Below are 65,152 nucleotides of genomic sequence, written 5' to 3' on the forward strand. Positions count from 1 at the left end.
AGAATGCTAACTTCTCACCATTACCAATAACGGGAGCATGTCTTGGGGGTATGATCTTTGACCCTCTGTAACTTTCTTACTCATCATTATTCATTCAGGATTATCCGTTAGAAACATACTCTATTCTTATTTACAATAAAAGTGAATCCAAAATGACACAATACATTAAATACCATTAATTTCTATTTGGCACAAAATAATCTGAAACACAACCAAATAGAACTGCAAATGCATCCAACTTTTGACCACATTACTTATAAGAATCTTTAGGGGTGTCAATAATTTTGACCCCTACCTTTTTTGAGGAAGAAATGTATTACTTGTTAAACAAAATCTCTTTCTGTGACCAATTGTATTAGTATAAAATAATATAATTTCCCAAAAATATTTAGCATACAATAAACACTATATATACAAAAGTATGTGGACACCCCTTCAAATTAGTGGATTCGGCTATTTCAGTCATACCTGTTGCTGAGAGGTGTATACAATCGAGCACACAGCCATGCAATCTCCATAGACAAACATTGGCAGTAGGATGGCCTTACTGAAGAGCTCAGTGACTTTCAACATGGCACCGTCTGTCCTTGGATACAACACTCACTATTGAGTTCCAAACTGCCTCTGGAAGCAACGTCAGCACAAGAACTGTTCGTTGGGAGCTTCATGAAATGGGTTTCCATTGCCGAGCAGCCGCACACAAGCCTAAGATAACCATGCGCAATGCCAAGCGTTCGTTGGCTGGAGTGGTGTAAAGATTGCCGCCATTGGACTCTGGAGCAGTGGAAACGTGTTCTCTGGAGTGATGAATCACGCTTCACCATCTGGCAGTCCGACGGATGAATCTGGGTTTGGCGGATGCCAGGAGAACGCTACCTGCCCTAATGCATTGTGCCAACTGTAAAGTTTGGAGGAGGAGGAATAATAGTCTGAGGCTGTTTTTCATGGTTTGTGCTTAGTTCCAGTGAAGGGAAATCTTAACGCTTCAGCATACAATGACATTCTAGACGATTCTGTGCTTCCAACATTGTGGCAAGAGTTTGGGGAAGGCCCTTTCCTGTTTCAGCATAACAAGGCCCCTGTGCAAACCATACAGAAATGGTTTGTCGAGATCGTTGTGGAAGAACTTGACTGGCCTGCACAGAGCCCCCATAGAACACCTTTGGGATGAATTGGAACGCCTACTGCGAGCCAGGCCTAATTGCCCAACATTAGTGCCCGACCTCACTAATTCTCTTGTGGCTGAATGGGAGGAAGTCCCCGCAGCAATGTTCCAATATCTAGTGGAAAGCCTTCCCAGAAGAGTGGATGCTGTTATAGCAGCAAAGGGCGGACCAACTCCATATTAATGCCCATGATTTTGGAATGAGATGTTCGACGAGCAGGTGTCCAAATACTTTTGGTCATGCAGTGTAGTTCAGTACTTGAATTATTTATTTTCTACAGTCATTATTGCTCATCTTTATCAAGGGTGGCATAATTTTGGACCCCACTGTGTACCGTACTGTATCAGGTTTCAAAGAGAACTTAGAACTTAAAAGTTAGAAAAATTACAACTGACATTGGAACATTTTCAGAAACCATTTTAATTCTTGATAACAAAAATCTTAGTTATCAATTTCTGATTTCAATATCCATAACAATATTTACAGTGATACAAATTGTTTAGCAGACTGCATACAGTGTGATACAGAGCTAATATACAATAACAAGTAAATAAAGAAAAGCTATATTACTTAACCCTCCATAACTATTGCTAGGCATAGAATGATCAAATACAAATTGATCAATTCAATGTTAAAGTGCACTAAAATAAAATTTGATTCACTGTCAAAATGAATAAATGATATATTATGAGTATTAATATCATAGCTGTTTTAATCCTATATGTTTCAGGCATCCTGAGCTGGCCGCCAGCGGTCTCATACTGTGGGTATCCTCTCATCGGCAAAGACCTCCTGGAAGACCACATGCTATACATACTTGGACAACATAGGCCGAGTCACCGTCTCAGAGCAGAGTACCTAGCAGCTTTAATGAACAACAGAGAGCTATGGCTTATTCGGCCACCATAAACAATCAAGCTATCCAATGTGTATTTATCACATTTACATTCAATTTGTTCATACATATGTAGGATCTTAATTTGATCACCCTGTCATCTCAGAACAGAGTACCTAGGCAGCTTTAAACCTCTATAGTCCAATTTTCTTTTGATGAAACATTGAATTTGGCCTTAATGCTATTAACTCATAGAAACGTATTGAATAACAGATTCATACATGGAAAAACAGTCCCCCAAAAAATGTTTAAGGCAGTTTGTTTTGAAGTGTCCTGATTTTTGGATGTCTCCTGTTCTGACAAACATCACTTGCCACCTTTCACAGCAGATGTGGAAGGACGATATCGGCGGATGTGATGGATTGAGACGCAGTCCATTAATAGAAACTCAAGCTTAAACAGACAAATTTGTACAGGGATTTTTGTAATTGCTAATTAGATTTATGAAATTGACTCGAGGGTTAACAAACAACAGAGAGCTATGGCAATCCTATGTTTATTTATCACATTTACATTCAATTTGTTCATACAGATGTACAATCTTAATTTGATTACCCTGTTGCAGGAGACTTTTCTTGCAATGCAGGAAATGTCAAACTTGTAGTGTAGGTTTGAGGTTTAAAAAGGCTTCTGAAGTTTGTATTTTACCTTTTCAAATGCCAGACTTGATTTTCCCTTATGAAAAATGTATCAACCCCTACAAAAGTGTGACAGAATTATAATCCACATTATTAACATTTCCTATTGCTGCAGGATTATTTTCTCTAACAAACTGGCTCAAATTAAGATCCTGCATCTGTAGGCACTTTTTCTTGCGAATAAGAGGAGGCTACAAGTCATAAGATGTTCTGATCTGCGGTCTGTTGATCCTTACCTGAGGAGATAGAGATAGAAATTAAGATTTAGTGTGTGTCTGTGGTGATGTGCACTCATGCATGTATACTTCTGTTACCGTTTGTCTTATGACATGGGCTAGCCTATAACTAAGGCCCAGAGTTTTTCCTGACCACAAGACCTGACCGGGAAACACTCCTGGCCCTACATATACGTTATAACACATTGTTTTCTAGCTTTCAAATAGGCACATTCTTCTCCTCTCCCCTGCAACTCTTCCCCGGGTCCTTAGTGTACTATGGTTTTTGTCAATATACCTGGTAAACAGTGGAGGCTGGTGGGAAGAGCTATAGGAGGATGGGCTCATTGTAATGGCTGTAATGGAATAAATGTAATGGAGTTAAACATGTGTTTTCTATATATTTGATACCGTTCCATTTACTCCATTCCAGCCATTACAATGAGCCAATCCTCCTATAGCTCCTCCCACCAGCCTCCACTGCTGATAAAAATCATGTTTAAAACAACTCTAAGGGTGGCCCTATAAAATATGCGATTTGTTTCTCCCAAATTCTGTTTTCCCAGTTGTATTTTTCCTGTTTTAGATTGTTGATTTTTTACTCTCAAAATTACGATTGTTCATAGAGAAACAACGAAATTGGAAAAACCATGCCAATGCTTAAATCACATCAGAAGACAATTTTTTTTAATGTCTGAAAGAAAACGAACACATTTAGATTTTTTTGTGCAATTCCCCTTTAATTGCGCATCTAGCGAGTAAGGAACGTGCCATCTAATGTCCTGGTCTGGCAATGATTCTGTACTGCTGCTGCACATTTCATGGCAAAGTTTGCAAATAACAAATAATAGATACAAATTATATACTTACTCATTATATACATCTGCCAGGTAAGCCTACTTTGCAGTTAACATTTAACTGAGAAGGTTTTGGGGAATGTATTTCTGTCAACCCACAAGACACTTATCACACCATCTAGCTACACATTGAGTGATAAACGCACGCACCACACAGACAGACAGACAGACGGGCAATATTGGTAGCTATTGTGTAAGGTTAGACTTTTTAAGCCAATAGTGGCGAACCAGGGGTGGGATAATGTCAATGTTGCCTTGATTAGATAGTAGATGGGAGCTTGCAGTGTCTGATACTTGTGAGATTTGTTCATGACCGTTTGCGGTGGAACACGTGAAAATGCATGTACTTTCAGAATAGTTTGGTGAGCTACTCATAGGTGGGCTGCCAGCTAATGGTAGCTGGCGATCGACCTGTTGGAGACCCTGCTTTATACAGTAGTAGTATAGTAGAAGTCGTTATCAATAAAACGTCACAATCCGGTGCAGAGAGTTCGATTTGGATGCTGGGGTGCAAGGAGACCCAGCTCCGCTAAACCATGTGCCGTTTGTTAAGGGATTGTTAAATAAATGCTAACTATTTGGTTGTAATATCATCCTCTTGAAGAGCATAGTCAGAACTAAACATTTCCGAGCTAGCGAAACAATCAACGTGTAATTTAGCTTGCTTCATCAGAGATTAGGCTTTTGTCATCACCACTATAGATGGCAAGGAAATCAAACAATATGTGTATATAGTTATCTAGTTTATCCCCCGAAAGTTAGCTTATTAACTAGCCATATTGACGTGATCCATCAATCAATGTAGCCTATCATGTCTGGCAGAAGCAATTGTGATAAACACTCTTAAAAACAATGTTGAAAAGGGGATATTAGGTAACTTCGCCAGGTAGGCCTACATTGGTTGGATGAAAAGTACATTAGGTCTACTTACCACTATATGTTTAGCCAAAGTTTCTACCCGTAGCTTGCAAAGTAAACATTGTCAGCTAACAGTACATAGGCAAATGCACCCTTTTGCTGCTTGACAGGCAGAGCCCACAAAGGATGGGAAATTAACCTAAACCACTGATACCTGCCAGGTATAGTTCACTTTTATTTTAAAAGCATGCCGTTACTTGCTGTATAACTGATGATAGAGCTAAATTTAGAATAATCAGAAATGTGTAGTTCTGACTATGCTCTTCAAGAGGTGATATTACAACCAAATAGTTAACATTTATTTAACAATCCCTTGAAAGCGGCATGCAGTTGTCAATGGTTTTAGCAGAGATGGGAGCCTCCTTGCCACCACCAGGCAAATAGAACGCTTTGCACCTTATTGTGACGTTTTATTGATAATTAGCTATACTCACAGGCTGGTTGCCTTTATACAGTAGTACTATCGTATACTCACTGGCTGGTTGCTAGAGAAGTTGTGCATTTGGTTCTGGGGCTCTGTGGGGGAGTATGGTGGAGGGTATCTTTCGTTCGACTGTGGGTTGGGGTTGTAGGATGGAAGAGGACCGCTTGAGTGTTGGTAGATATTTGACACCCCGTTGGTGTACGCTGGGTTATCATACGTCCCTAGAAAAATAAAAACAGACAAAATGTAAAGATAATATTTAGATATCCTTACATCAAATATAAAGATGTTATTTACACGCAAAATACAGTGCCTTCGTAAAGTATTCAGACCCCTTGACTTTTTCCACATTTTGTTAGGACAAAGTCTTATTCTAGAATTGATAGCTGCACAGCTATTTTCAGGTCTCTCCAGAGATGTTAGATCGAGTTCAAGTCCGGGCTCCGGCTGGGCCACTCAAGGACATTCAGAGACTTGTCCCGAAGCCACTCCTGAGTTGTCTTGGCTGTGTGCTTAGGGTCGTTGACTTGTTGGAAGGTGAACGTTCACCCCAGTCTGAGGTCCTGAGCGCTCTGGAGCAGGTTTTCATCAAGGATCTCTGTACTTTGCACCATTCATCTTTCCCTCGATCCTAACTAATCTCCCAGTCGCTGCAAAACACCCCCACAGCATGATGCTGCCACAACCATGCTTCACCGTAGGGATGGTGCCAGGTTTCCTTCAGACGTGACGCTTGGCATTCAGGCCAAAGAGTTCAATCTTGGTTTCATCAGACCAGAGAATCTTGTTTCTCGTGGTCTGAGAGTCTTTAGGTGCCTTTTGGCAAACTCCAAGTGGGCTGTCATTTGCCTTTTACTGAGGAGTGGCTTCCGTCTGGCCACTCTACCATAAAGGCCTGATTGGTGGAGTGCTGCATAGATGGTTGTCCTTCTGGAAGGTTCTCCCATCTCCACAGAGGAACTCTAGAACTCTGTCAGAGTGACCATTGAGTTTTTGGTCACCTCCCTGACCAAGGTCCTTCTCCCCCGATTGCTCAGTTTGGCCGGGCAGCCAGCTCTAGGAAGAGTCTTGGTGGTTCCAAATTTCTTCCATTTAATAATGATGGAGGCTACTGTGGTCTTGGGGACCTTCAATGCTGCAGACATTTTTTGGTACCCTTCCCCAGGTCTGAGCCTTGACACAATCCTGTCTCGGCGCTCTACAGACAATTCCTTCGACCTCATGGCTTGGTTTTTGCTCTGACATGCATTGTCAACAGTGGAACCTTATATAGACAGGTGTGTGCCTTTCCAAATCATGTCCAATCAATTGAATTTACCACAGGTGGACTCCAATCAAGTTGTAGAAACATCTTAAGGATGATCAATGGAAACAGGATGCACCTGTGCTCAATTCCGAGTCTCATAGCAAAGGGGTCTGAAGAAAATGTAGGTGCTTGCTCCAGCAAGTATTTCTATGGTATTTGGTGGAAGTAGTAGTAGTAGTAGTAGTAGTAGTAGTAGTAGTATTTATATAAACAGTACCTGTCAAAGGTTTTAGAACACCTACTCATTCAAGAGTTTTTCTTTATTTTTACTATTTTCTACATTGTGTAATAATTGTGAAGACATCAAAACTATGAAATAACACATATGGAATCATGTAGTAACCAAAAAAGTGTTAAATAAATTAAAATATATTTTATATTTGAGATTCTTCAAAAAGCCACCCTTTGCCTTGATGACAGCTTTGCACACACTTTTCATTCTTTCAACCAGCTTCACCTGAAGCTTGAAGGAGTTCCCACATATGCTGAGCACTTGTTGGCTGCTTTTCTTTCCCTCTGCGGTCCGACTCATCCCAAACCATCTCAATTGGGTTGAGGTCGGGGGATTGTGGAGGCCAGGTCATCTGATGCAGCACTCCATTACTCTCCTTCTTGGTAAAATAGCTCTTACATCGCCTGGAGGTGTGTTGGGTCATTGTCCTGTTGAAAAACAAATGATAGTCCCACTAAGCCCAAACCAGATTGGATGGCGTATCACTGCAGAAATGCTGTGGTAGCCATGCTGGTTAAGTATGCCTTGAATTCTAAATAAATCACAGACCGTGTCACCAGCAAAGCACACCCACACCATAACACCTCCTCCTCCATGCTTTACGGTGGGAACTACACATGCAGAGATCATCCGTTCACCCATACTGTGTCTCACAAAGACACTGCGGTTGTAACCAAAAATCTCAAATTTGGACTCCAGACCTGTAATGATGTCATGCCATAGTATTGTGTGGACCAGGGGAGAGTTGGTAGATAAGTGGCTTGGTGCCACAGTGTCTGCATTCCTTATGTCAAAGGAGATTACTGATGTTGATCTTAGAAATGATTGATGGACAGGATATACTGACTTGGGGGTAAAGAGTAATAACATCAGAGAAGGGAGTGCCCACTGATGGGTACCAGATGTTAGTGAAGAAACTTGTAACAGAGTGTATATATAGAGAGAGTGGATCTTTGTTCTGGAGTTGGAAGATGGCAGAGGCAAGGCTATGTCCTTATTCTGTTATAACTAACCATGGTACCATATTAAATATATTATATGAACTCCACATCAAAAGTGTCTAAGTACATCCTTACATTCATAATCACTTGATACCCTAGAAACTCATCATAACAGATTGGCGTCTAAACGAACAGGATGCAGTTCACAGCCAAACTAACAGGTGAGCAGACTTTCATTTTTTTGATTATGTCAAATTCTGCTTATCTGTGGTAAGGCTTAGCTGTAACGAACATTTAAGCAATCTTTTTAAAGGGGGACGATGAGTGGTATTGAGTTATGTAAGAGACGTAAGGAGAAATATCAAATAGGACTATGACATGGTGTTATGATTAAAAAATAGGGTATGGTAAGGAGTAAAAGCAACAGAAGGACAAACGAGTGGGTCCGGGGCACCCTTGATGTAAGATGCATCATAAAGAGAGTGGGCAAGGCACCCTTGATGTAAGATACATCATAAAATAAGTGGGCGCAGGGCACCGTTAATGTAAAGTACATTATAAAGAGAGTGGGTTTTTAGTCCCGTAGTGTGTAAGACATTATAAAATAATAGGTTATGGACCTTTTTGATGTGGTAAATCATCAGAAGGGAGAATTAATCCCTTGTTAATTACTCAAAATGGCCAGGAGATGGAGCCAATGCAATGTAACATATTGAATCATAGCACTAAAACGACAAATAGGCAAACAACATTTTTATACAGATCAGGATGGGTATTTTATTTTAAGTGTTTAATTACTAATATTGCATGAACTAATAGCAGTAATGAATGGCCAGCTTAGTAGACCGATATCTGGAAAAACAGTCACCATTAAGAGTAAAGCAGAGCTTCATTTAACTCGAAGAGAGAGACAGGAAATGACGAAATTATTACAGGTAAATCCACATTTAGAATATGTTTTGTGTAAAAGTAATGTAAAGTTAAGTAATTAAATGGGACAACATGGGCTATCTTATAAACAAAGAGCAGAAGGTAATTTGAATCTGAGGGGTGCATAATAAGTTATATAAATGTGTATGATAATTTGATATAAGTTTGGATAAAAAGTTACAATATATAACATAATTAATTCATAGAATATCAAGGAGTGGTATGGAGATTGTGAGGTTATTTTAGAGAGTAGTGGAAAGGTCTGTATTTTCTGGACAGGCAGGGCAGTGTCCTGAAATTACAGTCTATTTTTTGGTCCGCTGGGAAAATGTTTGAAGAGATTTGTATATTGAGAATTGGTTAAAAACACCACGAAGGGATTCTTTGATGTGAGTACCTAGAAGTTTCTAACGTTATATATGTATTAACTTGCTCACCCAAACGTAGACGTACGTCATGGGTGGTGGAGTAATTAATATGGGTTTTCTAAGTTTTTACCGTTGTTGGATCATGTGATAGAGATAAGGTTTAAGGAATAAACTGACCATAAGTAATGTGGTTTTAGACGTAATGTATAATATAGTACAAAGCCAATATAGGGTTTAATTGAACTAATTATCATGGTAGAGCTAACGTAGTGAAGTGAAGGCACTTCATTTTGTATCAGCGGGTAAGATGACAAACCATTGTAATTGCGCTATTTGTGGGATTTATTTGTCATTTCAATGGCATAGAGTAAAATCTGTATTTATGAGTGTAATTCAACTGCTGGTATGTGTTGCTTGACCGGATACTACAGAGTATTTGGTTTGGTGATGTTGAATGGAAGATTTGAAGTGTGCGTGGTTTAAATAGAAAGAGTCACTTATTTAACAGGTATAGAGAGACGATTGCATGGTAGTCATTTTTTTTGTTTTGCCATTGACTAAGGGTTTGTTAGATTAAACGATTGAGAATGGTGTCGTAATGTCTATAAATAAATGGGGTATTGATCCTATGGATATAAATTCAATATATAATGGTAAAATACAGCAAGTGTTTGGTCTTACCTGTAGCCTACTTAGAAAGGACAGTTACCTACATCTGATGTATTCTGATAATGGCGGATTGGTGGTTTCATATGAGCTGTGGCTATTATCTTAGTTTATTACAGGGGAAATAGAATGTAGTTTAGGACGCACAGAGAAGCGAATGTCTTATATTCATGGAAAGTGAAGCAAGGGAACTTAGAGAATAATAGGAATATTAAACAAACACTAGGGATAATGTAGCTTTGTTAGAAGTATTATGGACATACTATCGTAATAGATAAACTGAACCAAACATGACGTTACTACGGCAATTTAGGATGGTTAATGTTGTTACGTACATTTTTAAACCCTATGATAGAGGGAAATGCAGAACGCTGTTTGAGAATGTGTTATTTTGTCTAGTAGTAAAAAAATTGAAGAGTTTCCATGTTTTTTGTCTGCGGGTGTTAACCAATGGGAGCTCGCTGAAACGTGAAAGCACTGTAAGGGACATTATGTAGGACGCATTGGGATGATATGAAGAACATGTCTAGATAGTTGAATATGGAAAGTTTTTTGATAATTGGTAATTATTATTATTACATTGTATAGCTTGTTTAAACAACATTGAGTTATGCAGACAGTTCATTAATTCTAAAAACGATAATCTGTTTATGGTAGGTTGAACAATGGGAGATCGTTTTTACTAATAGGCTACATTTTCTTGTACAGTGAAGGAAAAAAGTATTTGATCCCCTGCTGATTTTGTACATTTGCCCACTGACAAAGAAATGATCAGTCTATAATTTTTATGGTAGGTTTATTTGAACAGTGAGAGACAGAATAACAACAAAAACATCCAGAAAAACGCATGTCAAAAATGTTATAAATTGATTTGCATTTTAATGAGGGAAATAAGTATTTGACCCCCTCTCAATCAGAAAGATTTCTGGCTCCCAGGTGTCTTTTATACAGGTAACGAGCTGAGATTAGGAGCACACTCTTAAAGGGAGTGCTCCTAATCTCAGCTTGTTACCTGTATAAAAGACACCTGTCCACAGAAGCAATCAATCAATCAGATTCCAAACTCTCCACCATGGCCAAGACCAAAGAGCTCTCCAAGGATGTCAAGGACAAGATTGTAGACCTACACAAGGCTGGAATGGGCTACAAGACCATCGCCAAGCAGCTTGGTGAGAAGGTGACAACAGTTGTTGCGATTATTTGCAAATGGAAGAAACACAAAATAACTGTCAATCTCCCTCGGCCTGGGGCTCCATGCAAGATCTCACCTCGTGGAGTTGCAATGATCATGAGAATGGTGAGGAAACAGCCCAGAACTACACGGGAGGATCTTATCAATGATCTCAAGGCAGCTGGGACCATAGTCACCAAGAAAACAATTGGTAACACACTACGCCATGAAGGACTGAAATCCTGCAGTGCCCGCAAGGTCCCCCTGCTCAAGAAAGCACATATACATGCCCGTCTGAAGTTTACCAATGAACATCTGAATGATTCAGAGGAGAACTGGGTGAAAGTGTTGTGGTCAAATGAGACCAAAATGGAGCTCTTTGGCATCAACTCAACTCCCCGTGTTTGGAGGAGGAGGAATGCTGCCTATGACCCCAAGAACACCATCCCCACCGTCAAACATGGAGGTGGAAACATTATGCTTTGGGGGTGTTTTTCTGCTAAGGGGACAGGACAACTTCACCGCATCAAAGGGACGATGGACGGGGCCATGTACCGTCAAATCTTGGGTGAGAACCTCCTTCCCTCAGCCAGGTTATTAAAAATGGGTTGTGATGGGTATTCCAGCATGACAATGACCCCAAACACACGGCCAAGGCAACAAAGGAGTGGCTCAAGAAGAAGCACATTAAGGTCCTGGAGTGGCTAGCCAGTCTCCAGACTTTAATCCCATAGATCTGTGGAGGGAGCTGAAGGTTCAAGATGCCAAACGTCAGGCTCGAAACCTTAATGACTTGGAGAAGATCAACAAAGAGGAGTGGGACAAAATCCCTCCTGAGATGTGTGCAAACCTGGTGGCCAACTACAAGAAACATCTGACCTCTGTGATTGCCAACAAGGGTTTTGCCACCAAGTACTAAATCATGTTTTGCAGAGGGGTCAAATACTTATTTCCCTCATTAAAATGCAAATCAATTTAGAACATTTTTGACATGCGTTTTTCTGGATTTGTTTGTTGTTATTCTGTCTCTCACTGTTCAAATAAACCTACCATTAAAATTATAGACTGATCATTTCTTTGTCAGTGGGCAAACGTACAAAATCAGCAGGGGATCAAATACTTTTTCCCCTCACTATATGTTATGAAGTTATTAAACAATAGGTTGTTATTGTAAAACATCAATGCAACAGGTTACTAGAAAGGGATTATAAGTTTATATTAGAAACATGGTATTATCTAGTGTCTTCTGAGTGGGAGTTTTTTTTTCCAGGTTTGATGGAAGTCTCCTATAGTATTATGTTAAGGGAAAAGTAGGAGACAACGTATCACACCATTTTTAATAGATGCCTGGGTTAATATATCACGTCTTACTTACACAGAGTACGTGATTGTATTGGCTAATGAATCAAATATGACATTTATAGGGGTGACATGAGCTATATAATGGGAAACAGATATTTCCTATGTTGTTGATCAAGTAAACAATAAAGGATACTTTGATATGGGATCACATGGAGCAGATTTAGTGCTTCAATAATCATTGAGAGATTTAAAGAGGATATGGTATGAAGGGTAATCAATAAAAAATACTAATTGTCAACTCGAGGAACTTTGAGTGGTTTTCGTCTTTTGAGAGATTTTATATAATCTTTTTATGGAGTAGTTATGAGGAATTAGTTTGATACAAACGATTATTGATGAGATAGGACTGTGTATATCTGTATCATGTTTTGAGTGTACTTACTATTTTGGGATTACTGATTGTAATTGAATGGTAATGAAATGTATAATTTCTCTTCCAGGAGCAAGGGGATATCCTTATCTCATTGGAATGTTGCCCAGGGCTAGGGGGAGCAGTTTAGTGAAGTTAGGCAGTATTAGGTCGTAAAAGGGAGCTACCAAATTAAGTAAGGCCTGCCTGTTTTTGTTTGTTGTTTTCCAATTGGGTTTTTCAAATAAACACACAACCCACCTAGGATGATGTTTATATAGGGTTCTTATTTTGATTGTAAAGGCTTCAACAGGTCAAAGGTGATATGTCTTAAAGGAGCACACAGTGAATTTTATGACGTTTTTTTCTTTTTTGAGTGAGTTTTGGGTACAAACGTGATTTCTTATGAGAAGAAATGTCATGAGGACTTAATGTACACTTGGGATAAGTAACATTTATGAAATGTTTTGAATGTTGGTAATGATTAGTATACTATAGAATGGAACAATTAGTTGAATGATTTCAATGACCTCTGCACTCTATCCGGACATTCTAGTGTGAATTGATCACCCACACTGGAAATCCTAAAGTCATGAGGACTTTAAGATAGTTTATTTTACCGAGTTGAGGGTAATTAATAATACTGAAAATTATGAAGAAGTTTATAATTTGGCAATAATCACATATATACAGTTGAAGTTGGAAGTTTACATACACCTTAGCCAAATACATTTAAACTCAGTTTTTCACAATTTCTGACATTTAATCCTAGTAAAAATTCCCTGTCTTAGGTCAGTTAGGATCACCACTTTATTTTAAGGATGTGAAATGTCAGAATAATAGTAGAGCGAATGATTTATTTCAGCTTTTATTTATTTCATCACATTCCCAGTGGGTCAGACGTTTACATACACTCAATTAGTATTTGGTAGCATTGCCTTTAAATTGTTTAACTTGGGTCAAACGTTTCGGGTAGCCTTCCACAAGCTTATTGTGGGTACATTTTGGCCCATTCCTCCTGACAGAGCTGGTGTAACTGAGTCAGGTATGTAGGCCTCCTTGCTCACACACGCCTTTTCAGTTCTGCCCACAAATGTTCTATAGGATTGAGGTCAGGGCTTTGTGATGGCCACTCCAATACCTTGACTTTGTTGTCCTTAAGCCATTTTGCCACAATTTTGGAAGTATGCTTGGGGTCATTGTCCATTTGGAAGACCCATTTGCAACCAAGCTTTAACTTCCTGACTGATGTCTTGAGATGTTGCTTCAATATATCCACATAATTTTCCTTCCTCATGATGCCATCTATTTTGTGAAGTGCGCCGGTCCCTCCTGCAGAAAAGCACCCCCACAGCATGATGCTGCCCCTCCTGTGCTTCACGGTTGGGATGGTGTTCTTCAGCTTGCAAGCAAACCCCCCTTTCCTCCAAACATAATGATAGTCATTATGGCCAAACAGTTCTATTTTTGTTTCATCAGACCAGAGGACATTTCTCCAAAAAGTACGATATTTGTCCCCATGTGCAGTTGCAAACTGTAGTCTGGGTTTTTTATGGCGGTTTTGGAGCAGTGGCTTCTTCCTTGCTGAGCAGCCTTTCAGGTTATGTTGATATAGGACTTGTTTTACTGTGGATATAGATACTTTTGTACCTGTTTCTCCAGCATCTTCACAAGGTCCTTTGCTGTTGTTCTGGGATTGATTTGCACTTTACGCACCAAAGTACGTTCATCTCTAGGAGACAGAACGCGTCTCCTTCCTGAGCGGTATGACAGCTGCATGGTCCCATGGTGTTTATACTTGCGTACTATTGTTTGTACAGATGAACGTGGTACCTTCAGGCATTTGGAAATTGCTCCCAAGGATGAACCAGACTTGTGCAGGTCTACAGTTTTCTTTTCTGAGGTTTTGGCCTATTTCTTTTGATTTTCCCATGATGTCAAGCAAAGAGGCACTGAGTTTGAAGGTAGGCCTTGAAATACATCCACAGGTACACCTCCAATTGACTCAAATTATGTCAATTAGCCTATCAGAAGCTTCTAAAGCCATGACATCATTTTCTGGAATTTTCCAAGCTGTTTAAAGGCACAGTCAACTTAGTGTGTGTAAACGTCTGACCAACTGGAATTGTGATACAGTGAATTATAAGTGAAATAATCTGTCTGTAAACAATTGTTGGAAAAATTACTTGTGTCATGCACAAAGTAGATGTCCTAACCGACTTGCCAAAACTATAGTTTGTTTTTTTAATTGAAAAACGAGTTTTAATGACTCCAAACTAAGTGTATGTAAACTTCTGACTTCAACTGTATATAGGATTCGGACCATGAATAGGAAAGCGTGAGAGAGCTATCCCTGAATGAGGGATACCTGTCGATAGTCAATTGTACTAATCTTGAATTACTTTAGGGGATAGAAGTAAGTTAAGGTATTATCAAATGTTGTCATTTTAATTTTGTTTATTATTTTGGTTTAATAGGCAATGTTGGTGTTTTGTTTTTGAAAGCATGAATCACGTTGTGAATCGTGTTCAAAAGGGGGTAGTACTGATGGTATGAGGATTTATTGGTTACATTTGCATATCGTAGTAAGAATATTAGCGGTAGTAATTAATGTGTTATGGGTTAGATTACATGTTTTAGGTGAAAATGTATTTGTGGTATAAGGTAGAATGTAGTGGAGGCATGTCTATGGAAAGAGTGGACTAATTTAAGCTGCAAGACTGTGCACTTCCTAATCAAGGATCATCCTGACTGATAAGAAGACAGTGTAAAGTAGTATACTGTGTCTCAACTAACAATGTTCTGCAGACTTTTTTTTCAAAAGGTGAAGGCTTCTTGGCAAGAACTAAGAGGAGAATCTGGGCATTTTCTGGGCATAGGAGACTGTGTGGCAGTAGAGGATTAAAGACGTAAGAGCTGGACAGAATCTAGGTGGAGTGGTTAGTACTAGTTGTTGCTGGCTACCTCAATGGCGGGGACAGTAGCAGAGAGAGATACCTGCATCTATTTGTCCCACTGTAGGAGGTAATCAAAATCAGAGGAGGAAGATGGAACTGCCACTGGGGAGCATTGTTTTTGTGTTTGTGTCTATGTCTGTGTGTTGTTATAGCAGTGAATCTTGAATTCCATATTGGTGCGATGCAAGAAGGACACACTACACAGAGCGACATGAACAGAAATTGGGAAGTATATTAGAAATTTGTTTTAAGAATAATTGTTAAAACATAATAATTTGTCATATGGTAAATGTTTATAATGGATTTAGAAATGAAATCAATTAAAATGTTATGTTTGTCTTCTAGTGAGGTAAATACAGATGGTGTCTTGATGCATAGCAGGGATCATTTGGCCTAGAATGGTGTGAACTTAAATAAAAGTAACAACCTATGAAACGGCTGAAGATGAATATCAGAGGCGTTGAAGATATTTTGTAAAGCACCACTTCTACATGCAACTGGTGTACAACAACCAATCGAAGCTATCAATGGATTTTGTCCTCTGTAGCTCAATTGGAAGAGCATGGCGCTTGTAACGCCAGAGTAGTGGGTTCGATCCCCGGGACCACCCATACGTAAAAATGTATGCACACATGACTGTAAGTCGCTTTGGATAAAAGCGTCTGCTAAATAGCATATTATTTTTATTTATTTTCTCATGTTTTTATCTCAAAGGAGTGGGAAAGGAGTCCACCATTAAGTGAGAATGGAGAAATATATGTTCAGATACAACATTTCTAATGAGGTTGTGGAGTTGGTGGTGACTCGAATGAGACAATGTAGTTGTGATATTGTCATGGGCAAGTCGTTTTGAAATGTGAAGATATCTGAAGAACATAATGAAGAGACGCCAGAAGATTTAAGGGCAGGGAGAAATAAAGAGGTTGCTTAGCTGTGTTGATAATAAAGTGGGGTTTATATACATTTGCTAATTTGGGTAGTAGGTATATACACTGCTATACACTGCTAAATTAATATTATTAAGAATGCATTGAGATAATGATCTGTATTTATTATCAGGATGAGGAAAGTCATGATTGAATTATGGATATTTATACTGTATGTTATTATAAGTGTACATTCTGACAGTTGTAATGGGTGATACAGTTGAGGGTTTTAATTTTCATTGATAAAGTGAATCAATAAGGATTGTCATTTTACATTTGGTTGAGTTAAGTCATTTGGTTTTGGGTTATAATTTATAAGATGACTGAATTATTTAAGTAAATCATTAGTATGTATTAGTATAAATATTTTCAAAATGAAGGATATTGATTGTACAATTTAGAACTGTCCTATATAGTTATTATGGGTTAAAACAGTGAAACATTATGTTACTGTCTTAGGATACACTTATATTATATATTTCGGTTAGACATTGTTGAATCATAATGTTTGACACATGGAAGTTAATGTGAGGATTGTGACTGAAATCATGAATATGTTGATTCATTGGGTTAATATAGTCACAGATTAGTCATTATATACATTTGAAGTATTGGGTGATATTGATATGGATGTTTAGAGTGGTAAATATCTATGTTGCTAGGCAAGTACTTAATTGGTTCCTATCGTGGGGTTATGCTATTTTCATATGATCTGATTTTGGTTGAATTATTAAAGCAGGAATAGTTTAGGGATGTAATGATTTAACAGGGAGTGAAAATAGAGTGTTATAATGTGTATCTATCTCAGGAATAATAGGAGAACAAAGTCGGAGTTGAACATTGTATCTTTTAACAATCATGGGTTTTCAAGCAATTGGGTCTGAGATGTCACTCATTAGACTATGTAAGTGATAAACACATAGCATTGAATGCTATTATAGTAAATAAAGAGGGAATGTATGTGATTATATGGGGGATACATGTTGGCCATCAAGATTAGGAAGGTCTTGGGAATTTAACTAAAGATATGGGAAATATTAGAGACATGCAGGAAGGCATTAAGAGTAATCATTCTTAATATATATCATGTTATTGCAGTTTAGAGTCCATTGATAATGTTGAATGGGGAATGTTAAGTTGGAAATGTATAACGTGGATTTTAAGGTTTACAGGATTGAAGATGTGGAAAGAAGCCTATATCAGTCGATCAGATAGTGCCCCATGTGACCAGGGAAAAGCTTGGGGTTCCTCTAACGGAACATGGATGAAGAAGACTGAAGTAATTTTATTTTGATATATTCATTTGAATATATTGTAATATCCATGTAACTTAGCAAGTGTCATGGATCTTTGTATTTGTGGGGATGATGTCATGATGGTCACAATTTAGAGTTAGTAGATAGGTGGCTTGGTGCCACAGAGTCTGCATTCCTTATGTCAAAGGAGATTACTGATGTTGATTTTAGAATGAGTAATGGACAGGATATATGACTTGGGGGTAAAGAGTAATAACATCAGAGAAGGGAGTGCCCACTGACGGGTACCAGATGTTCGTGAAGAAACTTGTAACAGAGTGTATATAAGCTGAGGGATCTCTTTGTTATGGAGTTGGAAGATGACAGAGGCAAGGATATGTCCTTATTCTGTTATAACTAACCATGGTACCATATTAAATATATTATATGAACTCCCCATCAAAAGTGTCAAAGTACATCCTTACATTCGTAATCACTTGATACCCTAGAAACTCATCATAACAAGACCCAAGGACAAATTTCCACCGGTCTAATGTCCATTGCTCGTGTTTCTTGGCCCAAGCAGGTCTCCTTTTCTTATTGGTGTCCTTTTAGTAGTGGTTATTTGGCAGCAATTCGACCATGAAGGCCTGATTCACACAGACCCCTCTGAACAGTTGATGTTGATGTGTCTGTGACTTGAACTCTGTGAAGCATTTATTTGGGCTGCAATTTCTGAGGTTTGTAACTCTAATGAACTTATCCTCTGCAGCAGAGGTAACTCTGGGTCTTCCATTCCTGTGGCGGTCCTCATGAGAGCTAGTTTCATCATAGTGCTTGATGGTTTTTGCGACTGCACTTGAAGAAACTTTAAAAGTTCTTGAAATGTTCCGCATTGACTGACCTTCATGTCTTAAAGTAATGATGGACTGTCGTTTCTCTTTGCTTATTTGAGCTGTTCTTGCCATAATATGGACTTGATCTTTTACCAAATAGGGCTATCTTCTGTATAGCCCCTCCTACCTTGTCACAGCACAACTGATTGGCTCAAACGCATTAAGAAGGAAAGAAATTCCACAAATTAACTTTTAAGAAGGTAACCCTGTTAATTGAAATGCATTCCAGGTGACTACCTCATGAAGCTGGTTGAGAGAATGCCAAGAGTGTGCAAAGGTGTCATCAAGGCAAAGGGTGGCTAGTTTGAAGAATCTCAAATGTAAAATATATATAGATTTGTTTAACACTTCTTTTGGTTACTACATGATTCCATATGTGTCATTTCATAGTTTGGATGTCTTCACTATTATTCTACAATGTAGAAAATAGTAGAAATAAAGAAAAACCCTTGAATGAGTAGGTGTGTCCAAACTTTTGACTGGTAGTGTACATAAAAACAAAGACGAGGTACCTGGGTGAGGTGTTGTGGTGGACATTGCGTTGGGTGTGGGCCATTCAAAGTCATCCTCAAGCCACTGGTTCACCATCTCCTGCTTAGTGTCTTTATTCCTGGTAGAGGAGGGTAGAGGAGAGGAGTAGAGGAGGGGAGGGGATGGGGAGGGGAGAGGAGGGGAGGGTAGAGGAGAGGAGGGGAGGGGAGGGGAGGGGGGAGGGTAGGGTAGGGGAGAGGAGGGGAGGGGAGGGGAGATGCAAAAATATTGAGTATTTTTACTTTACGACAAAATGAATTTCTTCATTGAAAATACAATAATCAATCTTTCTCTACTCTCTATCATTCTACTCCTCCTTCATCTCATCTCATCCCCATCTACCTCTTTTCCTTTTTCTTGTTCACCACCAGGAGCGCTATCAGGACTCCAACCATCACCAGGACAACCCCGGCAGTTACACTGATTCCGGTGTATAACCCAGTCTTGTGGATCGGGTAGTTACAGTCCGTCAGGTACCAGATTGAGTCTGTGTTTTTACAGCTGAAATAGACAGGACATATAGCTTTATTCTACTGTGAGGAAGTGGTGACCAAATCAAACTGTAGCAATGAATGGAATTCGCCCCAAAGGTTTACAATATATACAGTATTATATATAATTAATATTATAGGAGAGAATATATATCTCCTCTCCTTTAATATAACATTATATATAACATACATATATAATTATCTAGTATACTGAATATAAAGTTTAGAACTTACTAGCATGACGGTCCGGATCTGGTTACTACACATTTACCGCTGTTGCAGTTTTTATGGTTATTATGTCTGGAGTCACATGCCGTCACACAGAAATACTCCCCATCTTTACTGTAAGACTCAAAGTATTTAGCAATATCAGGGTTGATTGTTTGTTGACATACAGCTGTGAGAGAGAGAGAGCGAGAGAGAGAGAGAGAGAGAGAGAGAGAGAGAGAGAGAGAGAGAGAAATATTTGTTATATCTTTAATTTCCTTCTTGCTCTGGTCTAAACTCTTATTTTGTTAATGAGGGAATATTTCCCCTATCTGCTGCACCATTGTTCCCTTCCTCCCCTTTCCTCCTGCTTCCTCTAGTCTTCCGTCTGTATGTTCTCACCTTCGCCATCGACTGCTATTTCTTTTGGTTCAGCTGAGAAAACACTAAATGTAGGACAACCTGAGGGAAGAGGTCAAAAAATATGTTAACTGAACCACTGCAGAATTTACTCTTATTGTCTTAACAATGGTAGTTTGATTCGAATTGGTGTGTGTATTATGAGGGTGTGTTTTTAGATGTGACTTTATATTGTTGTTACCTGATTCGCTTGAAGTACAGTGTTTTAATGTTTCCAAAGCTGAAGAAATGTTTTTAAAGGAGTTGTTATACTTTTCCTCAGCTCCTGCTTCATTCGGAACCACCAGAATGATATTGTGTTTGACCTTCAAACTAAAGAAAGGAGGTTGAGTAAAAGTCTTTGAGGCTATTTTGCACTTAAAGAAACACTCCGTAACTTCTGTTTCTTCCCACAGTGAGGCCTAACATTTGTTTTTTTTGTAAACTGTGGGCTTGTTCTTGGCAAATCCAACTACCACTAACCTATTTGAATTCTGTGGTAACCAGGGTTGGGGTCAATTCCATTTCAGTTAAAGTTAAATCAGAAAGTTAAACCAATTCCACATTTTCATAATGGAAAAGCATTGAAGAATTTCAGTGTACATATATCTGAATTAACTGAAAATCAAATGGAATTAACCCCAACCCTGGTGGTAACCAACCATCACCAAAGTAGAAAGGTGTTTATGCATCATAGACCTATTAATGAATCACTTATTTAAATTACCGATTTGTTATTTCCTTGGGGTTGTACATGGGGTTTCCCATCTGAAAAGCAAGCATCACAGAGCAAAACAACATAAATATCAGCATGAAAAATGATTATACAGTATGAATAAGAATGTAAGAGATTCTCTTCGTCCTTTACATTGACCCTTTTCTCCTCTATACCACGTCCTGAGCGTTTGGAGATAGCTGACCCCACACTGTCAGAACAAAAATAAGGAAGATCAATGAGATCATCTCTGCAAAATCTTTGTTTACATTTTCATATAACCTCATGACAACGTGGACAGGTCTTTATATTGTCAATAGATCACCTTTATATAATATAAGGGGTAGGATAGGATACGGGGTGAAATTGTAGTTTTGCAAATATGTACCGTGGTGTTTTTGGTATGCTAGTCTAGTACCTCAAAGTTACGTTTTCCACACTGAAATTCTGTATCCTTTGATTGTAGTATGTCGTCATCTGAAATGTAAACAGTGATCACTGCATATTCACGAAGACTTAAGATAAAAGGACTCAACCCCCATGGCATCTGTGGTAATTAAATAGAAAATCACCTGCTGTCTTAAACAGCAGTTCTTCTTTTTTTATTGATCCACATTACTTTACAAATCTTTAATTTTACTTAAATGTATTTAACACTTTAATAGATTAGTGTTTTATCTTATTTAACATACATTAGTGTTTTATCTTACCTCTGTTGTGAAAGTCTTCACCTTCGCAATGTATTCCGCTGAAGTTTTGTCATTATATTCTGTTATGTATGTGTCCTCAGTTTCCATATTAACCTCCACTGCCCTATTGAGCGTACCTACAAGAAGACCAAGTGACAAAATTAGTGAATGCGTTATAACCAATTGACAACTAAAATAGATGAAGTACTATTTCTAATATATTATGCTTTCTAAGTTATCAAAGTGAAAGCAATCAAAGTCTTGTATTCATCACTTATCTATTTAATTTGCTGTAATTATTAATCAAAGGAAAAGTAGGATCTCAGGGCTGTTTTGGTTTTGCAAATTGTTTTTGTTGTACAAAATGTCTCACATACCTGGCACTATGTTAGTTTTGACATCTCTGCAGGTTTCCCCCTCGAAGTCAGTAGGACAGAGGCAAGACTGGCCATTAGGACCTGGTGTACCTCCATTCTCACACTGAATTGGTTGCTTAGTGGTGGTGGCAATAGTAGAAGGAGTAGTAGGAGAAGTTGTAATTGGCACAGTTGGTTTGGCTGTAGTTCCAGCATCAGGTGTGCCTGGTTTGGCTGTAGTTCCAGCATCAGGTGTGCCTGGTTTGGCGGTAGTTCCAGCATCTGGTGTGCCTGGTTTGGCTGTAGTTCCAGCATCAGGTGTGCCTGGTTTGGCTGTAGTTCCAGCATCAGGTGTGCCTGGTTTGGCGGTAGTTCCAGCATCTGGTGTGCCTGGTTTGGCTGTAGTTCCAGCATCAGGTGTGCCTGGTTTAGCTGTAGTTCCAGCATCAGGTGTGCCTGGTTTGGCTGTAGTTCCAGCATCAGGTGTGCCTGGTTTGGCTGTAGTTCCAGCATCAGGTGTGCCTGGTTTGGCGGTAGTTCCAGCATCAGGTGTGCCTGGTTTGGATGTAGTTCCAGCATCTGGTGTGCCTGGTTTGGCTGTAGTTCCAGCATCAGGTGTGCCTGGTTTGGATGTAGTTCCAGCATCAGGTGTGCCTGGTTTCGCTGTAGTTCCAGCATCAGGTGTGCCTGGTTTGGCTGTAGTTCCAGCATCTGGTGTGCCTGGTTTGGCTGTAGTTCCAGCATCAGGTGTGCCTGGTTTGGCTGTAGTTCCAGCATCAGGTGTGCCTGGTTTGGCTGTAGTTCCAGCATCAGGTGTGCCTGGTTTGGCGGTAGTTCCAGCATCAGGTGTGCCTGGTTTGGCGGTAGTTCCAGCATCAGGTGTGCCTGGTTTGGCGGTAGTTCCAGCATCAGGTGTGCCTGGTTTGGCGGTAGTTCCAGCATCTGGTGTGCCTGGTTTGGCGGTAGTTCCAGCATCAGGTGTGCCTGGTTTGGCGGTAGTTCCAGCATCTGGTGTGCCTGGTTTGGCGGTAGTTCCAGCATCAGGTGTGCCTGGTTTGGCTGTAGTTCCAGCATCAGGTGTGCCTGGTTTGGCTGTAGTTCCAGCATCAGGTGTGCCTGGTTTTGCGGTAGTTCCAGCATCAGGTGTGCCTGGTTTGGCGGTAGTTCCAGCATCAGGTGTGCCTGGTTTGGCAGTAGTTCCAGCATCAGGTGTCCCTGGTTTGGCGGTAGATCCAGCATCAGGTGTGCCTGGCTTGGCGGTAGTTCCAGCATCAGGTGTGCCTGGTTTGGCGGTAGTACCAGCATCAGGTGTGCCTGGTTTGGCGGTAGTTCCAGCATCAGGTGTGCCTGGTTTGGCTGTAGTTCCAGCATCTGGTGTGCCTGGTTTGGCTGTAGTTCCAGCATCAGGTGTGCCTGGTTTGGCTGTAGTTCCAGCATCAGGTGTGCCTGGTTTGGCTGTAGTTCCAGCATCTGGTGTGCCTGGTTTGGCTGTAGTTCCAGCATCAGGTGTGCCTGGTTTGGCTGTAGTTCCAGCATCAGGTGTGCCTGGTTTGGCTGTAGTTCCAGCATCAGGTGTGCCTGGTTTGGCTGTAGTTCCAGCATCAGGTGTGCCTGGTTTGGCGGTAGTTCCGGCATCAGGTGTGCCTGGTTTGGCGGTAGTTCCAGCATCAGGTGTGCCTGGTTTGGCGGTAGTTCCGGCATCAGGTGTGCCTGGTTTGGCTGTAGTTCCAGCATCAGGTGTGCCTGGTTTGGCTGTAGTTCCAGCATCAGGTGTGCCTGGTTTGGCTGTAGTTCCAGCATCAGGTGTGCCTGGTTTTGCGGTAGTTCCAGCATCAGGTGTGCCTGGTTTGGCGGTAGTACCAGCATCAGGTGTGCCTGGTTTGGCTGTAGTTCCAGCATCAGGTGTGCCTGGTTTGGCTGTAGTTCCAGCATCAGGTGTGCCTGGTTTGGCTGTAGTTCCAGCATCAGGTGTGCCTGGTTTTGCGGTAGTTCCAGCATCAGGTGTGCCTGGTTTGGCGGTAGTACCAGCATCAGGTGTGCCTGGTTTGGCTGTAGTTCCAGCATCAGGTGTGCCTGGTTTGGCGGTAGTTCCAGCATCTGGTGTGCCTGGTTTGGCGGTAGTACCAGCATCAGGTGTGCCTGGTTTGGCTGTAGTTCCAGCATCAGGTGTGCCTGGTTTTGCGGTAGTTCCAGCATCAGGTGTGCCTGGTTTGGCGGTAGTTCCAGCATCAGGTGTCCCTGGTTTGGCGGTAGTTCCAGCATCAGGTGTCCCTGGTTTGGCGGTAGTTCCAGCATCAGGTGTGCCTGGTTTGGCTGTAGTTCCAGCATCAGGTGTGCCTGGTTTGGCGGTAGTTCCGGCATCAGGTGTGCCTGGTTTGGCGGTAGTTCCAGCATCAGGTGTGCCTGGTTTGGCGGTAGTTCCGGCATCAGGTGTGCCTGGTTTGGCTGTAGTTCCAGCATCAGGTGTGCCTGGTTTGGCTGTAGTTCCAGCATCAGGTGTGCCTGGTTTGGCTGTAGTTCCAGCATCAGGTGTGCCTGGTTTTGCGGTAGTTCCAGCATCAGGTGTGCCTGGTTTGGCGGTAGTTCCGGCATCAGGTGTGCCTGGTTTGGCTGTAGTTCCAGCATCAGGTGTGCCTGGTTTGGCTGTAGTTCCAGCATCAGGTGTGCCTGGTTTGGCTGTAGTTCCAGCATCAGGTGTGCCTGGTTTTGCGGTAGTTCCAGCATCAGGTGTGCCTGGTTTGGCGGTAGTACCAGCATCAGGTGTGCCTGGTTTGGCTGTAGTTCCAGCATCAGGTGTGCCTGGTTTGGCGGTAGTTCCAGCATCTGGTGTGCCTGGTTTGGCGGTAGTACCAGCATCAGGTGTGCCTGGTTTGGCTGTAGTTCCAGCATCAGGTGTGCCTGGTTTTGCGGTAGTTCCAGCATCAGGTGTGCCTGGTTTGGCGGTAGTTCCAGCATCAGGTGTCCCTGGTTTGGCGGTAGTTCCAGCATCAGGTGTCCCTGGTTTAGCGGTAGTTCCAGCATCAGGTGTGCCTGGTTTGGCTGTAGTTCCAGCATCAGGTGTCCCTGGATTGGCGGTAGTTCCAGCATCAGGTGTGCCTGGTTTGGCTGTAGTTCCAGCATCAGGTGTGCCTGGTTTGGCTGTAGTTCCAGCATCTGGTGTGCCTGGTTTGGCTGTAGTTCCAGCATCAGGTGTGCCTGGGTTGGCTGTAGTTCCAGCATCAGGTGTGCCTGGTTTGGCTGTAGTTCCAGCATCAGGTGTGCCTGGTTTGGCGGTAGTTCCAGCATCAGGTGTGCCTGGTTTGGCTGTAGTTCCAGCATCTGGTGTGCCTGGTTTGGCTGTAGTTCCAGCATCAGGTGTGCCTGGGTTGGCTGTAGTTCCAGCATCAGGTGTGCCTGGTTTGGCTGTAGTTCCAGCATCAGGTGTGCCTGGTTTGGCGGTAGTTCCAGCATCAGGTGTGCCTGGTTTGGCTGTAGTTCCAGCATCAGGTGTGCCTGGTTTGGCTGTTGTTCCAGCATCAGGTGTGCCTGGTTTGGCTGTAGTTCCAGCATCTGGTGTGCCTGGTTTGGCGGTAGTTCCAGCATCAGGTGTGCCTGGTTTGGCTGTAGTTCCAGCATCAGGTGTGCCTGGTTTGGCTGTAGTTCCAGCATCAGGTGTGCCTGGTTTGGCTGTAGTTCCAGCATCTGGTGTGCCTGGTTTGGCTGTAGTTCCAGCATCAGGTGTGCCTGGTTTGGCTGTAGTTCCAGCATCAGGTGTGCCTGGTTTGGCTGTAGTTCCAGCATCAGGTGTGCCTGGTTTGGCGGTAGTTCCAGCATCAGGTGTGCCTGGTTTGGCTGTAGTTCCAGCATCAGGTGTGCCTGGTTTGACGGTAGTTCCAGCATCAGGTGTGCCTGGTTTGACGGTAGTTCCAGCATCAGGTGTGCCTGGTTTGGCAGTAGTTCCAGCATCAGGTGTGCCTGGTTTGGCTGTAGTTCCAGCATCAGGTGTGCCTGGTTTGGCGGTAGTTCCAGCATCAGGTGTGCCTGGTTTGGCAGTAGTTCCAGCATCAGGTGTGCCTGGTTTGGCTGTTGTTCCAGCATCAGGTGTGCCTGGTTTGGCAGTAGTTCCAGCATCAGGTGTGCCTGGTTTGGCTGTTGTTCCAGCATCAGGTGTGCCTGGTTTGGCTGTAGTTCCAGCATCTGGTGTGCCTGGTTTGGCGGTAGTTCCAGCATCAGGTGTGCCTGGTTTGGCAGTTGTTCCAGCATCAGGTGTGCCTGGTTTGGCTGTAGTTCCAGCATCTGGTGTGCCTGGTTTGGCTGTAGTTCCAGCATCAGGTGTGCCTGGTTTGGCTGTAGTTCCAGCATCAGGTGTGCCTGGTTTGGCGGTAGTTCCAGCATCAGGTGTGCCTGGTTTGGCGGTAGTTCCAGCATCAGGTGTGCCTGGTTTGGCTGTAGTTCCAGCATCAGGTGTGCCTGGTTTGGCAGTAGTTCCAGCATCAGGTGTGCCTGGTTTGGCGGTAGTTCCAGCATCAGGTGTGCCTGGTTTGGCAGTAGTTCCAGCATCAGGTGTGCCTGGTTTGGCTGTTGTTCCAGCATCAGGTGTGCCTGGTTTGGCTGTAGTTCCAGCATCAGGTGTGCCTGGTTTGGCTGTAGTTCCAGCATCTGGTGTGCCTGGTTTGGCGGTAGTTCCAGCATCAGGTGTGCCTGGTTTGGCTGTAGTTCCAGCATCTGGTGTGCCTGGTTTGGCTGTAGTTCCAGCATCTGGTGTGCCTGGTTTGGCTGTAGTTCCAGCATCTGGTGTGCCTGGTTTGGCTGTAGTTCCAGCATCTGGTGTGCCTGGTTTGGCTGTAGTTCCAGCATCAGGTGTGCCTGGTTTGGCTGTAGTTCCAGCATCTGGTGTGCCTGGTTTGGCGGTAGTTCCAGCATCAGGTGTGCCTGGTTTGGCTGTAGTTCCAGCATCTGGTGTGCCTGGTTTGACGGTAGTTCCAGCATCAGGTGTGCCTGGTTTGGCTGTTGTTCCAGCATCAGGTGTGCCTGGTTTGGCTGTAGTTCCAGCATCTGGTGTGCCTGGTTTGGCTGTAGTTCCAGCATCAGGTGTGCCTGGTTTGGCTGTAGTTCCAGCATCAGGTGTGCCTGGTTTGGTGGTAGGTCCAGCATCAGGTGTGCCTGGTTTGGCTGTAGTTCCAGCATCAGGTGTGCCTGGTTTGGCGGTAGTTCCAGCATCAGGTGTGCCTGGTTTGGCGGTAGTTCCAGCATCAGGTGTGCCTGGTTTGGCGGTAGTTCCAGCATCAGGTGTGCCTGGTTTGGCGGTAGTTCCAGCATCAGGTGTGCCTGGTTTGGCTGTTGTTCCAGCATCAGGTGTGCCTGGTTTGGCGGTAGTTCCGGCATCAGGTGTGCCTGGTTTGGCGGTAGTTCCGGCATCAGGTGTGCCTGGTTTGGCGGTAGTTCCGGCATCAGGTGTGCCAGGTTTGGCGGTAGTTCCGGCATCAGGTGTGCCTGGTTTGGCGGTAGTTCCGGCATCAGGTGTGCCTGGTTTGGCGGTAGTTCCGGCATCAGGTGTGCCTGGTTTGGCGGTAGTTCCGGCATCAGGTGTGCCTGGTTTGGCGGTAGTTCCGGCATCAGGTGTGCCTGGTTTGGCGGTAGTTCCGGCATCAGGTGTGCCTGGTTTGGCGGTAGTTCCGGCATCAGGTGTGCCTGGTTTGGCGGTAGTTCCGGCATCAGGTGTGCCTGGTTTGGCTGTAGTTCCGGCATCTGGTGTGCCTGGTTTGGCTGTAGTTCCGGCATCTGGTGTGCCTGGTTTGGCTGTAGTTCCGGCATCTGGTGTGCCTGGTTTGGCTGTAGTTCCGGCATCTGGTGTGCCTGGTTTGGCTGTAGTTCCAGCATCTGGTGTGCCTGGTTTGGCTGTAGTTCCAGCATCTGGTGTGCCTGGTTTGGCTGTAGTTCCAGCATCAGGTGTGCCTGGTTTGGCTGTATTTCCAGCATCTGGTGTGCCTGGTTTGGCTGTAGTTCCAGCATCAGGTGTGCCTGGTTTGGCTGTAGTTCCAGCATCAGGTGTGCCTGGTTTGGCTGTTGTTCCAGCATCAGGTGTGCCTGGTTTGGCTGTAGCTCTTACAGGGCTTTCTGTAGATGCCAGTGGGGTAGTGCTTGCAGAAACTGCAGTAAAAACAGAAATCCCAGTAAGCTTTATTTACAATGATTTCTATTGCTACATAGTTTTATATGACTTACAGTACCAGTCAAAAGTTTGGACACACCTAATCATTCAAGGTTTTTTTTTTGTTTTTTTTAAGTATGAAATAACACATATGGAATGATGTAGTAATCAAAAAAGGGTTAAACAAATATTTATTTTAATATATATTTTAGATTTTAGATTCTTCAAAGCAGCCACCCTTTGCCTTGATGACAGCTCTGCACACCCCCACACCATCACACCTCCTCCTCCATGCTTCATGGTGGGAACCACACATGCGGAGATCATCCGTTCACTTACTCTGCGTCTCACAATTACATTTATATTTACATTTTAGTCATTTAGCAGACGCTCTTATCCAGAGCGACTTACAGTTAGTGAATGCATACATTTTTTATTTTATTTTTCCTACCCCCTGTGGGAATCGAACCCACAACCCTGGCGTTACAAACGCCATGCTCTATCAACTGAGCTACATCCCTGCCGGACATTCCCTCCCCTACCCTGGACGACGCTGGGCCAATTGCGCGCCGCCCCATGGGTCTCCCGGTCGCGCCGGCTACGACAGAGCCTGGATTCGAAGCAGGATCTCTAGTGGCACAGCTAGCACTGCGCTGCAGTGCCTTAGACCACTGCGCCACTCGGGAGACTACACGGCGATTGTAACCAACATTTTCAAATTTGTACTCATCAGACCAAAGGACAGATTCCCACCGGTCTAACGTCCATTGCTCGTGTTTCTTGGCCCAAGCAGGTCTCTTCTTCCTATTGGTGTCCTTTAGTAGTGGTTTCTTTGCAGCAATTTGACCATGAAGGCCTGATTCACACAGTCTCCTCTGAACAGTTGATGTTGAGATGTGTCTGTTACTTGAACTCTGTGAAGCATTTATTTGGGCTGCAATTTCTGAGGCTGGTAACTCTAATGAACTTATCCTCTGCAGCAGAGGTAACTCTGGGTCTTCCTTTCCTGTGGTGGTCCTCATGAGAGCCAGTTTCATCATAGCGCTTGATGGTTGTTGCGACTGCACTTGAAGAAACTTTCAAAGTTCTTGAGATTTTCCGTATTGACTGACCTTCATGTAGTAAAGTAATGATGGTCTGTCGTTTCTCTTTGCTCATTTGAACTGATCTTGCCATAATATGGACTTGGTATTTTACCAATTAGGGCTATCTTCTGTAACCCCCCTACCTTGTCACAACACAACTGATTGGCTCAAACGCATTAAAAAGGAAATAAATTCCACAAAATAACTTTTAAGAAGGCACACCTAATTGAAATGCATTCCAGGTGACCACCTCATGAAGCTGGTTGAGAGAATACCAAGAGTGTGCAAAGTTGTCATCAAGGAAAAGGTTGGCTATTTGAAGAATCTCAAATATACAATATATTTTGATTTGTTTAACACTTTTTTTGGTTACTACATGATTCCATTAGTGTTATTTAATAGTTTTGACGTCTTCACTGTTATTCTACAATGTAGAAAATAGTAAAAATAAAGAAAAACCCTTGAATGAGTAGGTGTTCTAAAACTTTTGACCGATAGTGTATATAAATTATGACAGAAGGAGAAGTGTATCCCCTCAACAAAATAGTTTCTGGATAATATCCAACTTCCAGCTATTTCCTCCCCAGACCGGAACTACTTAGATATTCCACTAATGCTGTGAGGTAAAGTGCCTGGTTAGGTTGAATAATTCCCAATATTTCTAAATATGGTTATTTAGAAATAACTTCCATTGCGCTAATGACCTTCCGCATACCATGAACACCGCCTTAATCACTCTCCTACTCTAATAATAAAAATATTCCGATTTCTTTGATTAACACAGATGTAAAAAAAAAAAAAAAACTATATCCAGCAGATTAGATACGGTACTTCCCAAAATAATACATTCCAATCAAACAGGTTTTATGAAAGGCAGACACTCTTCAGACAACACCATCATGCATTTTGCCTCCCAAACCAATTTTCCTACCGCAGGACTAATGTTGGATGCAGAGATGGCATCCAGTATGAAGGAAATTAGAGGTAGTTTTGTGAGCCAATGCTAACTAGCATAAGTGCAATGTCTGGAAGTCTGTGGTATCTACTAGCATGGTAGAGGGCCTAAGATCTAACAAACAGTTATTCTTGATAGTTCAGAACAAAATAAGGCAGAGAAATATAGATAGTAATAATAAAAGTAACAGATACTGGTTACACACTCACATTCAAATCACCAAAAAGATAGGTGAGATCGAGCTGCATACTCTTACGTATATCCTGTCTGGAACCATAACGTAGTCCAACGTGTGTGGTCGCACAGATACCAAACAACATACTTTTCCTTGGACAAGTGAGGGTAATACGTCATCCACATTCTAAATACAAGGTGTTATTATATACACATCTCAACACTTTTAACCATGTCATTTAAAGTCTGTTTACATTGCTTCCTTGAGGAAATTAGTTTTTGAGGCACTTTGTTCAGTTCGTTGCTTTCCAATGGAGAAGCTCCTTTACTGAGCTGTAGTCATCCTCAGTCTTCATCGGGACCCTGCTGAGTCTCAGTCTTCATCGGGACCCTGCTGAGTCTCAGTCTTCATCGGGACCCTGCTGAGTCTCAGTCTTCATCGGGACCCTGCTGAGTCTCAGTCTTCATCGGGACCCTGCTGAGTCTCAGTCTTCATCGGGACCCTGCTGAGTCTCAGTCTTCATCGGGACCCTGCTGAGTCTCAGTCTTCATCGGGACCCTGCTGAGTCAGTCTTCATCGGGACCCTGCTGAGTCAGTCTTCATCGGGACCCTGCTGAGTCTCTGACCTTAATGCTGATAGGAGAAGCTTTGAAGTAAACAGGAAGAGAAGGTAAAGGGAGAAGGGTTCCTGCATGTTCCCCCTCTGTGCTCTCTAGCTGGGGGTTTATCCTTGTCTTCTGTTGGATGTGTTGGTGCGTCACTGCTCTACACTATTACCTACAGCTGAAAATAACTTTGGGTGAATTTAGTTTGGTGGTCACTCACCGGGATCCTTTGTTTGAACTTCCAGAAGCAGTTCTTATTCATCCCAAAATTCTGATGCCGGAGAAGAGGAAGAAGAAGTGGGTCAGACTCAGAACCAGCACATTTAACCAAGAGGACTGGGAACATGGACGTGCGTAAACAGACCAGCTATGACCTCCGCAAGGAAATCAAAGAGGCACAACATCAGTACAGGGACAAAGTGGAGTCACAATTCATTGGCTCAATTACAGATTATAAAGGGAAAGCCAGCCATGACATGACCACGACGCCGCGGACACAACGCCGCGGACACGACGCCGCGGACACGACGCCGCGGACACGACGCCGCGGACACGACGCCGCGGACACGACGCTGTGGACACGGACAAACTAAACGCCTTCTTCGCCCACTTTGAGTAAAACAACATTGTGCCTCCGCCGCGGGCCCCGCCGCTCACGAGGACTGTGTGCTCTCGTTCTCCGTGGCCGACGTAAGTCATTTAAGAGTGTTAACCCTCGCAAGGCTGCCGGCCCAGACGGCATCTCTAGCCGCGTCCTCAGAGCATGTGCAGACCAGCTGTCTGGAGTGTTTACGGACACATTCAATCTCTCCATATCCCATTATGTTGTCTCCACTTGCTTCAAAATGTCCACCATTGTTCCTGTACCCAAGAAAGTGAAGGTAACTGAACTAAATTACTATCACCCCGTAGCATTCACTTCTGTCATCATGAAGTGCTTTGAGAGGCTAGTTAAGGATCATGTCACCTCCACCTTACTCGACAACCTAGACTCACTACAATTTGCATACCGCTCCAACAGATCCACAGACAACGCAATCTACAGCACCTGGTGACACAGGAAGGCCAAGAAGATCAACGAGGACCTGTTACTAGCCGGCTACCACTCGGTACTCTACCCTGCACCTTAGAGACTGCTTCCCTATGTAGATGCCCTATGTGCATAAGTCTCATCTCACTCAACAAATAGCTGCAGATGACCTTATGCCTGTTAGCTCTTTCATTGGCGGCTTGGGTTAATGCACTTAAATGTGTGAAGTATGATTTATTTATTTTTTACACAATTCACATTTGGGTACAGGACTCGTGTCCTGACATTCTGGTTTCTTTCAGAAACATGGTTAAATGGTTTTGTCTCTGATAAAGACATTGAAGTAAACGATTATCATGACAGATTACAGAAAGGGGGAGGAGTGGCCATATATGTCAAATCTAATTTCATGGCATTCCAATCTTTAAGTATTTCTGTACCCAAGAAATTTGAGCTCCTGGTTGTAGATGTGTCCATAAACCAGAATACACATTGTTACTGGGATTTACCACCCCCCTGCTGCCATGGCGGATGCTATTGGTGCTCTAACTGAGTCTTTAACACCTTTTCTGTTCTCAGAGTTGGTCATTTTAGGCTATTTGAATCTGGATTGGCTATCCCCGACCTCAGATCAATTTAAGAGTATATGCATTGATTTCAATCTGACTCAATTGATCTCAAAGTATTTGCATATGATCTCAGTGATCATTGTCCCATACATAGTATGTATTAGAGATATGAAACAGCAAAATAGTAATCCTGGTTTAATTAAGAAGAGAAATTGTAAAATGTTCTACTCTGATTTAGCCACCGTCTCCTGTATTCCTAACGCTGCGTTGGCTCTAGAAAATGTATCCTCCATATTTATTCCTCTGGCAGATAAACACACCTCTTTTAAACAATTTAGAGTCAATGATATATCTAACCCTTGGTTTTCTTCTGAGTTATCTGAGCTCATTCAGATGAGAAATCAGGCCTGGGTTGAAGCAAGGAAGGAAAACTGACTCTATAGTGGACCGGCAATCTTTCAGACAATTGAGAAATAGATTATCTCGATTAAGAAAGCTAAATCAAGCGACTTCTTAAGAACCCAGGGCCAACCGCACCAGCATATGGTCTCACAAGGGGTCTAAGGATCTCATCTCGGTACCTAATGGCAGTCAGGCTACCTCTGGCAAGCACATGGAGGGCTGTGCGGCCCCCCAAAGAAATGCCACCCCACACCATGACTGACCCACCGCCAAACCGGTCATGCTGGAGGATGTTGCAGGCAGCAGAACGTTCTCCACGGCGTCTCCAGACTCTGTCACGTCTGTCACGTGCTCAGTGTGAACCTGCTTTCATCTGTGAAGAGCACAGGGCGCCAGTGGCGAATTTGCCAATCTTGGTGTTCTCTGGCAAATGCCAAACGTCCTGCACGGTGTTGGGCTGTAAGCACAACCCCCACCTGTGGACGTCGGGCCCTCATACCACCCTCATGGAGTCTGTTTCTGACCATTTGAGCAGACACATGCACATTTGTGGCCTGCTGGAGGTCATTTTGCAGGGCTCTGGCAGTGCTCCCCCTGCTCCTCCTTGCACAAAGGTGGAGGTAGCAGTCCTGCTGCTGGGTTGTTGCCCTCCTACGGCCTCCTCCACGTCTCCTGATGTACTGGCCTGTCTCCTGGTAGCGCCTCCATGCTCTGGACACTACGCTGACAGACACAGCAAACCTTCTTGCCACAGCTCGCATTGATGTGCCATCCTGGATGAGCTGCACTACCTGAGCCACTTGTGTGGGTTGTAGACTCCGTCTCATGCTACCACTAGAGTGAAAGCACCGCCAGCATTCAAAAGTGACCAAAACATCAGCCAGGAAGCATAGGAACTGAGAAGTGGTCTGTTGTCACCACCTGCAAAACAGTCCTTTATTGGGGGTGTCTTGCTAATTGCCTATAATTTCCACCTGTTGTCCATTCCATTTGCACAACAGCATGTGAAATTTATTGTCAATCAGTGTTGCTTCCTAAGTGGACAGTTTGATTTCACAGAAGTGTGATTGACTTGGAGTTACATTGTGTTGTTTAAGTGTTCCCTTTATTTTTTTGAGCAGTGTATATGAGCAAAAAATATTATATTTTATTTGGAACGGCAAGCCAGACAGAATTAAACAGGCCTATTTATATAATGAATATGAACTCAGAGGGCAGAAATTATTAAATATTAAAGCATTTATTTTATTTTTTATTTAACCTTTATTTAACCAGGTAAGCCAGTTGAGAACAAATTTGGTAGTACAGTTTTCTCTTGTTATGTAATTCACTGACAGATCTTTATAACTATTTATAACTATTTATAACCTGTCAGAAATTTCCAGCTGAACAACTATCCCATGTTAGATAGCAGCTGTAGAAATCTTGTAGTTATTACGTGCCCATTGAGTTCTTGACCCCCAGGGTTAAATGTTAAATGTTCTCTCTGCCCAATGGCAAAATGTGTAGAATTGCAGGAAATTAGCTGCAAAAAGTTATTTCTGCCAATAAGAGGGGTATTTTACTCCTCTTGTGTTAGTTACTATTTGTATTTTTATTAATAATTTTTAACTCTGCATAGTTAGGAAGGGCTCGTAAGCAAGCATTTCAAGGTAAAGTCTACACCCGTTGTATTCGGCTCATGTTTGATCAATTACATTTGATTTGAACAGTTTGGGGTCGCATCGGTCGTGAGTTGGGGGTTTGTTACTACGCCGATAATGACAATATCCATCCTGACCTTTGCTACCTAGGAAATGTGTGTGACGGGTAGTTGAGTACCCCTATTATAGACTTTCATAAACTAATATTGAACAGGTTATAAACTTTCATAAACTAATATTGAACGGGTTATAAACGTTCCTAAACTAATATTGTTCAGGTTAAAGACTTACAATATAAACTGTAATATCGAACTCATTATAGAAAAAATATAATATTGATCATGTTATAAATGTTTTATATTGAATATGCTATAAAATCCCATAAACCCCTGTGTTATTGATCAGCTGAGTGAATACACAGGCAGATAGCTGGCAAAGAGATCCAGGAGGAGTGTTATCAGTTTTCAATAATAAACATTTTGAAAATGTTTCCTGTTGTTATTATTGATCACGTTATAGACTTGTATAAACTGTAATATTGAACAGGTTATAAACTGTCTTTTTGAAACAGCATTAGACTTTCATAAATTGTATTATTAAACCGGTTACAGAGTGTAATATTTAGCACATTTTAAACTTTAATATTGAACATGTTATAAACTGTGATTAATTGTTATATCGAACAGATTATATATGTTGAACCGGTTATAAACACTTCTAAACTGCAATAATTGGTTGCCTATTGTAAAGTGTCTATCAGCAAAGTAACCGTTCTCACCAGCAGCGATACACAAGCAGATGATTAGCCCAGAGATCCAGGAGCGGATGACGCTGGCATTAGAGGCCATGATGATCGTCTAGGTCCAGGTATCTCTCTCTCTCTACGATCCTTAGTCGTGATCCACTCACTGGTGGATGTACCTCTCTGTCAGACTGGTGTACTGAATGCAACACACACCTGCACTCTACACACACCCCAAGGTGTCCAATATGAGTCTGTTTAACCCTTGGACCCATTCATTTGTGTGTGTGTGTGTGTGTGTGTGTGTGTGTGTGTGTGTGTGTGTGTGTGTGTGTGTGTGTGTGTGTTTGGACCTACCTGGGTCCACGTAGCTATTGTCGTAAGGGGTGTTAGTGTCATAATGTTGCATAATACTGGATTGGATCTAAAATAGTTGGGACAAGATACTCAGCGCAATCTTGAACGATAAATGCACAAACACTCCTACCCATGCACACGTCATCATGACCTCAATGGGAGCAGCGCGTGCTCGTGCGACTAGGTTGTGATAGTCATACAGTTTAGTAAAGGTTTTTTACATTTACTTCATTTAGCAGACGCTCTTATCCAGAGCAACTTACAGGAGCAATTAGTGTTAAGTGCCTTGCTCAAGGGAAATATTTTTCACCTAGTCGGCTCAGGGATTCAAACCAGCAACCTTTTGGTTACTGGCCGAACGCTCTAACTGCCGACCCAGATCCATGTGTTATTTTGTTGTATGAATCTATGTATCAAAATGTTACATTAACGTGATTGTCATTTATTTTACATTTTAGTCATTAACCAGATGCTCTTATCCAGAGCGACTTACAGGAGCAATTAGTGTTAAGTGCCATGCTCAAGGGAAAGATTTTTCACCTAGTCGGTTCAGGGATTCGAACCTGCGCCGTTTCGGTTACTGGCCCAACGCTCTTAACCACTAGGCTGTCCTTTATTAAAATGTATTTTATGTGATTATTGGGTTTTATGCTCTGACAATGGAGGAGGCGGTGACAGTCAGGCAATATAACTTGTTTGTGTCATGTCATTGGTGCAGGTTATCTGGGATACTGTATCTTCTAATATTCTATTTATGAATACACAAAAATGAATGATTGAATCAGGAAGGGTGGGACAGTGGTCTATTTTGGTGACATCAGCTTTGGATTCTGTGGCAACCGCCCCGCAAACAAACACACACACACATACCTATTGTGGCTCTTTTAGACTGTGGTAGGTTTGAGTTTCCAGTAATCATTAAACTAATCCAGTAATAATTTACAGTAAAACTGGTTGTAAAGTTACTGTATTAGCTAACACAGGCAACTGGAAATAAAGGTCATGTCCCTGCCAGTAAATTGTGAAATACTACTTATCATATGAGACAAAGGCGTGGCCATAAGGACCTCATTTGTAGCCTATAACAGTGATTTCATAGCATCATATGTTTCTTTGTAAATGGTGTAGTAGGACTGGGTGTAGCTTTTTGCTACAAGTTTCACTATGTCCCACTAAGTTCACTATGTCCCACTAAGTTCACTATGTCCCACTAAGTTCACTATGTCCCACTAAGTTCACATTTCCCACTAAGTTCACTATGTCCCACTAAGTTCACATGTCCCACTAAGTTCACTATGTCCCACTAAGTTCACATTTCCCACTAAGTTCACTATGTCCCACTAAGTTCACATTTCCCACTAAGTTCCAAACAGCTTCCTTTGAGTTAGGTTTCCTTTACAGTGTACCTGTGTAGAGTTATTGTGCAACTTCACACTGATAACAGGAGACAGACAGTAAGTTTCCCACGTGACCTAAAAAGGCGCCCCCCTTATCAATCTCATCAGAAACATTCAAGATTGGCAAGGGTGGCAGGCATTTACGATATGGCATCAAACCATTATAATTCAGCTGTATCAATTTAATATGGGTCTGCATCCCAAATCGCTACATGGTTCACTACTTTTGACCAGAGCCCTATGGGTACTGATCAAAAGCAGTGCAGTGGAAACAGGGTGCCATTTGGGACATAGCCTTAATGAGAATGTATGACTCAACAAAAATCTATCCGTATTACTTGTTTGAATGTTGAACTTTATAATGTTTTGAGATGCTGTTGTGTATCAAGCTAGCCGACTCTCTGAAACCAAATGAGCCAAAGTCTCACAATGGAAAAAGGTCAAAGGTAAGCAGGAAGGCTAAGGTGCCCCTAGAATAGAATAGGAATAGACTAAATATATTAGCCCTGTTTTTCCTTTCTATTGATTACCTTTTGAAAAGGAAAATACAGAATCAAAATGTAACACTTGAGCAATGTTTAGTACAATGTACATAACCTAATGTATGCCCCTCTAACAGCTATTGCATGCAGTAATCATGTGCCTATGAACCAGAGTTATACTGTTAGCACTGAGGTGGTGTGCCCTAGTAGGATGTCCATGGTGTGCAGCTCACCCTGCACTAACATACATGAGCCTGTCTACTTCTGCTAAGCTTCCCAGTAAAGCAATGAAAACAATCAAGCATCCCAGAAAAGTGCTAAAAATAGCCCACGTTAACATATGTAGCCTAAGAAACAAGGTTCATTAAGTCAATAACTTGCTAGTAACAGATGACATTCATATTCTGACTATCTCTGAAACTCACTTAGATAATAGCTTTGACAATACAGTGGTAGCAATACATGGTTATAACATCTATAGAAAATACAGAAATGCCAATGGTGGAGGTGTTGCCGTTTTATATTCAGAAACATATTCCTGTAAAGCTTAGAGAGGATCTCATGTTAAATGCTTTTGAAGTAATATGGCTACAGGTTCATCTGCCTCACCTAAAGCCCATTCTGGTGGGAAGCTGCTGTAGACCACCAAGTGCTAGCAGTCATTATCTAGATAATATGTATGAAATGCTTGATAATGTATGTGATATCAACAGAGAGGTATATTTTCTGGGTGTCCTAAATGATGACTGGCTTTCATCAAGCTGTCCACTCAAAAAAAATCTTCAAACTGTAATCAGTGCCTGCAACCTGGTTGAGGTTATCAGTCAACCTACCAGGGTAGTTACAAACCACACAGGAATGAAATCATCAACATGTATTGATCACATCTTTACTAATGCTGCAGAAATGTCCATTAAAGCAGTATCCAAATCCATCGGATGTAGTGATCACAATATAGTAGCCATATCTAGGAAAACCAAAGTTCCAAAGGCTGGGCCTAATTTAGTGTATAAGAGGTCATACAATAAGTTTTGTTGTGATTCCTATGTTGTTGATGTAAATAATGGTTTGTAATGAGGAGCAACCAGATGCTGCGCTTGATACATTTATGAAATTGCTTATTCTAGTTACTAATAAGCATGCACCCATTAAAGAAAATGACTGTAAAAATGGTTAAATCCTCTTGGATTGATGAGGAATTGAGAGGGATGAGGCGAAAGGTATGGCAAATAAGTCTGGCAGCACAACCGATTGGCAAACGTACTGCAAATTGAGAAATCATGTGACTAAACTGAATAAAAATAGGAAACTATACTATGAAACTAATATATATAATATAAAGAATGATACTAAAAAGCTTTGGAGCACCTTAATTGACATTTTTGGAAAAAAGGCAAAGTCATCATTAATTGATTCAGATGCTCATTCCTCACAAAACCCACTGATATTGCCAACTACTTTCATTATTTCTTAATTGGCAAAATTAGCAAACTTAGGCATGACATGCCAACAACAAACGGTGACACTACACATTCAACTATATCTGACCAAATTCTGAAAGACAAGCATTGTAATTTTGAATTCCGTAAATTTTGTGTGGAAGAGGTGGAAAAAAATATTGATGTCTATCAGCGATGACAAGCCACCGGGGTCTGACAACTTGGATAGAAAATTACTGAGGATAATAGCGGCCGATATTGCCACTCCTATTTGCCATATCTTCAATTTAAGCCTACTAGAAAGTGTGTGCCCTCAGGCCTGTAGGGAAGCAAAAGTCATTCCGTAAATTTAGTAAACTTTTGAAAAAATTGTGTTGGACCAGATACAATGCTATTTTACAGTAAACAAATTGACAACAGACTTTCAGCACACTTATAGGGAAGGACATTCAACAAGCACTTACACAAATGACTGATGATTGGCTGAGAGAAATTGATAATAAAAAGATTTTGGAGGCTGTATTGTTAGACATTAGTGCGGCTTTTTACATTATCGATCATAGTCTGCTGCTGGAAAAACATATGTGTTATGGCTTTACAGCGACTGCTATATTGTGGATAAAGAGTTACCTGTCAAACAGAACAAAGAGGGTGTTCTTTAATGGAAGCCTCTCCAACATAATCCAGGTAGAATCAGGAATTCCCCTGGGCAGCTGTCTAGGCCCTTTACTTTTTTTAATCTTTACTAACGACATGCCACTGGCTTTGAGTAAGGCTAGTGTGTCTATGTATGCGGATGACTCAACACTATACACGTCAGCTACTACAGCGACTGAAATGATTGCAACACTTAACAAAGATATGCAGTTCGTTTCAGAATGGGTGGTAAGGAATAAGTTAGTCCTAAATATTTAAAAAACTAAAAGCATTGTATTTGGGACAAATCATTTACTAAACCCTAAACCTCAACTAAATCTTGTAATAAATAATGTGGAAATGTAGCAAGTTGAGGTGACTAAACTACTTGGAGTAACCCTGGATTTCTAAACCGTCATCGTCAAAACATGTTGATACAACAGTAGCTAAAATGGGGAGAAGTCTGTCCATAATAAGGCACTGCTCTGCCTTCTTAACAACGTTATCAACAAGGCGGGTCCTACAGGCTTTAGTTTTGTCGCACCTGGACTACTGTTCGGTCGTGTGGTCAGGTGCCACAAAGAGGGACTTAGGAAAATTACAATTGGCTCAGAACAGGGCAGCACGGCTGGCCCTTAAATGTACACGGGGAGCCAACATTAATAATATGCATGTCAATCTCTCATGGCTCAAAGTGGAGGAGAGATTGACTTCATCACTACTTGTTTTTGTAAGAAGTGTTGACAAGCTGAATGCACGGCGCTGTCTGTTTTAAACTATTAGCACACAGCTCGGACACCCATGCATACCCCACAAGACATGCCACCAGAGGTCTCTTCACAATCCCCAAGTCCAGAACAGACTATGGGAGGCGCACAGTACTACATAGAGCCATGACTACATGGAACTCTATTGTCACGCTCTGGCTCCGGGACTTTGTATTTTGAGCCAGGGTGTGTTCGTTTTGGTTGTGTTTTGTTTGGTTGGTTTGTCATTGGTTGTGTTTGGTCAAATGACTCCCAATCGGAGGTAACGAGTGTCAGCTGTCGGCTCGTTATCTCTGATTGGGAGCCATATTTAAACTGTGTGTTTTCACCTTGTGTTTGTGGGTTTTTGTTCTATGTTCAGTCGTTGTCACTGAGGACTTCATGATCGTGTTTTGTTTTGTATTCTCGTGTATTTCATTAAAGTCAATATGTTCGCTACCAACGCTGCGCTTTGGTCCTACTTCATAGACGGTCGTGACAGAAAAACCCACCACAACGAGACCAAGCAGCGTTTCCAGGAGTTGGATGACGAGTGGTGGAGACAGAAGAGCGAAGGTTGGGAGAGGACTATAGAGGCCTGGTCCACGGGGAGGAGAGAACCCCAGAAAATTTTTAGGGGGGGGCTCACGACATCGGGGCAGCAGGAGGCCGCTATGGAGCGGTCCAGCGGGGTCGCAGAGGAGGCCGCCAGGTTACGGGGGCCACTGGTAGAAGAGGGGATGGAAGGCGTAGAGGCACGGCGAGAGGTACTGGCGGGTGTTGCCAGTCCGGTCCGGCCCGTTCCAGATCCCGGTGTAGAGCCAGTGGTGTGTGTCCCCAGTACGGTCCGGTCTATTCCTGCTCCCGCTCCAAACCTACGGTGTGCGTCGACAGCCCAGCCCGGCCCGTTCCTGCGCTCCGCACCGAGTCTGTGGTGCGCATCCGCCAGCCCAGCCCGGCCTGTTCCTGCTCCTCGCACTAAGCCTACGGTGTGCGTCGCCAGCCCAGCCCGGCCTGTTCCTGTTCCACGCGCAAAGCCTACGGTGTGCGTCGCCAGCCCAGCCCGGCCTGTTCCTGTTCCACGCGCAAAGCCTCGCGGTGTGCGTCGCCAGGCCGACCGGCCTGTTCCTGCCACTCGCACCAAACCTACGGTGCGAGTCGTCAGCCTGGTTCAGTCCGTTCCTGCTACTGCGCACCAAACCAGGGATGCGAGTCGTCAGCCTGGTCCAGCCCGTTCTGCTACTCGCACCAAGCCAAGGGTGCGAGTCAGTCAGCCGGGTTCAGCTCGTCCCTGCTACTCGCACCAAGCCAAGGGTGCGAGCCGTCAGCCTGATCCAGCCCATTCCTGCTACTCGCACCAAGCCAGGGATGCGAGTGCGTCAGCTTGGTGAGGCCCGTTCCGGCTCACGCATCAAGCCTAGGGTGCGTATCGTCAGCCAGGTCGGTCCGTTCCTGCCTCACGCGCCAAGCCAGGGGTGCGCGTCGTCAGTCCAGATCCTACCAGCTGGGTCAGATCGGACCGGGGCGCTACGGGGGATTGAAGAAGGGTGGGGGTCAAGCCCGGAACCGAGCCGCCTCCGAGGAGTAATGCCCACCCAGCCCTCCCCTGTTTTGGGGGTTTTGAGGGCGCGGTCGCAGTCCGCGCATTTAGGGGGGGGTACTGTCACGCTCTGGCTCCGGGACTTTGTATTTTGAGCCAGGGTGTGTTCGTTTTGGTTGTGTTTTGTTTGGTTGGTTTGTCATTGGTTGTGTTTGGTCAAATGACTCCCAATCGGAGGTAACGAGTGTCAGCTGTCGGCTCGTTATCTCTGATTGGGAGCCATATTTAAACTGTGTGTTTTCACCTTGTGTTTGTGGGTTTTTGTTCTATGTTCAGTCGTTGTCACTGAGGACTTCATGATCGTGTTTTGTTTTGTATTCTCGTGTATTTCATTAAAGTCAATATGTTCGCTACCAACGCTGCGCTTTGGTCCTACTTCATAGACGGTCGTGACATCTATTCCACATCAGGTAACTGATGCAAGCAGTGGAATCAGATTTTTTTTTTTTTTTAAGATTACAAAATAATCTTATGGAACAGGGGGACTGTGAAGAGGTACAGACACACACATACGCACACACACTAGCACACGCACTCTACACACATGTACATTGTAATATTGTTGTATGGTGGTACAGTGGGGAAAAAAAGTATTTAGTCAGCCACCAATTGTGCAAGTTCTCCTACTTAAAAAGATGAGAGAGGCCTGTAATTTTCATCATAGGTACACGTCAACTATGACAGACAAATTGAGAATTTTTTTTCCCAGAAAATCACATTGTAGGATTTTTTATGAATTTATTTGCAAATTATGGTGGAAAATAAGTATTTGGTCACCTACAAACAAGCAAGATTTCTGGCTCTCACAGACCTGTAACTTCTTATTTAAGAGGCTCCTCTGTCCTCCACTCGTTACCTGTATTAATGGCACCTGTTTGAACTTGTTATCAGTATAAAAGACACCTGTCCACAACCTCAAACAGTCACACTCCAAACTCCACTATGGCCAAGACCAAAGAGCTGTCAAAGGACACCAGAAACAAAATTGTAGACCTGCACCAGGCTGGGAAGACTGAATCTGCAATAGGTAAGCAGCTTGGTTTGAAGAAATCAACTGTGGGAGCAATTATTAGGAAATGGAAGACATACAACCACTGATAATCTCCGTCGATCTGGGGCTCCACGCAAGATCTCACCCCGTGGGGTCAAAATGATCACAAGAACGGTGAGCAGAAATCCCAGAACCACACGTGGGGACCTAGTGAATGACCTGCAGAGAGCTGGGACTAAAGTAACAAAGCCTACCATCAGTAACACACTACGCCGCCAGGGACTCAAATCCTGCAGTGCCAGACGTGTCCCCCTGCTTAAGCCAGTACATGTCCAGGCCCATCTGAAGTTTGCTAGAGTGCATTTGGATGATCCAGAAGAGGATTGGGAGAATGTCATATGGTCAGATGAAACCAAAATAGAACTTTTTGGTAAAAACTCAATTCGTCGTGTTTGGAGGACAAAGAATGCAGAGTTGCATCCAAAGAACACCATACCTACTGTGAAGCATGGGGGTGGAAACATCCTGCTTTGGGGCTGTTTTTCTGCAAAGAGACCAGGACGACTGATCCGTGTAAAGGAAAGAATGAATGGGGCCATGTATCGTGAGATTTTGAGTGAAAACCTCCTTCCATCAGCAAGGGCATTGAAGATGAAACGTGGCTTGGTCTTTCAGCATGACAATGATCCCAAACACACTGCCCGGGCAACGAAGGAGTGAATTCATAAGAAGCATTTCAAGGTCCTGGAGTGGCCTAGCCAGTCTCAAGATCTCAACCCCATAGAAAATCTTTGGAGGGAGTTGAAAGTCCGTGTTGCCCAGCGACAGCCCCAAAACATCACTGCTCTAGAGGAGATCTGCATGGAGGAATGGGCCAAAATACCAGCAACAGTGTGTGAAAACCTTGTGAAGACTTACAGAAAACGTTTGACCTGTGTCATTGCCAACAAAGGGTATATAACAAAGTATTGAGAAACTTTTGTTATTGACCAAATACTTATTTTCCACCATAATTTGCAAATAAATTCATTAAAAATCCTACAATGTGATTTTCTGGATTTTTTTCCCTCATTTTGTCTGTCATAGTTGACGTGTACCTATGATGAAAATTACAGGCCTCTCTCATCTTTTTAAGTGGGAGAACTTGCACAATTGGTGGCTGACTAAATACTTTTTTTCCCCACTGTATTATACATTTTGTATTGTAGATATGAGGTGGTGTAATAATGTTATATGATGTACTGTTTTATCTTTTGTTTTATATGTAATGTAAGTGCCTTAATGTGTTTAGACCCCAGGAAGAGTAGCTACTGCCTTGGCCTAACCCTAACCCTTGGCAGCTAATGGGGATTCCTAATAAATACAAATGCAAATACTTATTTCGGTCTTGGCGATAATAATGGATTGGACATGCAGTACAGTGTGTATTCCACCAAGTTACTCAAAGTGATGTAAGAGGCGCGGCTGATAGATCCAGCTCCTCCACCACCAATGCACCAGGGTGTGATTGATTAAAGGGACATCAATGGCATATCCATAACCCTAAGTCCCTAACCCCAAACCCTTACCACTATAAATCCAACATGGGTTTGCTGACCAGTTGTGCCTCTAGATTTTCCCTTCACTTTTGTGATGTAACGAACGGCAGCCATTTTGTGCCAGAAAGCTCTTCACGCTACACTTCACTTTATTGCCTTCATCTAACATTTATCACACCTGTATGTCAAGGCTTCGCTCAGATCATTCAAGACAGTATAATAGGTTTATCCTTTTACTATCTGTTTCTCTGACACTAAAACTGAAGGAGACATTTTTTGGTTTAGACCTGGGAACTCATTTATAAAATGTTCTTAGTTTGTATGCTACATAAAAAAAAAAAAATTATATGAGAACATTTGGTTTATATAATGTCTACACACATTAGTAAAGTAGTGTTGGACACAAATAAACATACCATTTCATGCTTTTACTATCTTTTTCTTAGACAGTGTAAAACTGAAGAAGACGTGTACCAGGGTGTACCATTTTAACCAGGGTTCCACCTAGGCTTTTATAACTTCTCCATCATATCTGATGGACAGCCAAGTACATTGATTTTAATCGCAAAGTTCTATTGGGGTAGTGTGTGTGTGTGTGTTTCTCAGGTGTCTATGTTCATGTACAAATTAACATTTAAATGTTTGTCTAACCCTTGGACCCATTGAGGTGTGTGTGTGTGTGTGTGTGTGTGTGTGTGTGTGTGTGTGTGTGCGCGTGCGTTTCTCAGGCGTCTATCCATCCATGTAAAAATTAACCTTTTAAAGTTTCCATTGTCAACTGCATTTCTATTTTATCTCTGTACAGAAGGAATGAGATGACGTGTTAAGGAATGGGAAGGAGAGGGTGGGTCAGAGATGGTGAGTCTCAGTTGTAGCTGAGAGGGACGGAGGGAGGGAGGGTCTCTGTCTTTACTAGAGAGGGCGATGGTGTAGGGCCTTATACTTATCTAAAGTTTGGCCAATCTGTCATCCCAATAAACAGTTACAAAGGACAGGACCATTTTAAATATGTATTTGTATCTTGCCAAATCACAACCTATGACTTTATGACGGCAGTAAACCAACTCAGTCATCCATAACCATTAAATCATATGAGGGCTGAAGAAAGAGATATTCCAAAGGGCATTTCCTTTTCTCTCTGTAAGTGGCCATAACATTTTTATGACAGTGTAACGGGGCCTATCCCTAATGGCACCCTATTCCCAATATAGTGCACTACTTTTGACCCTGGGGCCCATAGGGCTCTAGTCAAAAGTAGTGCACTATATAGGGAATAGGGTGCCATTGGGACGCACTGCTCTGTATGTGACAACATAGCATTGTTTATGATTGTCCCCACACCCTTAGTGATTTTTTAAAACCTGTATAACGCTTGAAAGTCTGTTGGCTTTACATTCATGTTTCTGTGTTCATATTTTATCTTGTAACTATCTGTTGATTTGTAATCCTATATTCTCAGTGATGAAGACTGAATCTGATTTTCATGGCTCAGCAAAACAACAGTTAAGAAGAAGAAGAGAGAGATTGTTTTCAAGATTGCTTTGAAAAACAGACTCTAAACCCAAAATTACTGCATTATCTTTGAAAGCTGTTTGTCCATGTTCTGACTGATTCCTTCCACATTTATGCCAAAATTGGGTCCCGTGTGTTAGGATAGACATTAGATAAACTGTTCACTATTTCATTTTGCTGTGTTTTATTACAGCTTTTCTCAACAGCTATTCCCTTCTGTCACTTGTTGGACATAGGTTGAAATGAATTAGATTCAATACAAATATCTCTCTTCTAACATGTCCCTCCACCCACTCACTCACTCACTCACTCACTCACTCACTCACTCACCTACTCTCTCTCTCTCTCTCTCTCTCTCTCTCTCTCTCTCTCTCTCTCTCTCTCTCTCTCTCTCTCTCTCTCTCTCTCTCTCTCTCTCTCTCTCTCTCTCTCTCTCTCTCTCTCTCTCACTTTACCCCCCTTTCTACCGCTCACCCGCTTTTCGCATACCCACCCGTCCACCCATCCATCTCTGTATTCAATTCGAAGGGGCTTTATTGGCATGGGAAACAGATGTTTACATTGCCAAAGCAAGTGAAATAAACAAGAAACAAAAGTGAGAAGTAACAAAACAACATCAACAAAAACTAATACAAAATGAACAGTAAACATTGCACTCACAAAGGTTTCAAAAAGATAAAGACGTTTCAAGTATTATATTAACAGCTATGTTCAGTGTTTTTAACAATGTGCAAACAGTTGTAGTACACTCTTAGAAAAAAAGGTGCTATCGAGAACCTTAAAGGGTTCTTCAGCTGTCCCCATAGGAGAACCCTTTGAAGAACCCTTTTTGGGTTCCACGTAGAACCTTTCCAACAGATGGTTCTACATGGAACCAAAGAGGGTTCTACCTGGAACCAAAAATGGTTCTCCTATGGGGACAGCCAAATAAACCTTTTGGAACCCTTTTTTCTAGGAGTGTATGAATAATGGGGTAAGATAAACAGATAAATATTGGTGGTATTTACAATGTTGTTTGTGCTCCACTTGTTGCCCTTTTCTCATGGCAACGTGCCAAAAATCTTGCTTCTGTGATTGCACATTGTGGTATTTTGAATAACAGATTTTTTTTATCAATGTTTGATTTGTTTTTAAATTCTTTGTGGGTCTTTGGGGAATATGTATCTCTAACGTGGTCATTCATTTGGCAGGAGGTTAGGAAGTGAAGCTCAGTTTCCACCTCATTTTGTGGACAGTGTGCACATAGCCTGTCTTCTCTCGAGAGCCAGGTCTGCCTATGGCGACCTCTCTCAATAGCAAGGCTATGCTCACTGAGTCTGTACATAGTCAAGGAATGTCTTAATTTTGGGCCAGTCACCGTGGTCAGGTATTCTGCCAATGTGTACTCTCTGTTTAGAGCCAAATAGCATTCCAAAAAGCTTCATTTTTTTGTTGATTCTTTCCAGTGTGTCAAGTAATTTTCTTTTTGCTTTCTCATAATTTGGTTGGGTCTAATTGTGTTGTTGTTGTTGTTCTGGGGCTCTGTGGGGTCTGTTTGTGTTTGTGAACAGAGCCCCAGAACCAGCTGGCTGAGGCAATCCCTCTCTCTCTAATTATGGGATGGAAGTGAATGAACAAGGGAGCAATGCTGCCCCCTATGGAGTAGTTTGTTAAAGGATGTGTGAGTGCGTGTGTACTTCTCTTATAAACATTATCTCTATTTTATGGTTTCTCACTCTCCCACTCTGTGATAAGAGTCATATTGTGACACTCGACTTGGGTATTTGTGATTCCTCCATAGCAACCTCAATAGCTAATGTTTCCGAAACAAGTTTTTTTTAAACACGGTCACTCCTTTCTTATAAACCGTTGACATAAGATAGTAAAAAGATAGCTTCCGTGTGTGTGTGTGTGTGTGTGTGTGTGTGTTGTGTTTGTGTAATGAATTAGAAATGAGGCCACCTCTGACACCACCTACCTCTCGTTAATATTTTAGCTTTCCAGCATGCTGCTTCAGTATCACCTGTCACTCCACTCCATGCCCATATCCATGCCCATATCCATGCCCATATCCATGCCAACATCCATGCCCATATCCATGCCCTATATTCAGCCACAGATGTTCACTGCTCGCATGGCTTGTAGTGATAGCTTGGAGTGATAGCTTGGAGTGATAGAAAACAGGTAGAAACAGGAAAGCTTTCCCAGTTTCCCTAGTGGCTATGAATAGATGCTAAAAATGTCTGCTAGAGTCAATTGAAAGGCAGGAATGTGATGTGAAATCTATTTTTGTACAGTATCTATTTATGTATGATTCTATCTATATACAGTACCAAGTCAAAGGTTTGGACACACCTACTCATTCAAGGGTTTTTCTTTATTTTCACTATTTTCTACATTGTAGAACAACAGTGAAGACATTAAAACTATGAAATAACACATATGGAATCATATCGTAACCAAAAAAGTGTTAAACAAATCAAAATATATTTTATATTTTAGATTCTTCAAAGTAGCCACCTTTGCCTTGATGACAGCTTTGCACACTCTTGGCATTCTCTCAACCAGCTTCATGAGGAATGCTTTTCCAACAGTCTTGAAGGAGGTCCCACGTATGCTGAGCACTTGTTGGCTGCTTTTCCTTCATTCTGCGGTCCAACTCATCCCAAACCATCTCAATTAGGTTGAGGTCGGGGGATTGTGGAGGCCAGGCCATCTGATGCAGCACTCCATCAATCTCCTTCTTGGTCAAATAGTCCTTACACAGCCTGGAGGTGGGTTGGGTCATTGTCTTGTTGAAAAACAAATGATAGTCCTACTAAGTGCAAACCAGATGGGATGGCATATCGCTGCAGAATGCTGTGGTAGCTATGCTGGTTAAGTGTGCCTTGAATTCTAAATAAATCACAGACAGTGTCACCAACAAAGCACCCCCACACCATCACACCTCCTCCTCCATGCTTCACGGTGGGAACCACACATGCGGAGATCATCCGTTCACCTACTCTGCGTTTCACAAAGACAGACCAAAGGACAGATTTCCACCGGTCTAATGTCCATTGCTCGTGTTTCTTGGCCCAAGCAAGTGTCTTCTGGTTTTGTTGCAGCAATTCGACCATGAAGGCCTGATTCACGTAGTTTCCTCTGAACAGTTGATGTTGAGATGCGTCTGTTGCTTGAACTCTGTGAAGCATTTATTTGGGCTGCAATCTGAGGTGCAGTTAACTCTAATGAACTTATCCTCTGCAGCAGAGGTAACTCTGGGTCTTCCTTTCCTGTGGTGGTCCTCATGGGAGCCAGTTTCATCATAGCGCTTGATGGTGTTTGCGACTGCACTTGAAGAAACTTTCAGAGTTTTGCATTGACTGACCTTCATGTCTTAAAGTAATGAATGACTGTCATTTCTCTTTGATTATTTGAGCTGTTCTTGCGATAATATGGACTTGGTCTTTTACCAAATAGGGTTATCTTCTGTAAACCACTCCTACCTTGTCACAACACAACTGATTGGCTCAAATGCATTAAGAAGGAAAGAAATTCCACAAATTAACTTTTAACAAGGCACACCTGTTAATTGAAATGCATTCCAGGTGACTACCTCATGAAGCTGGTTGAGAGAATGCCAAGAGTGTGCAAAGCTGTCATCAAAGCAAAGGGTGGCTACTTTTTTTTTTTTTTTTTTTTTCTTTAGGGGGTAGATCAGCTTAATATTGCAGATAGATTGTAACTTCCATCAATGTAATTGTCTGCATCACTTCCAATCCCACATGTTTATATATATGTTTATATATATATATATATATATCATATATATATAATATATATATATATATATACATACTATATATATATATATACATACATATACATACATACACATATACATGCATACATACATACATACATACATACATACATACATACATACATACATACATACATACATACATACATACATACATATACATACATACACATACATATCCTTTAAAATATATACAGTGGGGGAAAAAAGTATTTAGTCAGCCACCAATTGTGCAAGTTCTCCCACTTAAAAAGATGAGAGAGGCCTGTAATTTTCATCATAGTTACACGTCAACTATGACAGACAAAATGAGAAAAAAAAATCCAGAAAATCACATTGTAGGATTTTTAATGAATTTATTTGCAAATTATGGTGGAAAATAAGTATTTGGTCAATAACAAAAGTTTCTCAATACTTTGTTATATACCCTTTGTTGGCAATGACACAGGTCAAACGTTTTCTGTAAGTCTTCACAAGGTTTTCACACACTGTTGCTGGTATTTTGGCCCATTCCTCCATGCAGATCTCCTCTAGAGCAGTGATGTTTTGGGGCTGTCGCTGGGCAACACAGACTTTAAACTCCCTCCAAAGATTTTCTATGGGGTTGAGATCTGGAGACTGGCTAGGCCACTCCAGGACCTTGAAATACTTCTTACGAAGCCACTCCTTCGTTGCCCGGGCGGTGTGTTTGGGATTATTGTCATGCTGAAAGACCCAGCCACGTTTCATCTTCAATGCCCTTGCTGATGGAAGGAGGTTTTCACTCAAAATCTCACGATACATGGCCCCATTCATTCTTTCCTTTACACGGATCAGTCGTCCTGGTCCCTTTGCAGAAAAACAGCCCCAAAGCAGGATGTTTCCACCCCCATGCTTCACAGTAGATATGGTGTTCATTGGATGCAACTCAGCATTCTTTGTCCTCCAAACACGACGAGTTCTATTTTGGTTTCATCTGACCATATGACATTCTCCCAATCCTCTTCTGGATCATCCAAATGCACTCTAGCAAACTTCAGACCGGCCTGGACATGTACTGGCTTAAGCATGGGGACACGTCTGGCACTGCAGGATTTGAGTCCCTGGCGGCGTAGTGTGTTACTGATGGTAGGCTTTGTTACTTTGGTCCCAGCTCTCTGCAGGTCATTCACTAGGTCCCCCCGTGTGGTTCTGGGATTTTTGCTCACCGTTCTTGTGATCATTTTGACCCCACGGGGTGAGATCTTGCGTGGAGCCCCAGATTGAGGGAGATTATCAGTGGTCTTGTATGTCTTCCATTTCCTAATAATTGCTCCCACAGTTGATTTCTTCAAACCAAGCTGCTTACCTATTGCAGATTCAGTCTTCCCAGCCTGGTGCAGGTCTACAATTTTGTTTCTGGTGTCCTTTGACAGCTCTTTGGTCTTGGCCATAGTGGAGTTTGGAGTGTGACTGTTTGAGGTTGTGGACAGGTGTCTTTTATACTGATAACAAGTTCAAACAGGTGCCATTAATACAGGTAAAGAGTGGAGGACAGAGGAGCCTCTTAAAGAAGAAGTTACAAGTCTGTGAGAGCCAGAAATCTTGCTTGTTTGTAGGTGACCAAATACTTATTTTCCACCATAATTTGCAAATAAATTCATTAAAAATCCTACAATGTGATTTTCTGGATTTTTTTTCCTCAATTTGTCTGTCATAGTTGACATGTACCTATGATGAAAATTACAGGCCTCTCTCATCTTTTTAAGTGGGAGAACTTGCACAATTGGTGGCTGACTAAATACTTTTTTCCCCCACTGTATATATATTACCCTTTATTACTTTCCAACCCCACCACCCTTTCCCTAATTGGAGTAAACTAGTGAACAACAATGCTTAGGCCTCTACTTCCAGCTTATACATACTATATACATTTTATGGACACAGTCAATTTTACAATAATTATATTTTGTTTGTTTTTTCTCCTGAACTTCCTCTACCCTCAACCTCTCCGATCATTTTCATGATGTCCATCCGGCTTGCTTCTATATGCCATATCGTTCTAACTGTGCTCTTTGACAAAAGCTCCCAACCTACAACCTATATACTTATTATGGACACAGTATGCTTACATTATTAGTTATCTTTTTATTAGTTGTTGTTAGTTGTTATTAGTCCCATCCTTGAACTCCATTCAACACCACCCATCTATCTCTTAACACCATCCATATAGGATTTCTATTTGCCATATATATTTCAACCGTACTGTGATGTTTTACAAAAGTTCTGAACCTTTCTATTCTCATTGTTTCTACAGATTGTACATTGAAAATAAACATTTTTGCTAAAAGTATTATTATATTATTGATCGATTGACTATGACTTTTCAGATCACCCAGTAATGCTATCTGCAAGGTTAGCTCCAGATAAATATTGCAATCCTTTAGCCATTCCTGGACCTGTGTCCAAAAACAAGCTACAAATGGACAGTACCAAAACAAATGATCTAATGATTCTGTCTCTTCGCAGCAAATTCTGCAGAGCTGGGAAAATTGTATCCCCCATATAAATAACATTCTATTGGTAGCAAGAATTTTATATAATAATTTAAACTGAAAGATTCTAAAGATTATAAGTATTATATCCGGTGGCTACTTTGAAGAATCTCAAATATAAAATATATATTGATTTGTTTAACACTTTTTTGGTTACTACGTGATTCCATATGTGTTATTTCATAGTGTTGATGCCTGCACTATTATTCTGTAATGTAGAAAATAGTAAAATTAAAGAAAAACCCTTGAATGAGTACGTGTGTCCAAACTTTTCACTGGTACTGTATATATCTATTTATCTGGCTCTATGTATCTGCCTACAGTGCAATCGGAAAGTATTCAGACATCTTTACTTTTTACACATCACAGCCTTATTCTAAAATGGATTAAACCGTCCCCCCCATCAATCTACACACAATAACCCATAATGACAAACCAAAAACAGGTTTTTAGACATTTCTAGAAATGTATTGAAAAAAAAAAACGGAAATATTACATTTACATACGTTTTCAAACCCTTTACTCAGTTCTTTGTTGAAGCACCTTTGGCAGCGATTACAGCCTTGAGTCTTCTTGGGTTTGACACTACAAGCTTGGCACACCTGTATTTGTGGAGTTTCTCCCATTCTTCTCTGCAGATCCTCTCAAGCTCTGTCAGGTTGGATGGGGAGGGTCGCTGCACAGCTATTTTCAGGTCTCTCCAGAGACGTTCGATCGGGTTCAAGTCCGGGCTCTGGATGGGCCACTCAAGGACATTCAGAGACTTGTCCCGAAGCCACTTCTGCATTGTCTTAGCTGTGTGCTTAGGGTTGTTGTCCTGTTGGAAGGTGAACCTTCATCCGAGTCTGAGGTCCTGAGTGTTCTGGAGCAGGTTTCCATCAAGGATCTCATTGTACTTTACTCCGTTCATCTTTCACTTGATCCTGACTAGTCTCCCAGTCCCTGCCGCTGACAAACATCACGTGACGTTTGGCATTCAGGCCAAAGAGTTCAATCTTGGTTTCATCAGACCAGAGAATCTTGTTTCTCATGGTCTGAGTCCTTTAGGTGCCTTTTGGCAAACTCCAAGAGGGCTGTCATGTGCCTTTTACTGAGGAGTGGCTTCTGTCTGGCCACTCTACCATAAAGGTATGATTGGTGGAGTGCTGCAGAGATGGTTCTCCTTCTGTAAGGTTCTCCCATCTCCATAGAGGAACTCTGGACAAGGCCCTGCTCCCCCGATTGCTCATTTTGGCCAGGCGGCCAGCTCTCTGAAGAGTCTTGGTGGTTCCAAACTTCTTCCATTTAAGAATGATGTAGGCCACTATATTCTTGGGGACTTTCAATGCTGCAGAAATGTTTTGGTACCCTTCCCCAGATCTGTTCCTCTACACAATCCTGTCTCGGAGCTCTACGGACAATTCCTTCGACCTCATGGCTTGGTTTTTGCTCTGACATGCACTGTCAACTGTGGGACTTTATATAGACAGGTGTGTGACTTTCCAAATAATTTCCAATCAATTGAATTTACCACAGGTGGACTCCAATCAAGTTGTAGAAACATCTCAAGGATGATCAATGGAAACAGGATGCACCTGAGCTCAATTTCGAGTAAAGGGTCTGAATACTTATCTAAATAAGTCTAAAAAAAAATCAATTTCAGAATAAGGCTGTACCTATTTATCTGTCTATTTCTCCTATCTATCTTTCTTGGATTCTTTCTGTCTATCTCTTTCTTTTCTCTCTCTCTCTTTTCCTCTCTCTCTCTCTCTCTCTCTCTCTCTCTCTCTCTCTCTCTCTCTCTCTCTCTCTCTCTCTCTCTCTATATTCTCTTTATATATCTAGCTATCTCTCTTTCTTTTCTCTCTCTTTTCCTCTCTCTTTTCCCTCTCTCTCTCTCTCTCTCTCTCTCTCTCTCTCTCTCTCTCTCTTTATATATCTAGCTATCTCTCTTTCTTTTCTCTCTCTCTCTTTTCTCTCTCTCTCTTTTCATCTCTCTTTTCCTCTCTCTCTCTCTCTCTCTCTTATATATATATATCTAGCTATCTCTCTTTCTCTCTCTCTTTTCCTCTCTCTTCTCTCTCTCTCTCTCTCTCTCTCTCTTTCCCCTCTCTCTCTCTCTCTCTCTCTCTCTCTCTCTCTCTCTCTCTCTCTCTCTCCTCTCTCTCTCTCTCTCTCTCTCTCTCTCTCTATATATATCTAGCTATCTCTCTTTCTTTTCTCTCTCTCTCTTTTCCTCTCTCTCTCTCTCTATATATATATATATATATATATATATATATATATATGGGGGCTAGCTATCTCTATTTATTCTCTTTACCACCATATGGACATTTTTATGATTCTATGTCACAAGATTCCCAGGACTACCATAACAAGACATCATCATCCTTCATTTGCAGTAGCTTTGTCAAGGATGGACTGAGGACAGAGGCAGGAGGGAGGACAAGTGGTGCTGGAGCAATAAGAGGGGGAGGAAGAGAGAGCTGGAACAGAGAGAGGAAGAAAGAGAGAGTGGCAAAGGAGAAGGGGAGGAGAGAGAGAGAGACAGAGAGACAGAGAAACAGGGAGACAGAGAGGTGGACAGGGCGAGCCAGCAGGAGCCAGGGAGAGAGAGGTAGACAGGGCGGGCCAGCCAGCAGGAGCCAGAGAAAGAGAGATTGATGTGTTCAGCCAATCAGCAGCGAAGCAGAAATTAGATAATAGCTCTGGATCAGCACACATGCCTTTAACCACCTCATTATAGAATAGCCTGAGAAAGCTCTATTTCTCTCTCCCTCCCTCTCTCTCTCCTCCATCCACCCCTCCCTCCCTCTTACCCTGAGAAAGTTATTTCTCTCTCTCTCTCTCTCTCTCTCTCTCTCCCTACCTCCCTCATCTCTCTCTGCACCCCCCCCCCCTTCTACCTCCATCCCTATCTCCCTCTCCCCAGACCACCACTCTTAGAGCCAGCTAAGGGCTGTAGATATATGGATCTCACGGTGCGGATGGAGCCGCAGCTGATTAGAGCGGAACCACTAAAGGCACAGCCAGGGTATTTTTCTCACTCTGGAAAAGAGAGAGTAGGGCAGAAATAGGGCCATCCTTATCCCCCCAACACCCTATACTAGGCGGTGTCAGAGGAAGGCCCAAAAATTGTCACAGACTCCAGTCACCCAAGTCATAGACTGTTCTCTCCTACCGCACGGCAAGCGGTACTGGAGCGCCAAGTCTAGGTCCAAAAGGCTCCTTAACAGCATCTATCCCCAAGCCATAAGACTAACTCCTCGCTGTTTATTATCTCTGCATAGTCACTTTACCCCTACCACGACTAACCACATTGACTCGGTACCGGTAACCCCTGTATATAGCCTCATTATTGTTATTTTTATAAGGTGTCGGTTGGCTGAGATGGTTCTAAGGTGACAGTTGGCTGAGATGGTTTCTAAGGTGGCAGTTGGCTGAGATGGTTTCTAAGGTGACAGTTGGCTAAGATGGTTTCTAAGGTGACAGTTGGCTGAGATGGTTCTAAGGTGACAGTTGGCTGAGATGGTTCTAAGGTGACAGTTGGCTGAGATGGTTCTAAGGTGACAGTTGGCTGAGATGGTTTCTAAGGTGACAGTTGGCTGAGGTGGTTTCTAAGGTGACAGTTGGCTGAGATGGTTTCTAAGGTGACAGTTGGCTGAGATGGTTTCTAAGGTGACAGTTGGCTGAGATGGTTCTAAGGTGACAGTTGGCTGAGATGGTTTCTAAGGTGACAGTTGGCTGAGATGGTTCTAAGGTGACAGTTGGCTGAGATGGTTTCTAAGGTGACAGTTGGCTGAGATGGTTTCTAAGGTGACAGTTGGCTGAGATGGTTCTAAGGTGACAGTTGGCTGAGATGGTTTCTAAGGTGGCAGTTCGCTGAGATGGTTCTAAGGTGACAGTTGGCTGAGATGGTTCTAAGGTGTCAGTTGGCTGAGATGGTTCTAAGGTGACAGTTGGCTGAGATGGTTTCTAAGGTGACAGTTGGCTGAGATGGTTCCGTCTCCAGCTCTACTAATCGCAGAGAATAATCATTCGATGGTCCATTTCATTGTCGATTTACCTTAGCTCATGTGTACTGTTACTGTATGTTGCCTATGGAGTCACAGGGACTGACAGAGGTACTATTTATGTGGAGTCTTGTATAAGAAAGTATTTGGGGAAGTTGTTGATGGTTTCTAAGGTCAATTTTCATGCTTTATTTTCTCAGCTCAGTTGTAGTGCTGTTGTATGTAGCCTTAGCCCAGGCTATGCAGCCAGTCTCAATGTGCAATGCTCTATTTGTCCTTCAGAATAATGTGAAGTGATACAGAACAGCCCCAATCGGTCAGACTGCCACACACACACACACACACACACACACACACACACACACACACACGCACACCTCCCTCTCTCTCTGCCCTCATCTTCTCCATCTATGTTTACTACTCCTCTCCAACCTCTCCCTCCCTCTTTTCACTGCTCTCTCTTCTTTTCCCACCTCTCTCTCTCCCTCACTCAGCCCTCCCTCTCTTTATCTCTGTTGCATTACATACAGTATACTTGTCACCAACCTGAATCTCTCTCCTCTCTCCTCCTCCCTTCCCTTCTCCTTCTTTTTCCTCCTCTCCTCCTCTCACTCACTCACTCACTCTCTTTCTCTCTCTCTCTCTATGACTCTCTCTCTCTCTCGCCTTCTCTCTCTCTCTCTCTCTCTCTCTCTCTCGCCTTCTCTCTCTCTCTCTCCTCTCTCTTTCCCTCAGTGGGTGTGTCTCTGTGTGTTTGTGTATTGGGTAATAGTTGTCATTGAGTTAGGCTGAATTAATAGCTGAGCTGAGGGAGAGGCTGTATAGTTCAGTCTCCAAGGAGACACATAATCCATGACAACTGCATTAGGAAAACCCAGGGAGCATTCACGGTCATCCACTTTGCACTGCCTTCCTCCTGCACGGCCTTTACATGTCTCTATCATGGCCAGCAGCCACATCAGACCTACAATTTCCCAACAGAACCTTTGAGACTCCAAATGTTCTGGAATTCAGATTGTGAAGGGGTTTTGAATGGCATAAATAGAGTAGAAGGATTCTGGTTCTGTGGATGGAACTGAAGAGAAGAGCCTTCACACTTAGACCAATGCTAATTTCAATGTTTTCATGTGACACGTTTTTCTCCTGGTCAGGTTACAACGTTGTCAGGTAAAACTCCTGTTCCTAGTAGCAGCAGCATATCTGCTCTATTAGAAATCCAGACGGTCAGTAATGTTTTATTACACAATTGATCCGACTGGGAATAAATCATCTCCACTGGTGCCGCCGCTGGCATTTATTTTTACTGCGTTCCAAATGGCACCCTATTCCCTATATGGTGCACCCTATTCTCTATGTGGTGCACCCTATTCCCTATGTGAGCCCTGGTCAAAAGAAGAGCACTACATAGAGTCTGCTGACTCTGTCGCATACTGATGATGTCATCCATTACCCAGTAGGAGCAGAGCAAAAACAGTGTGATAATATAAGAGAAAGAACAGAGTCAGTAAAATACAATTATTATCTTCAAATGTAGCCTTTTACAGTTTTTATGAATCGCATACAAGCATTTTCCGCAGTATTGTAAAAAATCCTAACAATTAGATGGTCCCCATTGCCTAGAACTCTCCATATATTGTGCATGGTTTGACATCGATTGTCGGAAACAGGGAACAAAATTGCGCATGTTACTCTTCTGATGAAAACAATGTGTTAATATTCTGTGAACAAAACACTTAACAGTGATTTTTGTATTCAGTGATGGCATATGTATTTAATGTTTTGCAAAAGATGGTCTAAGATGTGTACAGTGCATTCGTAAAGTATTCAGACTCCTTCACTTTTTCCACATTTTTTAAAACGTTACAGCCTTATTCTAAAATGGATTAAATAAATGTCAAATGGATTAAATCAATCAAACACAATACCCCATAATGACAAAGCAAAAAAAGGGTTTTAGACATTTTTGCAAATGTATTAAAAATATAAACAGGAAACCTTATTTACATAAGTATCGAGACCCTTTGCTATGAGACTCAAAATTGAGCTCAGGTGCATCCTGTTTCCATTGATCGTCCTTGAGATGTTTCTACAACTTGCTTGGAGTCCACCTGTGGTAAATTCAATTGATTGGACATGATTTGGAAAGGCACACACCTGTCTATTTAAGGTCCTACAGTTGACAGTGCATGTCAGAGCAAAAACCAAGACATGAGGTCGAAGAAATTGTCTGTAGAGCCCCAAGACAGGATTGTGTCGAGGCACAGATCTGGGGAAGGGTACCAAAACATTTCTGCAGCATTGGAGGTCCCCAAGAACACAGTGGCCTCCATAACTCTTAATTGGAAGAAGTTTGGAACCACCAAGAGAAGGGCCTTGGTCAGAGAGGTGACCAAGAACCCGACGGTCACTCTGACAGAGATCCAGAGTTCCTCTTCGAGAAGGACAACCATCTCTACAACACTCCACCAATCAGGCCTTTATGGTAGAGTGGCCAGACGGAAGCCACTCCTCAGTAAAAGGCACATGACAGCCCACTTGGAGTTTGCCAAAAGGCACCTAAAGGACTCTCAGACCATGAGAAACAAGATTCTCTGGTCTGATGAAACCAAGATTGAACTCTTTGGACTGAATGCCAAGCGTCACGTCTGGAGGAAACCTGGCACCATCCCTATGGTGAAGCATGGTGGTGGCAGCATCATGCTGTGGGGATGTTTTCCAGCGGCAGGGACTTGGAGACTAGTCAGGATTGAGGGAAAGATTAACGGAGTAAAGTACAGAGAGATCCTTGATGAAAACCTGCTCCAGAGTGCTCAGGACCTCAGACTGGGGCGAAGGTTCTCCTTCCAACAGGACAACAACCCTAAGCACACAGCCAAGACAACACAGGAGTGGCTTCAGGACAAGTCTGTGAATGTCCTTGAGTGGCCCAGCCAGAGCCCGGGCTTGAACCCGATCGACCATCTCTGAAGAGACCTAAAAATAGCTGTGCAGCGACGCTCCCCATCCAACATGACATAGCTTGAGAGGATCAGCAGAGAAGAATGAGAGAAACTGCCATTTTTGCTTTGTCATTACGGGGTACTGTGTGTAGATTGATGAGGAAAAAAAACAATTTAATCAATTTTAGAATAAGGCTGTAACGTAACAAAATGTAGAAAAAGTGAAGGGGTCTGAATACTTTCCGAATGCACTGTAAGTCAGGTACTAAGGCAATAAATTGATCAGAAGTTCTGTAAATGTATTTGAGCATTTGATCATTGCTGTTCTGCTATAGATACGCTTCAACACAGATCCCAAAATTGCTTGTACGCATTTGAGAAAAAAAGTAAGTTGGTGATTATAGCTAAAAGGAAATTTTAATGAAATAAGAGAGGAAAGGTCTGTCCGTGTGCTGGCCAAGTGAGTCTAGGCACTCTCCTTAATTAGCAAATACATCTCCTCCCTCTCTCTCTCTCTCCCACCCTCCCTCTCCCTAGCAACTCAGCAGTATGTATCGGTCAACATACTGTAGCACAAGCACACACCCACACACTCTAACTCTACCGCATGCACAGACACACACACTCTACCTCTACCGCATGCACAGACACACACACTCTACCTCTTTCTCATCAACGGTGTTGAGAGAGCGAGAGAAGGAAGAACGAGAGAGAGAAAGCACTGTTCATAGCTGATAATATAACACTTGACATTTCTTTATCTTTTTAAAACTTTTTTGAGTGTAATATTTACTGTTAAATTCTAAATGTTTTTTGTTCATGTTTTGTGTCCTCACTTTTGTTTATTCTTTATTTCAATAAATCCCCTTTGAATGTATTTGAGAGAGAGAGAGAGAGAGAGAGAGAGAGAGAGAGAGAGAGAGAGAGAGACACACAGAGAGGGAGGAGATAGAGAAAGAGAGAGAGAGGAGAGGGAGGAGAGAGAGAAAGAGAGGTGTGCCTGGATTGGCTGTAGTTACAACATGGGAGTGCCTGGATTGGCTGTAGTTCCAGATTCAGTAGTAACTGTATTGGCTGTAGTTACAACATCAGGTGTGCCTATATTGGCTGTAGTCACATCGGGGGTGCCTGGATTGGCTGTAGTTACAACATTAGGTGTGCCTGGATTGGCTGTAGTTACAACGTCTGGAGTGCCTGGATTGGCTGTAGTTACAAAATTGGGAGTGCCTTGATTGGCTGTAGTTACCACATTGGGTGTTTCTGAATTGACTATAGTTATAACATCGGGTGTGCCTGGATTGGCTGTAGTTACAACATCGGGACTGCCTGGATTGGCTGTAGTTACAACATCGGGACTGCCTGCATTGGCTGTAGTTACAACGTCAGGTGTGCCTGGATTGGCTGAAGTTACAACATCGGGAGTGCCTGGATTGGCTGTAGTTCCAGATTCTGTAGTAACTGGATTGACTGTAGTTACAACATCAGGAGTGCCTGGATTGGCTGTAGTTACAACATCGGGAGTGCCTGGATTGGCTGTAGTTACAACATCAGGAGTGCCTGGATTGGCTGTAGTTACAACATCGGGAGTGCCTGGTTTAGCTGTAGTTACAGCATCAGTAATATTTTGTTTGGCTGTAGTTAAAGCATCAGTAGTACTTGATTCTGCTGTAGTTAGAGCATCAGTAGTTCTTTGTTCGGCTGTAGTTCCACCGTCAGTAGTACCTGGTTCGGCTGTGTTTCCAGTGTCAGTAGTACCTGGTTCGGCTGTAGATCCAGCTTCAGTAGTACTTGGATTGGCTGTAGTTACAGCATCAGTAGTACTTGGTTCTTCTGTAATTACAGCATTAGTAGTACTTGGTTCGGTTCTAGTAACAGCATCAGTGGTACTTGGTTTGGCTGTAGTTACAACATCAGTATTTCCTGGTTCGGCTGTAGTTATAACATCAGCAGTACTTTGTTTGGCTGGAGTTACAGCATCAGTATTAATTGGTTCAGCTGTAGTTACCACATCAGTAGTACTTGGATTTTCTGTAGCAGTTACAGGGATTTCTGTAGTTGTAGAGATTTCTGTGGATGCCATTGAGGTACTGCTTGCAGAAACTGCAGTAACAAGAGAAGTCACAGTAAGGCCGTCATTGTAAATAAGAATTTATTCTTAACTGACTTGCCAAGTTAAATAAAGGTATTTAAATTGTTTATTTCAAATCAAATCAAATTGTATTTGCCACATGCGCCAAATACAACAGGTGTAGACATTACAGTGAAATGCTTACTTACGAGCCCTTAACCAACAATGCAGTTTAAGAAAATTAAAGTAAAAAATAGATAAGTAAAAAAGTAATGCAAATAGTCTGGCTAGCCATGATTAGCTGTTCAGGAGTCTTATGGCTTGAGGGTAGAAGCTGTTAAGATGCATTTTGGACCTAGACTAGACAATTCTTAGGGCCTTCCTCTGACACCGCCTGGTATAGAGGTCCTGGATGGCAGGAAGCTTGGCCCCAGTGACGTACTGGGCCGTACGCACTACCCTCTGTAGTGCCTTGCGGTTGGAGGCAGAGCAGTTGCCATACCAGGTGGTGATGTAACCAGTCAGGATGCTCTCGATGGTGCAGCTGTATAACTTTTTGAGGATCTGAGGACCCATGCCAAATCTTTTCAGTCTCCTGAGGGGGAATAGGCTTTGTCGTGCCCTCTTCACGACTGTCTTGGTGTGTGTGGACCATGATAGTTTGTTGTTGATGTGGAAACCAAGGAACTTGAAGCTCTCAACCTGTTCCACTACAGCCCCGTCGATGAGAATGGGGGCGTGCTCAGTCCTCTTTTTTTCAGGGCCAGACTGGTAATCCATCTGGCCCTGCAGCCTTGTGAATGTTGACCTGCTTAAAAGTCTTACTCACATCGGCTACGGAGAGCGTGATCACATAGTCATCCTGAACAGCTGATGCTCTCATGCATGCTTCAGTGTTGCTTGCCTCGAAGCGAGCATAGAAGTGATTTAGCTCGTCTGGTAGGCTTGTGTCACTGGGCAGCTCGCGGCTGTGCTTCCCTTTGTAGTCTGTAATAGTTTTCAAGCCCTGCCACATCCGACGGGCGTCGGAGCTGGTGTAGTACGATTTAATCTTAGTCCTGTATTGACTCTTTGCCTGTTTGATGGTTCGTCGGAGGGCATAGTGGGATTTCTTATAAGAGTCCGGGTTAAAGTCTCGCTCCTTGAAAGCGGCAGCTCTACCCTTTAGTCATCGATGCACTTATTGATGAAGCCAGTGACTGATGTGGTGTACTCCTCAATGCTATCGGAAGAATCCCGGAACATATTCCAGTCTGTGCTAGCAAAACAGTCCTGTAGCTTAGCATCTGTGTCATCTGACCACTTTTTTATTAACTGAGTCACTGGTGCTTCCTGCTTTAGTTTTTGCTTATATGCAGGAATCAGGAGGATAGAGTTATGGTCAGATTTGCCAAATGGAGGGCAAGGGAGAGCTTTATACGCGTCTCTGTGTGGAGTAAAGGTGGTCTAGAGTTTTCTTTCCTCTGGTTGCACATTTAACATGCTGGTAGAAATGAGGTAATACGGATTAATGTTTCCCTGCATTAATGTCCCCGGGCCACTAGGAGCGCTGCCTCTGGATGAGCGTTTTCCTGTTTACTTATGGCCTTATACAGCTCATTGAGTGCAATCTTAGTGCCAGCATCGGTTTGTGGTGGGAAATAGACAGCTACGAAAAAAATAGATGAAAACTCTCTTGGTAAATAGTGTGGTCTACAGCTTATCATGAGATACTCTACCTCAGGCAAGCAGAACCTCGAGACTTCCTTAGTATTAGATTTTATGCACCAGCTGTTGTTTACAAATATACACAGACCGCCACCCCTTGTCTTACCGGAGTCAGCCGTTCTATCCTGCCGATGTAGCGTATATCCCGCCAGCTGTATGTTATCAATGTCGTCGTTCAGCCACGACTCTGTGAAACATAAGATATTACCGTTTTTAATGTCCCGTTGGTAGGATAACCGTAATCTTAGGTCGTCCAATTTATTTTCAAATGATTGAACATTGGCTAATAGAATTGATGGAAGAGGCAGTTTACTCGCTCGCCGTCGGATCCTTACGAGGCACCCCGACCTATGTCCACGATATCTCCGTCTCTTTCTCATGTGAATGACAGGTATTTGGGCCTTGTTGGGTGTCTGTAGGATATCCTTCGCGTCCGACTCGTTGAAGAAAAAATCTTAGTCCAATACGAGGTGAGTAATAGCTGTCCTGATTTCCAGAAGCTCTTTTTGGTCATAAGAGACGGTGGCAGAAGCATTATGTACAGAATAAATGACAAATAACACGAAAAAACACACATAATAGTACAATTGGTTAGAGGGCTGTAAAACGGCAGCCATCTTCTCCGGTGCCATCTCGTTATATATTTACACATAATTTTAGATTATGTGTATCTGCATTCTTATCAATTATATATATATATATATATATATATATATATATATATATATTCCATATATTATATATTTTCATCACTTTTTAAATAACAACATCTTAATCAGTCACATGTTCTCTCTAAGCAAAGACACAAAGTTTCTCATTTTTACTTGATAAATAACATGGAGACAAAACCACTTTTTTGATTTCACTGGGAAACATTGAATGGAAATGGTGTACATTTTTAGTATAATAAAGTATAATACACCTTTTGCATTGATGGTTCAACGGTCCAGGTAGCTCTGATGTTCTGTAGTATTTTATACAGACTTTATATAGAATTCCAACAATTAACCAATTAAATAAGATCTCTGTGGATCTCAGTTTTTTCAGGCCATTATTGTGACTAAGAATTTGGTTGAGGGCCGAGCGTTGTGTAAGAGTGACGTCACCTGTCAGAAGACTGTCAACTGTGGCACTTTATATACAGTGCATTCGGAAAGTTTTCAGACCCCTTGACTTTTTCCACATTGTGTTACGTTACAGCCTCATTCTAAATTGTATTAACTTAATGTTTTCCCTCATCAATCTACACACAATACCCCATAATGACAAAGTGAAAACATTTTTTTTTTTTTTGCAAATGTATACCAAATTAAAAACCGAAATACCTTATTTATATAGGTATTAAGACCCTTTGCTGTGATACTCGGAATTAAGCTCAGGTGCATCCTGTTTCCATTTATCATCCGTGAGACTTTTCTACAATTTGATTAGAGTCCACCTGTGGTAAATTCAATTGATTGGGCATGATTTGGAAAGGCACACACCTGTCTATATAAGGTCCCGCAGTTGACAGTGCATGTCAGAGCAAAAACCAAGCCATGAGGTCAAAGGAATTGTCCATAGAGCGCCGAGACAGGATTGTGTCGGGACACATATCTGGGGAAGGGTACCAAAACATTTCTGCAGCATTGAAGGTCCCCAAGAACACAGTGGCCTCCATCATTCTTAAATGGAAGAAGTTTGGAACCACCAAGACTCTTCCTAGAGCTGGCCGCCTGGCCAAACTGATCAATCGGGGGAGAAGGGCCTTGGTCAGGGAGGTGACCAAGAACCCGATGGTCACTCTGACAGAGCTCCAAAGTTCCTCTGTGGAGATGGGAGAACCTTCCAGAAGGACAACCATCTCTGCAGCACTCCACCAATAAGGCCTTTATGTTAGCGTTGCCAGACAGAAGCCACTCCTCAGTAAAAGGCACATGACAGCCCGCTTGGAGTTTGCCAAAAGGCAACTAAAGGACTCTCAGACCATGAGAAAGAAAATTCTCTGGTCTGTTGAAACCAAGATTGAATTCTTTGACCTGAATGCCAAGCGTCACGTCTGGAGGAAACCTGGCACCATCCCTATGGTGAAGCATGGTGGTGGCAGCATCATTCTGTGGGGATGTCTTTCAGCGGCAGGGACTGGGAGACTAATCGGGATCAAGGGAAAATATGAACGGAGCAAAGTACAGAGAGATCCTTGATGAAAATCTGGTCCAGAGCGCTCAGGACCTCAGACTGGGGCGAAGGTTCACCTTCCAACAGGACAACGACCCTAAGTACACAGCCAAGACAA

The 65,152-nt window shown here is 42.5% G+C and overlaps 2 protein-coding genes across 2 annotated transcripts; both read right to left on the reverse strand.

Annotated features, from left to right (window-relative positions):
- Window positions 1-2,783: 2,783 nt before the first annotated feature.
- LOC121554447 (mucin-17) lies at window positions 2,784-22,328 on the reverse strand. Its single transcript, XM_041868042.2, has 12 exons — window positions 21,862-22,328; window positions 21,506-21,621; window positions 21,214-21,272; window positions 20,949-21,006; window positions 20,808-20,848; window positions 20,283-20,413; window positions 20,084-20,143; window positions 19,709-19,871; window positions 19,326-19,484; window positions 18,965-19,062; window positions 5,165-5,334; window positions 2,784-2,935 (listed from the first exon to the last, which is right to left on the reverse strand). Exons 2-12 carry the CDS (start codon window positions 21,590-21,592, stop codon window positions 2,891-2,893), a joined length of 1,071 nt encoding a protein of 356 aa, XP_041723976.2. The 5' UTR covers window positions 21,593-21,621; window positions 21,862-22,328; the 3' UTR covers window positions 2,784-2,890.
- Window positions 22,329-23,078: 750 nt separating this feature from the next.
- LOC121554191 (translation initiation factor IF-2-like) lies at window positions 23,079-35,356 on the reverse strand. The gene is made up of 3 exons (XM_045211781.1): window positions 35,213-35,356; window positions 27,181-27,969; window positions 23,079-23,092 (listed from the first exon to the last, which is right to left on the reverse strand). Exons 1-3 carry the CDS (start codon window positions 35,280-35,282, stop codon window positions 23,079-23,081), a joined length of 873 nt encoding a protein of 290 aa, XP_045067716.1. The 5' UTR covers window positions 35,283-35,356.
- Between the last annotated feature and the right edge of the window lie 29,796 nt (window positions 35,357-65,152).

This window comes from Coregonus clupeaformis, chromosome 39 (genome assembly GCF_020615455.1).
Source record: "Coregonus clupeaformis isolate EN_2021a chromosome 39, ASM2061545v1, whole genome shotgun sequence".
NCBI classification, from domain to species: Eukaryota; Metazoa; Chordata; class Actinopteri; order Salmoniformes; family Salmonidae; genus Coregonus; species Coregonus clupeaformis.

Coding starts and splice junctions, on each gene's coding strand:
- LOC121554447 (XM_041868042.2), bottom strand. CDS start 21,592: ATGGAAACTGAGGACACATACATAACAGAATATAATGACAAAACTTCA. Junction 19,485..19,708: donor AGATCCGGACCGTCATGCTA/GTAAGTTCTAAA, acceptor TGTCTATTTCAG/CTGTAAAAACACAGACTCAA. Junction 5,335..18,964: donor CACCACAACACCTCACCCAG/GTACCTCGTCTT, acceptor TTATTTTTCTAG/GGACGTATGATAACCCAGCG.
- LOC121554191 (XM_045211781.1), bottom strand. CDS start 35,282: ATGGCCTCTAATGCCAGCGTCATCCGCTCCTGGATCTCTGGGCTAATC. Junction 27,970..35,212: donor CTGCTTGTGTATCGCTGCTG/GTGAGAACGGTT, acceptor TTTTTACTGCAG/TTTCTGCAAGCACTACCCCA.